Here is a 71091-nt window from a genome sequence, read left to right on the forward strand (position 1 = left end):
CATCCACCAGAAATAATGCTGTTAGTTTGGTATATGAACTTATTTTTTGTAAAAGTGATGTTTTTCTTAGCGGCCCAATTTACCTTAACCCACTGAGGTAAAATGGGCCACATGGTTTCAGCTAAAATGGGCCATCCTCTGTGTCACTCACAAACACACATACACATGTGTGTGAGGGTGTGTGTGTGTGTGCACATACACATTCGCCCACACACTCGCACACCAACCAACACGTACACATGCACGGACACAAACACACGTACACACACACACACACACACGCACCCAGTAATAATGGTGGTCGATATTTTATTTACAGTGAGTATGGCAAATGCGAATGAAGTGAGAGGAGAGGAGAGAGGGAGAAGGAAAGAGAGAGGAAATGAGAGGAGGAAGGATGAGAGAGGAGACAAGCAGAGAGGAGACAAGCAGGAAGTGAGAGAACAGGTGAGGAGAAAGAAATGCAGAGGAAATGAGAAGAGACAGAAAGAGAGAAAAGAGAGGAGGAGCAAGGGCCAGAGAGGAGAGGATACAAAGATAAAACAGGGAGAGAAAGGAAGGCCAAACAACTACAATCTGTGGAAAGTGGAGAGGATGAAGGGGGCCTTAGATGAATACAGGGAGGGAGTGAAGACAGGAATTCCAGTGAGTGTGCACCTCTTGTCATGTGCATGGGGTGTGCCGCGTTCCACGCTGCAAAGACGCATTAGTGGAAAGGTGACGGGCAGCAAACACGTGTCAGGGCGGAAGCCCTACCTTCCACAGGAGGCGGAAAGGGAGCTTGCTGCCACCCTAAAGACCTTGGCGCAGAGGGGTTTTCCATTCACCAAACGCGATGTCCAGCAGGTAGCCTTTGATTTCGCAGCTAAGAACCAGATATCTGGTTTTTCCAAGACAGCAGGGAGGGCTGGATACTACTGGTTCCACAATTTTTTGAAGCGCAACCCAGAGCTTGGGATGCGAAAACCAGAGGTCCTATCTGCAGCACGGGCTGCTGGACTTAACAAAGTGGTGGTCAACCAGTGGTTTACCCAATATGAGAGTCTTCTGGTCGAGCTGGGTATTGCGGGCACACCATCACATATCTGGAACTGTGACGAGTCTGGCCTTCAGGACCAGTTCAGTTCCACAAAGGTCGTTGGGCAGGTTGGCCAGCCATGTGTGGAGGTGTGTGCCGGAGAGAAGGGGGAGACAACAACTTGTCTGGCAGCATTCAATGCAGAAGGCATATACAGCCGAACCATGATTATTTTTAAGGGGAAGCGTGTTCGTTCTGAGTGGCTACAGGGGTGCCCGGAGAACACCAGCGTAAGGTGTTCAGACAATGGCTGGATTACCTCTGACCTCTTTCTGGAGTGGGGTCAAATGTTCATTCAGTCCCTCCCTAAGGATGACCCCAGGCCCCACCTTCTCCTCCTTGACGGCCACAGTAGCCATGTCTATAACATGGAGTTTATTAAGCTACTGAAGAGCAAGAATGTGCACATAATGTGCTACCCTGCCCACACAACCCATGCGCTGCAACCGGCAGACAAGGCCCTCTTTAAGAGTTTGAAGCACCACTGGGACCAGGAAGGCAGGAAGTGGACGAGGATGATGGCGGGGCAGAAGCTGTCAAGGATGGAATTTTTTACGGTGTTCAGCAGGGCTTGGGCAAAGGCTGCCACTGTTGAAAATGCCCAGGCAGGGTTCCGGGGGACAGGGATGTTCCCACTCAATAAAGACATCCTCCCTGAGACTGCTTTTGCCCCCAGCAAGACCACCGAAAGAGTGCTACCATCCACTCTACCATCCTCACCCACAAGGCCGCAGTCTCTCCCAACCCCGCCCACTGGACCATGGTCGCCCCTGCTGACCTTGACCCACTCTGCCCGCCAGCCATCAGCTCTGCTCTCTGGACATCAGTCCTCCCATCCACCAGCCAGACCTCAGTCGCCTGCCGATCCGCCAGCCAGACTTCAGTCCTCTGCTTCCCTGACACCCCTGCTACCTGTGGAACCACTGTACTTTTTTCCAGATGAGAAGGTGGTGTTTGAAGAGGTTGTGTTGGAGGAAGTACCGGAGGAAGATAATGATATCTTCAACCAGTTCACACCACAGGAAGAAACACACTCCCCGGATGAGGGACCTTCCACCTCCACAGTAAGTGATATTTTATACTACTTTCAAACTTGACATGTTACATGACATGTTACACATGCATGCTCACGCAAACATACACATTCATGCATGCACGCACACACACACATACACACAATTTAGTCCCTAATCATATAAAATGTACACAAAATAATTATCCTATGTCTTGCAATAACATAGGCTCTTTTTGTCATTTTCTTTTTGTTCAGTCTGTGACATTCACTGACTTGATCACAGTGCCACAAAGGGAGAGAGCCATCAGAAAACGTATGAAGCCACCCTCATATAATCTTTCAAGTGAGGAACACATTGACTATATCACAAAAAAAACATCCAGCAAGAAACCAGCTAAGCAAGCCAGCAAGTGCCCGCTCAGCAAGCAACCAAAAGGGAAAAGAAAGCAGGAAAAGAAAAGCAAGTCACCTTGCAAAGTTTGCAACACCCACTATGGTGACCCAGAGGATCCTAAGGCTACTGAGGAATGGGTAAAATGTGACCCTTGTTCTGCCTGGTTTCACGAAACCTGTGGCGAAGAGAATGGGATCTGTGCTGACGATGGGTTCATTTGCAAAGACTGTCTTTGAAACACCTTTTCATCACATACACACACTAATGATATCAATGTTTTAATGTTTAATATATCAGTTACCAGTTTTGTATGAATTTTTGTAGTTTGCGCATTTCGTTCAAAATGTGTTCTTCACACACACACACACACACACACACTGATCTGTCACTGATCTATTCACTGATCTGTGCTGTTCCAAACATTTTTAATTGCACATTTGAATATGTGAGTTTGTACCCACAATGTGTTTTTAATGGCACATATGAATATTTGTTTTGAAATTAAAATTGATGATAAATTACCATTCCCTTTGCATTTTGACTGGCCGAATGCTTACCTGAAACAGCTGGCCCATTTTACCTTAGATGCTGGCCCATTTTACCTGAAACTGCTTATGCAAAAAAAGTTGGCACAGTTGATGTTTCAAGAACTGTAGGGCCTAAATAATTATATTTTATGACATAATTTCAACACAAAATGATCAAAAACAGTCATTAGTAATCATAAAAACACTTGGAAAAGGCATATATAGTAGTATATTATTTTCCCAACTGATTTACCAAAAAGTGGCCCAATTTAGCTGATATCACCCTATATAACCAGTTTTGAACTTCCATTTGCTATTTATGGCCTGCAGGCCTCATTGAGCTCACGCAACGCGCTGTACATCCACACAGAGTTTATCAGGTAGCCTACTTTTATTACATTCAACATTGTTCTTAAAATACAAAGTCCTGTGCTATCACAGAGTAGTCTATAGCCTGAAAAACATTCAGTAATGTTTTGATGATAAGATAGTGTAACACAGTGATGTAATGGTAGGCAATATGTCTTTCATTCAAAACGCAAAGGATAAGTGACCTCACACTGATACACCTGCCTTCCCCCCTGAAGAACCCAGAGTCTCTCACCCAGAGCCAAGTGTCAGTATACTAAAACGCGAAAAATAAATGTGTTTCAGTCTAGCTTTTGGTTCCAGTTTCCTTTAAAATATCTGCTCCTGAAGAACGATAACCTGCTTTTGAAGATAGGCTATTTTGAAGCAGCGGCTGTCTAGGCCTACTCCTTTCGCTCCCACTTTACATTGATTAAACTGGACAGGCACGAGATCCACAGTGCAGTGGACACTCTTGGTCCGCACGTGGGTCAAATTAGGCTACCACGATAGGCCTAAATCAATCATTGCATTCAAATACTCGTGATGTTTACTGGTAGGCCTACGTGCAGTGAAAACCTTCAAGTTTAACTTGGCTTATTTGTGCGTCAGTCCACCGAGCACAGGCTATCCTACTAGTTGTCTCACTATCATAAGACGTGAACGATTCGTCTGGTGTGGATGAGCTTAGTCAAGGCACGGTGATAAGAAGTTGGGGAAAAGTTATCCCCATATCTGAACACTCATGTTTTGTTTGATGGCATATGCAACATTGGCAACGTTATTACACATGAACAAAACGTCATGAACTGGAGATAAAAAATATCCTACTACGGGGTGGAACTGCTTTTCATCGTATGATTGGTCTATGTTCACAGAGGCATGGTCTTGGCGAATTACGATTTCATATAAATAGGCTACTTCACCGAGGACTTCTAAAATCTCAATAGTAAGTATGTGTTTAGCGCTTCTTGAATATGAATTTATTTTAAACTTTGCTTTCTTTGTCAATGCATATAACTTATACTCTTATAATAGCATTTAAAAAGACTGCCAATAATTTTAGAAATGATGAATGCATATGTTCAGCCCACCAGTAGAAACTGGGATGGTGTTACAATGAAATGATGGACTTTTCTTCTCTAAGCACAGTCAGCATCATACCTCTCATCATGGCCGAATGGACAGAGTGCATGAACTTTGGCATGGCTATTGCCAGGGAAGCCAGTGAGGTAGGAGTAGACACTCCCTAAATATCCAAGCATCCCTTGTTGTATTTAGACGGCTAAAAGTGTTTTATTTGGTGTAATGACTTCTGCACCACATTATTATAGGTCATTCTGGAGGCATTTAAATCTAAGAAAGACGTGATGCTAAAGAGCTCTCCGGCAGACTTGGTGACTGAGACAGACCAGAGGGTGGAGAAGATGCTCATCTCCGCCCTTAGAGCGAGATATCCTGCGCATAAGTAGGTCTTGGTCTTATTCATACAGAGCAGGAGCATGACCTCCAGAAATGTATTAAAAAGTGCTTATTAACATTGGTAGATGACAAGCAGGACCAGTGCCAGATGACAAACTTGAATATCATTCAATTGAAGCAACACAGTGTAGTTCTTTTACCTTAAAATGACTCATAATAGGAAGAATGGAGTGTCCAAAATTGCAGATGTGTGTCGGAATGCCTAGTATTACACTATGTAGGAGCATGCCCTTTTTGTCCATTTTAAACTCACCAGGTACCCTCTTAGCGCTAAAAGGATTACATGGAAAATGTAGGGACATGGAATTTCCTAGTGTTTCTTTTACATGGTTATGGTTTTGGGAGAATTCAACAGTGCCACGAATTGGACAATGAATTGTGAGTGCAGGAGTGCAGGATATCTCTTCCTTCTTCTGCACCGTTGACCAGTAGCCTATGTTAAGTGTGCTGTGCTCTTGACCTGGCCACGCAGGTTCATCGGTGAGGAGTCAGTGGCTGCAGGTGAAAAGCTTGAATTGACAGAGGCCCCCACCTGGATCATAGACCCTATCGATGGCACTGTCAACTTTGTGCACAGGTACAGTATATCCCTCAGACAAAGTCTACTTCTATCAGGAGTCCTAATGAAATTCCGATGGAAGGTCGTCCCACTCAGTTACGTTCCAAATCACTTTGAATTTTACTACTCATTTACTGTGCTTCTTCGCAGGTTTCCATTTGTTGCCATTTCAATTGCCTTCGCCGTAAACAAGCAGGTTTGTACTGTATAATGGACCAGTACTCTTGGTTTTAGCATTTTGTGTCTATAACATATTTGAATGGCCTAGCAGCTAAGGTAACCCTAAGTTTGTTTAGTTATTGTTGTTGTTGTTTTTGTTGTTGTTATTGTTGCAGACTGAGTTTGGGATAGTATATAGCTGTGTGGAGGATAAAATGTACTGGGCCCAGAGAGGCAGAGGAGCCTTCCTGAACAATGTGCCACTGCACACATCTGGGCAGCAGGGTATGTTCAGTGGTGGAGGAAGTACTGAACCTCAGTACTTAAGTAAAAGTACAAATACACAGAGAAATATTTACTTTAGTAAAAGTAAAAGTACCACAATGACAACCCTACTTAAGTAAAAGTAAAAAGTACCTGCTTTTAAATGTACTTTAAGTATTAAAAGTAAAAGTATTTGCATAATGATTTATTCTCTTAATATCTATATTCTAAAAGGAAAAATCAGTATGGGCTGTGGCATTTTAATTAACCTAGTTTTAGGTTATACTCGACTAGATAGTTTTAAGTTAATGCAATTGTCCTTACCATCTGTGGCCCAGTTTACATTCTGACCTACAATTCTAGAGACTGTAATTCTGGTTATCTACTAGGGTGATCTGCTGAGTAATATCATTCAGCAAAACACGAGAGCCTGAAGTTTAACGGGGTAGACGAGGGAAACGTCGGGTGGATCGTAATGCCAATTATGCTGATTGAACAGAAAAGTTGCTGAGAAAGGTGTCTTTATGATTAAGTTCAGTTTCACTTGCGCAGACGCATAGACATTGAATGAGCGCTCACGTTACTACCCCCCAATTGTAGGCTATGCATCTTTATTTAATCACACACAATTAAGGAATATTTCCTAATCTGGAAAATGTTACGTTTTTTCCGGCCACCGGTTCATTAATAGTCTACCATTAATTTGTGCCGCAAATGATCAGACGTGTGACAGAAGCATGGGCATAGCCTGTAACTTCGCTGATCCGCGGATAGCAATCTCATCGGAGAGGAGGCCCTAACGCTGCAGATAACAGACAGAGAAAGGCACAGAACACAGTTGCATGTACAGTGTAGCCATGGGTCTGGTGAATATAGCCTACCGAATGCAGATGGCTACAAGCTCACGCTTTGCCTGGTCTAGACTAGAAGCTTATGTTTCTAAGAATGCACGTAGCGCTCCAGAATCTTTGGTAGCAACCCCCCGGTAAAACAAACGTGTTTGTCAGAGAAAAAAAAAAACTGATCATAAAATGTATCGTAAAAAGGAACGATGGTGTTGTAGAAATGTAGCGGAGTAAAAGTACAGATAATTGCTGTAAAATGTAACGAAGTAAAAGTCAAAAGTATGCACTATAAATTTTACTTAAGTAAAGTACAAATACGTGGAAAATTTACTTAAGTACAGTAACTAAGTATTTGTACTTCGTTACATTCCACCACTGGGTATGTTGTTCCCACTGAGTCTGTTTACTGAGCCTGCAGTTCTCTTGGAAACTCATCATCAATTATCATACACAAAGAGATGCTAACTTTATTACCTCCAAAACAGATTTGGCTCTAAAAAAATCACTCTGTTCCAGATATCACCAAATCGCTGGTAGTGACCGAGATAGGAGCCGAGAGAGATGATGTGGCTCTGTCTACAATGACTACGAACATCATGAATCTGCTCAAGGTCCCCATTCAAGGGTAAATGGATGACCAATTACAGGATATAGTGGACATACAGTATAGATGATATTCAAGTCTGATATTTTCCAACATGCGTTTTGAGCCACATCCTAGATATTTTTTTTTATATAAATATCAAAATGTACCTCTACTTTCCCCATGATATAGCTAAGAATGTGTAACAACAGACCCCATGAAGGCGATTTGTGTCATGTGCAGTACTCTGTCTGTGCCTCTGTGCCTTTGGCTCCTGACAGGATCCGGGCAGTGGGCACAGCTGCTGTTGACATGGTTCTGGTGGCCACAGGTGGCGCAGATGCCTATTACCACATTGGCATGCACTGCTGGGACATTGCTGCATCTGCCCTTATAGTCCAGGAGGCTGGCGGTGTGGTCCTGGACACTGATGGTAGTGTTTTGTCTTTATTATGGTGTTCTTTTTCACAGCTTTTATATGTTTTAAGCTATTAAACAATAATTAAGATTTTTTTTCTTGCAGCATGTCAGTCTATGTTTGCATGTTTATGTATAAAAGCATTTATATATTGTGTGTGCATTGGGTTTTAATTCAAGTGTATAAATTGTAGTGCATATAAATGTGCAGGTGGATACAGGCCCTCAACAAACCTTTACTCTCTTTTCAGGGACCAAGTTTGACATGATGTCTAGGAAGGTGATTGCTGCCAGCAGCATGCCAGTAGCCAAGAGGATTGCTCAGGTGGTGCGGGCGTTCCCCTGTGCTCATGATGATGAATGCCCTGGCAGGATGAATAATGATGGCCATCATATCTCTAATGGCCTGTGATGTCAAGGGAACTAAGAGTAGCCTATATTTTTTGTTGTTGTTGTTGTGTATGTGCACATTGTTGTACTGACAACCTTGAGAAATAAATTGTATGATTGGAAATTGGAATTTGTCTGCGTCATACTTTAAGAGTTTTTTCTGTCTCTTTGTTTGCATCGTGTCCTGCCAGTTAGTGATAGTGGTTTGTCTGTCCTTAGTAGGCTACTTATAAAAGTGAAACAGGCAGCTGACAGACCCTCTAATGTGAAAAATAGCCAACCGACACACCTTCACCACCAGGTGGTGCACGGTATCTTTTTGTTTAACAGTTAATGCTAAACCAGCCACAGAGGAAGATCAGCTCATTCTTCTTCCCCGTGTACCGGGTGAGCTTAAATTTGTTTTCTACATTGCCTTCACATTTGATTATATGCATTGATATCATGTTTCTTCCACAACGTTAGAATGCAGGCATTTGGTTACACAAAAAACAGCAAATGCATACTCAAAGACGTTAATGTTAAATTAAGTAGAAGCTAGCCTAACGTTAGGTGCGGATAGGAATTTGAACCAGGGAGGAGGGAGGGAGGAGCCGACTGTCAAATCATACCAAACCAAACTATCTATTTACGCACGACACATTCATTGATTCAGATTGTGATTTAAGTCGATGAAGTGAAGGACAACTATTATTCAGGTTACTCACATAGCCGAATAGCCAATGCATTTTTCACAGCGGGTGAACAGCTCAACTCTGTTTACAGTTCTGAAGCGGAAGCTAAGATAGCGGTAGTGCCTCGGTGATGTAAAACGAATACATTTATTTTGTTTAACAACGTCGTCTTAGAAAACAGAATATGCAACTATAGTCTGTACCATGTCAGAATAGCCTACATTAAACATACCTTATAAGACCGCTCTAGTGAGTGTGCGTGCCTGGTGTGGAAGTGACAGTGAAGGGATTTGCGTAGTGTGCCTGACTGAGCTCCGAAGCTCATTAGGAAAGTTATGATTTTAGCTAGGCTGTGTCAAACCGGGAGTTATTTTTGGAGAGGTCAGGTCACTAGTATGCGTGTGCAATGTCCTTAAGTCCCGACTGTTCATGCAAAGCTGACATTTAATTCGTTTGAAGCGCCATGCAGTAATACAGACGTTACCGAGAGGTTGGAAGGATGGTGTTTTTGTGAAGAAAAGCTGTTAGTAGTAGTAGGCTAATTTAATGCCAGAGTATCTCTTCTGCCTTACTGTGGCATTTGGTTGTCTCGATCAAATGCCTTTTTATAATGTGTAACTTTATTAAACATCTCTAAAACAACTCTTACAGGTTTTCTTCACTTTGTAGAGGAGGACAAACACCCAGCCATTATGCCAGACCTTTGGCAAGAAGCCATGGACCATGCTGTGGCCTTGGCTCGGAAGGCAGGAGGGGTGAGTAAATGTTGGGTACTAGTGCTGTCTCTTCAGTTCCTTTTTAAATCATGGTTGGTGTTATCTTGAAGTGTCCTGTGCTGTTTTATTCCTCTCTCCACAGATTGTCAGGGAGGCGCTGCAGAATGACATGAAGATCATGTGCAAGAGCTCCTCTGTAGACCTGGTCACCAAGACTGACCAAAAGGTGGAGCAGCTCATTATCGCCTCTGTCAAAGAGAAGTTTCCCACACACAGGTACCCTTTGACATTATAATGATAGCTAATCATAACTCAATTCAGGTGCCATATAGTGCAGCAAACCACATTCAGAAGCTAACAGTGACTTCTGACATGCACCTGCACTTTAGGATAGTTGAAATTGGGATAGTTTCTGATTGGGGACTGAGACAGATGGTGAGGGGAAATGTAATTATTGTAATGTAATGTAATTATTGGCATGTCATTTACAGATGATGAGCAAGGGTCACAGGGGGTATGTCCCATCATGTGCAACTTACAACTTACAGTGCAGTTATGCTACAGTACAGTAGTATTTGGGTCATTCCACGTCAATTCAACCAGGGCCCACACACTTAGGTCTCAAACAATTCTGAAAAAATGACCAGGTGATACCCAGGAGACACATTGTAAAATTACTTTTATGTAAGATCAATACTTTCCAAGATACAGACAGTTTTACAGCAGGGGTGTCGCTGTAAAACTGAAAAAGGAATTTTATTCGGCCTCTTTTTTTTGTCAAAGTTCACAAGCCCATAGTGCAAGAACTAAAACATGTAGGAGGCTCAAATTGTGCATGCTGGTACATAAATAGGAATAGTATGTAGCAAAATCGTCACGTTTGGTCTGGATGATCCTGCATGGTCATAGCTGTCCCTCAAAGTTGATCAAAATTTTCTTGGAGTTTTTGGCTGGGCTCTGTTTAGGCCTTCAGAAGACATATTTGTATTCAACATAGGCTCTTGATTTATGTTCCTTACTGAGATAAGTAGAAGCACTCTCACAAAAAGCAATGAACAGAAAATATTCCTTCAGGCTCTGAACAGCAGACCTCACAAGTCTGAAAAATAATTTTGGTTCTCATTTTCAGAGCACCCAAACACCTTGTGGGAATATACAAAGATTTATAAAATATTTTTTTCTTTATTCTCCATGATCCTTTCTTTTTAAAAACACCAATTTGACTTGCCTTATGCAAATCTTTCTTCTTTACTTTCCACCCTGAACATGGGCAAAATCTCATGTACCATTGAGATCAATATGTTTTGTATAGAGTTACCACAGGTTACGCTATACAACCACAGGTGGCACTGTGGTAACTACATGTATATAAAACATATTGATCTCAATGATGCATTTTGCCCATGTTCAGGGTGGAAAATAAAAAAGAAAGATTTGCATAAGACAAGTCAAATTGGTGTCTTTAAAAAGAAAGGATCATGGAGAATAAAGAAACAAATATAAAAAAAAAAATATTTGTATATTCCCATAAGGTGTTTGGGTGCTCTGAAAATGGGAACCAAAATTATCTTTCAAACTTGTGAGGTCTGCTGTTCAGACCCTGAAAGGGTTCTTTTCATATCATTGCTTTTTGTGAGAGTGTGTCTACTTATCTCAATAAGGAAAATACATTAAGAGCCTATGTTGAGTACAAACATGTTTTCTGAAGGCCTAAACAGAGCCCAGCCAAAAACTCCAATAAAATGTTTATCAACTTTGAGGGACAGCTATGACCATGCAGGATAATCCAGACCAAACTTGGCGATTTTGCTACATACTATTTCTATTGATGTACCAGCATGCAAAATTTGAGCCTCCTACATGGTTTAGTTCTTGTGCTTTGGGCTTGTGAACTTTGACAAAAAAAGAGGCTGAACAAAATCAACACCCCCCTCCCCCTGTAAAACTTGCTGTATCTTGGAAAGTATTGATCTTACATAAAAGTAATTTCACAGTGGGCCTCCTGGGTAACATAGGTACACCTGGTAATTTTTTCAGAATTCTTTGAGACTTAAGTGCATGGGCCCTGGTTGAATTGATGTGGAATGACCCATTTGCATGTCCAAAATACTGCATTTTTGCAGTAAAGTACAGTGCTGTGCAGTACAATGGATTTGTTTTTGTGTCCACAATGCTGCATTTCCTGCATAAGAACTGCAAGTATTTCCTCCAAAACTGCAGTTTTGATACTCAGAAAATTGCAGTTTTGACACTTGAAGTAATGCACTAATTTTGTGCTACATCTCTGCACCTGAATTGCTGTTTAGGAGAAAAAACATTTGCTGTAGAGACCATTTATGGTAGTACTTGAGGGTCTGTGAAAGTGGCTTGGGTCATTAAGTGTCCATGTAACTTTTGTCTGTGTGCATCTTAGCTTCATAGGAGAGGAGTCTGTGGCGGCTGGGGAGCCCTGTGTTCTTTCAGACAACCCAACCTGGATTGTTGACCCTGTGGACGGGACCACCAACTTTGTGCATGGGTATTACAAAGTTTATGATATAATGATTATTTTAGCATCAAGACCCTGGCCAGTGTTTCAGATGTAAAGATGAAAGAAAACGGTGAATTCATAGCATTTTCTCTTCGCTCTTTTGTGGGTCAACACAGATACCCATTTGTAGCCATTTCAATTGGATTCGCTGCTAATAAGCAGGTGAGGCCAATGATATACTGTCTTGATTTCAGTAATGTATTCATATGTCCTCGATTCTTGTGGATGCGTGTGCTTTCATTCTCACCTCATTCACCCGCAGCTTGAGTTTGGAGTGGTTTACAGCTGTCTGGAAGATAAAATGTACACAGCTCGGAAGGGCAAGGGTGCTTTTTGCAATGGCGAGCCTCTACAGGTCTCTGACCAGACAGGTGAGGCAGAACGGATCGCCTTAATAAAAATCTCAGGTTTACCTGTTGTATCAGATTCTTACAAGTTTTAAAGAAAAATGGATGACACTGTAGGAGGACTAATCATATTTTCTACTAAAAGCAATCTCATCTTTATTTCAGATATCAATCAGTCCATCATCGCCACAGAGTTTGGCTCTAACAGAGACCCTGAAGTTGTTGACAAGATCTTTTCCAGCATGAGGAAAGTCCTATGCCTCCCTATCCACGGGTATGAATCAGCAAACACGTACTGTACTGTAGCCTCAAATTTGATCTATTTCTGTGAGTTTAGACTTATTCTCCTGCTCCTGGGTCATGACTCAGGGAACATGAAATGTACGTCCTCTGTGTGGTAAAAGTCAGCTTTAGTTAGTGAAGACAACAACGTTATTACATGTAAATGTAGAATGTTTTGTCTTCTACTCTCTCTGGATCCTATGGCATAAATTCTTTCCCTTATCTGTGCAGGATGCGAGGTGTAGGTACGGCAGCCACCAACATGTGTCTGGTGGCAGCAGGCTGTGTGGAGGCCTATTATGAGATCGGCATTCACTGCTGGGATATTGCTGCTGGCGCAGTCATCGTGTCTGAGGCAGGTGGAGTCCTTATGGATGTGGAAGGTAAATTATCTTCTTAAAGACAAAACTGGTATGTATGCTACTTGCATCATGGCCCCAATGTGTATACTTGGGTTAGAAGTGTGTGCATCATGAACAATTAACTCCCTGGATGCACAATGCACAAGATAACTGACTAGTTGTTGGGGGGGGGGGGGACTTGGCATATTCTTGGTCTGAAGCGCCTGGTATTCAGAATAGTTTGCCATGTTCTGGAGTGAATGACTTGGTATATGTCTATTTCTTGTTACCGGTAATTCCATAAAATAGCATTTGTGCCAACGTAATTCTTTGAAATCAATTCAACTTAACTCTCAAACACACATGTGGCATGTTTGCAATTGTGAATATTGAGGTTTGTTTACCAACCAGTTTATTCAGCGCATTAGAAGATTAACTTGACCTTAATTATTCTCAGGAGGACCATTAGACCTCATGTCCAGAAGAGTGGTAGCCGCAAACAACAAGACAATCGCACAAAGACTGACCAAAGAGATCGAGGCATATCCCGCCCAAAGAGATGACGCCCCTATAAACTCAAAGGAATGAAGCCATGGGATGTTTTAATTGGTTAAGGTGGTGTGTGTGTGTGTGTGTGTGTGTGTGTCATTTTATTTGTGTTATAGGCTCTGATGTACAGCAATAGTGAATGACAAGAAACAGTAATCTGTTGGTTATAGTGAAAGTAACACAATGGTTTAATGGTGTTTAGTTCTTGCATAATTTAAGATAAACACTGACAGTATAAATTATATTTTGTATTGTGCACATGCCCAGTTATTTAATTACACGATTTTGAAATACAAACTATGAAAAGACCTATGTCCCAAGTTTCTTGTCATCTTTTCACTTTTCTGTGGTTAGTTTAGTAGAAAAATAAAAAATATATGTGAATATCGAACTAATGTGTACCATGTACTCAGTCAAAAGAGTGAAACAGTAATATTAGTAACAGTATATTCATCTGGTCTTTCAACGCCTCATGGATTTGAGGATGGCCACACTTACTATCTTTGTCAAAGTGCAAAACAGTGCTCAACACAATGCATTCACTGTAAGGTGTGGTACTGCAACCACGTAAAAAGATAAGAATGAAGACATTAATAACTTACAGCCCACAAAAAACTAGCTTCACATACTTAGTAGTCTTGTAAATGCAAACCAGCACCTCTGAGGGGTATGCTACGAAACACAAGTGGTACGGAACACCCAAGGCAACTTCAAATTCAGCAAGCAGAGGCAAATGTTTGCAACCTGACCTTGTTGATTGCCATTTTGTAAATTTAAAGTGAACAATTGTATTTTTGTTCAGAAAAACATCAGCTTTTGTCATATATGAACATGCCTCAGGTTTTATGCTCAACATACCACTAATCTGGCTTTGTAGTATTCCCCCCTGGTCACAGAAAATCAATGAATGAGTATTCAAATCCTACAACAAAACGGAAAATATATAATCACAGTGATCACTAGATGGCGCTAAAAGACAGACATTACTTATCTTGTACAGAAAGTACATGGAGTGCTTCAACAGTACTGCAGCCCTGAGAACTAATTGAAAACAGTACACTTGTGTTACCCAACCATAGGACACTTCACCTTCAATACATCTGCACTCCTTGTCACAAGCTGTCATTTAAAAACACATGAGGCCCAAGCAGAAGGACTTCTGTACAGCATACACGTGTGCCAGAAACTATTATTATGATGTTATTGGCCAAGAGCAGCTTGCCCTAGTCATTGAGTAGCAGCAGAAGTTGGGAGTCTTCTGACAGGCCCTTAGCAGGGCTTGCCTGTGGGGTGGACCAGGGGTTTCCCCTGGGGGGCCCAGGGAAGGAGGGGGAGGAGGGCTCCACTCTTCTGTTCCCGCTCCCACCTAAAGGACCCGCAGAGAGGTCCACAGTCGCAGTCAGAATCTAAGGAGTAACACCGGAATGCATACGTTACATGAATTGTTGGAAGATTGGAGGGTTGATGCTTGCTACTACCCTAAACGTTATTCAGACAGGCAGTAGCTGTGCTGTACAGGACTAGCGCCTCAGGATATAGCATTATGCTCAACAGGAACACATTAGTGTTCGCGCTTCATGCAAATGGCACTTTCCAAAAAGTTTATGACGAGAATTAATTTACCTTTCTTAGATGCTCTCTGTAAAGCTGGTCTGATTCATGAGGTTGTTGCTGTGGAAACCGGATCCTCCATCTCTGTAACTCAGCAACCATCTCTTGGATGTCGAACAGGAGAGCAGGATCTAGGTGCTTCTGGTTGATCAGCTCAACAAGGCACTCTTTATAGTGCAACCTTTTAGAGGATGCAGATCATTTTAACGGAGCTCTGACAGTAGTAGATACTAATAGCAAAGATTCTAGAGCGCTCCGCTCCGCTCTAGAATCTTTGGTAATAGTAGGGGGTGTATGCCATTTTTAAATATTTATGTTTGGAGAGTGGTTGGACGGTCTTCAAATGTAATATTTGTTTACATATGCAAATTAGGTACTATCTACTCAAATATACACTAATTTGCATACATTTTCAACAGAAATCTATACTCTGAAATCTGTGGATAAAATCAGGTTCAAAAGTAGTGTTGTACTTTGTTGACCTTATATGATAATAAAAAAATGACTAAGTGGTGATATGCATTGCATTGCTGGATAACAATATAATTAAATATAGTTACAATAGCTTGAGGGTTTGTCCATATCTTTTGAAATACATCTTCTACACCTTATTATCTTCACACAATTTCCTCAAGTAGTTAAAGGTTGCTGTTGTGTCACATGCAGTACAGTGTGGCTGACCATGAAGGAGTTAGGACGGTGATCACTTACGAACAGTAGCCACTGTACTCCAGGAGCGCAGGGCGTCCACACGGCTCTTCTTTCGTACCGCCACTCTCTTTGTGCTCCAGTACCCCACACACACCTGCACCACAGACCCACGGCTCATCAATGGCACCTACTCAATTTCAATTGTCATTTATCCATTTTATAATTATATGTATTTACTTTTGTAACAGAAATAACAGGCTTATACTGGCACAAACATCTCTCCATTTATAGGGTTAGGAGCTTATCCAACTTCATACGTCAACATACTCAGAAGGCCTATGGATCATTTTCTTGCACATTCTACCTTTCCAATAGGGCAGATACCAGATAACTGCTCTCACTGATTAACATTTTCCACCAACAGAGAACTGGCTCCGTTCTGATTAATGCTCTAGATGTTGAACTATTTGGAGCATTCCGGTTGGGATGGTTTTGGTTTGGAGCTGGTACCAAAAAAATAGCTGGTTGTTTCATGTGAACCGTAGTGGCCGTGTGAATCTACAATTCAGTTATGCACGTAACACCGTCTGTTGATGAGACATTCCGTTCCCTTCAAAAATGCCACGCCCACACTAGATTACTAGTGTTTCCCCAGGTCCGCAGGCTACCTGCCCAATCAGCAACGAGAGGGGATGACGCTACAGATTTGAAACCGAAAGGACCTAAGGTAAACGGTAGGAGCACTGCCTGCAAACATCAAAAAATGCAGAAATTAATTTAGTAGGAAGTAACATCAGGAATCTCTGATCAATGTGACTGAAATCATTGGTCCAGCCTAACCAAAGTTAACACTATGTCTACGCCTGTCACCATGCTGGCTTGTAAACAAATCCATCATGACTGACCAAGAGTCTTGCTTGCCTGGCTATCACTGACAAGGTTCAAAGAATTCTGAACGGAACCGGTTCAAGAACCAGTTCTCTGTTGGTCGTAAGAGTATGGTCTGAGCGTACCTCTCCAGTTCCTGCCCGCTGCTCCGTGTTTGTGCCGTAGGAGGAGGGGGCTGGACACTCGATGACACTGGAGGGACAGAGAGGACACGTCACTCAAGTGCTTTTATTTTTTTTTCTTTCCATCAGATAAGTGGCCTGGTGGCCTCAGACTGTGTGTTTGGGGGGTGAGGCAGGGGGAGATGACCTGTAATAGCTTCTGCAGCCTATGCACACTCCAGTCTCTCAGGTGGTACAGGCAGTCCCTGGGGTGGTGGGCATGTAAACCCTTAGTGGCACACTCTGCAGAAAACCCGCAAGCCTGTGGATATGAAACATGTTCACATGCACAGGTCCACAGGTCCACACACACACACACACACACGTGTGCATAAAAATAACAGATGGTGAGATTACACCACTGCACAATCACAAAACAGACTTCAGGAAATGTGACTTACGGAGCCAAGCTTGAACGATCGTCCACAGCCCCCACAGAACTCATGCTGGCACTGGGTGCATTTGAAGTGAAGACATCCACCTTTGGACAGGTAGAAGCGGAATTTGCACTTGGGGCAATCTATGGAAGACGCAAAGACAAAGACAAATGAAGGGAATCCAATTAAGAGTGAGCAACTGAAGATAGGGGAATATAGGATATATATATTATGATTATATATATATATATATATATATATATCTGATTATATATATATCATAGGTTCTCAAAGTGCGGCCCGTGGAAACATTTCTGGTGGCCCACGATAACATCTGTAAAACTGTACAACTGTACTGTGTGCTTTGAAAAGAATGAATCTCCGTTTAGTGGTGTTTTGTGGCCGTCAGGTTTTCCTGTGGTGCTTTGGTAGCTGGAATTGGCCCTGAATAAGGCCTATGCTGATAAGAAGCAAGGCACACTGAGACTGTTTGTTCTAAATACATTTGTACTTGAAATGGACTGCAACCAGAACTGTTATATCCCAAATTTGTCTGTTGAGGGTAGAGAACCGCAGGGATTGTGTGTGCATTGCAATTTTTTCTTGAGATTTTCACAAGTTTTGCCAGGTTTGGCCTCAGTTATGAATTAAAATGTGTTTAATGCAATAAATACAGTATAAACTGTAGAGATGCAACCTGCTCATTAAAATGATACAAATGGGATTTTTTTTTCCAGTTTCTTTTTTTCTTTTTCTCCTCCCGCTCCTTTGGCGGCCCTCAGTTCAATGTTGAGCTTCTGAATTGGCCCTCAGTTCAATGTTGGGCTTCTGAATTGGCCCTCAGTTCAATGTTGGGTTCCTGAATTGGCCCTCAGTTCAATGTTGGGCTTCTTGAAGGCCGTGTATGGGGGTGATGATGTCCTACCTATTTTGTTTCTGCTCATGAGGTGCTCTAGCCGTGTGTTCTGGTACTCTTGGCTGTTGTGGAGCTGCCACTCTTTGAACCGCTCACAAGACAGGCCCTCGTGTTGGGGAGCCCACTGACACACACAGACAGACACACACACACACACACACACACACACACACACACACACACTTATTTTAAAAGAGGCATTGCACAATAATGTCTAGATGTTCTCAAGTCTTTATCTCTATGCATTGGTGCTTTATCTAAGAGAGTGCGAGAGTATGTGTTTCAGAAATTATTTACATAACGGGTGTTTGCACTTGCATCTGTGCTTGTGTGTGTGTGTGTGTGTGTGTGTGTGTCTGAGTGTGATTAAGCTACTCACAGCAGTCTTGCACTTGGAACAGGTGCTCTTGCCACAGCTGGGGCAGTCCATCCTCAGCCGATCGGCCTCATGCAGCAGCCCAAAGCAGCACTGCAAAACACACACAGATTCAAGACTCGGCCTTAGGGCATGACTGCGCACGACTGCACAGGGCTGTCTGGCTCTGTTTACAGTGGGGATAGGCATGGGGTCAATTGGGGGGGGGGGGGGGGGGGGGGGGGGTGAAGGCCTCTTACATGGGCACACCAGCGGAAGTTTGGCATCTCCTGAAGCGCCCGGTCCCTCAGCTTCCTCTGGAACAGCTCATGGGTCTCCAGGTCAAGGTAGTGTCTTATCTGGAAAACGCAGACCACATAGGGGCATTTAAGCTATGGGATGCACCAAAGTCCAGCCGTCCATCACATAACTGCCGGGTGCCGTATCATATTGTCCATGATATTATAATTCATTATGTTTACATTCTCACTGGATTCTTCTGAATTTGTGAATAAAATTCATATTCCACATATACTAGCTCAAGATAAAGATTAAGTTTTACTGTTTGTGTTTGCATGGCTTGTATTCTGAATGTTCTGAATCCTAACTGCTCTGCTGGCTTAAGACTGTATGCTGATGATACTTGTGAGAAAAAGATTGAACGTGTCGAATGGTACTCTCATATCGTTACCGTAACTATAAATACCATATAGTTTAGATATCATTTGAACAGCCACACCAGTTAAGTCATTACCCAAATATCAATGTGACATTGTGTATTTACGTCTTATTAATTCATGTGTGTGGCCTGGCTATGTAAATGAACACAGTAATATACAGTGATGGCCAAAAGTGTTGGCACCCATGCTAAAGTTGACTGAAAAGAGGAATATAAAATCATCTTTTGGAAATTGATCTTAATGCCTTAAGTGAAAAATGAGGAAATATCTAACCTTTAAGGACACCAATTTTCTTAGTGAATGAATAATGTATCATAAATAAATAAATGTTCTTCCTTAAAATACAGGGGTCATAAGTATTGACACCCCTATGTTAAATTCCCATAGAGACAGGCAGATTTTTATTTTTAAAGGCCAGTTATTTCACTGTGCATCCTGATAAAGTTACCTTGGCCTTTGGAATTAAAATAGCCCCACATCATCACATACCCTTCACCATACCTAGAGATTGGCATGGTGTTATTTCAGTTAACCTATTAGCTGGTCTGATGCTCATTGAGCTCAATGCAAATCAAACCAGCTAATAGGCTAACTGAAATAACACCATGCCAATCTCTAGGTATGGTGAAGGGTATGTGATGATGTGGGGCTATTTTAATTCCAAAGGCCAAGGTAACTTTATCAGGATGCACAGTATTCTGGATCCATGAAATAACTGGCCTTTAAAAATAAAAATCTGCCTGTCTCTATGGGAATTTAACATAGGGGTGTCAATACTTATGACCCCTGTATTTTAAGGAAGAACATTTATTTATTTATGATACATTATTCATTCACTAAGAAAATTGATGTCCTTAAAGGTTAGATATTTCCTCATTTTTCACTTAAGGCATTAAGATCAATTTCCAAAAGATGATTTTATATTCCTCTTTTCAGTCAACTTTAGCATGGGTGCCAACACTTTTGGCCATCACTGTATGTACTCATTCTAACTAACTAAATATAGAGAATGACTACCCACTGATTGACATGCTAAATGTTTACAATATTTTCATTAAATTAAAATATAATTTAAAAGAAGGGTGCAAAGCCAGCCAACGTCAGTGTCTTGTTCATAAACTAAAATAAACACTTCTGTGGGGGCACAAGGAGTGTAGGAGAAATTAGTAGTCTCACTGATGTTTGTGCTTAGGCACATACTTGTTGTATTACATTAGCAAATACATTTTTACCTAGATATTAAATTGTGTTTAGTTAGACTTTGCACTTCGCTTTTCAGCAGGGGAAGTTTGAACACTCTAACTAAAGATCCCACTCCCTAACTACCTAAGGTTTTAAAATTCCATGGATTTCATGAACCCAGACCCATAGAAAGATATGGCTCTTACTGTACCTACAGAAGGGTTAAATTAGGGCCTTAGCTGACCTGTGTGTCCAGGAGACTGAAGTACTCCATGGACTCCTCCATGCTCTGAGGTCCATGCACGTCCGGCTTATTGCACAGGGGACAGACGGCGTGCACAATGTTCTTCTCTTTGATGACGGAGGAGAAGTAGGCTTTAAAGCAGCTCTCGCACAAGGCACACAAGCAGTGAGTCATGGTGATCATCTACAGCCGAGACAAAGAACAAAAAGGACACAGCCAGAGAGAGAGAGAGACAAAGAGAGAAAGGAGAGCGGTGACGCAGAGCAAAGAGGAAAAGGTAACCACTTCTCTCTAACTTCAGATAAAATCCACATCGCCCAAGGAGAGCAGCTGTCTAGGCGTCAGACCTCGAGTCTCGCTCGGAGACAAGCTCGGGGATTACCGCCACCGTGTCTTACCTTGCTGAAGCACACTTGCTCCTGGCAGATGGGGCACTCATGAGAGAGGTACTTGAGGGCAGAGGGCAGATCGCGGCACGCCTGCACCGCCTCCAGCACATCCGCCGGGCTGAACGTGTGCCCCTCCATCGACAGCAGGCTCTTGAACATGGCCGCCTTCTCACCCACAACTCCCTCAGGCATCTGGATCTGTGAAGAGACAGATAAGATCAGCACTTCATGTCTTCTCAATGCAACTGGGCAAATTAATTTTGTAAAAAGCAGTATAGGAGTAATAGAAAACAAACACTTTTAGTGGTTTTAAGTGCCAAGGAAATCTCCAGATCCAGTGTGCTGGTTTAAACAAGATGCTGAGGGGCAGCGGGGCACAGAGGCCATATGAAGCCTAAGAGCTCGGGCTCTTCTTTATCTTACCTGAGAGCGATCAAACTTCTTCACCTGGATGGGGAACTGTTGCTCGTTCCACCCGATCACCCGATTTGGCTGTCTCAAAACCTGCCTGACATCTGAGGAGAAACACAACGCCGTGAACTAAGGCTGTGAACGTCTCCTGTTCATTCATCACACTTTGTGTATGAAACAAGGATGAATTACACTTATTATGATAATCACATTATGAGATGTATAATTTATCGGTGTTGAGAAACCATAAGCTAAGCGCACATCAAGCCGACTTCAGAGCACTAGCTGTAACGGCAGCTGACTTTAGTAGCCTTATGTTGCCTTGTGTGGTGAAAGACATTGCACTGGAACAGACTGTATCTGTGTGATATACAGAAAAGCAAAGGTGCAGATACAGTAAGGAAACAAAGCAGCTCCTATTCACCATTTTCTACCACTATCTCCTTCAACCACACTTTGACTAGTTTTCTTCACTCTCATCCTCTGGTGGTAGTAGTATTTATTGTTGCTAATTTATTATTGCTAATTGTAGTATTTAGTGTCTGCTAATTGAATAAATGTAAATGTACTTTGCACATAACAGACAGTTTTGATTTGGTTTTGAATTGATGAGCTTCTAATCAAGGATGTGTTTTATAAGTTGCAAATTGCCCTGCCGTCAGTCCTGGTGATTGGTTTGTGGAAGAAAGAAGAGAAGAAAAGAAAACCACACAGTTTTAGATCCAGTCATGAGAAGCAAAACACTAATTAACGGAACTGAAGCTCCTCAGTGATATCTACTGTGAGAAAGGAAAACGTAGGAAAGCAAAATAGGCAGAGCAAACCTTAACGACAGCTCAGACACCGATTTCAACATGTTAAATGTGCCGTAACCAAGCTGACACTAATGCGCACACCGTTGGCCCACAATCACTCATCAACCGGCTCGATGTTATTAGACGCCCTGCAGTCGGCTTGGTGGGCCCTGGGCTTTAGCCCGAAAGTTCACACGTGTGTACCCCTAGGATCGCGGAACGTGACGTAGGCTTGGTCCGGAAGAGTGGCGGGATAAGTCACGTCCACAACCTCCCCACCACCGTTGTGCTTGCGCTGGAAGTAGATGGTCAGCTTGTTCTTCATGCGGCTCGGGGAGACGCCGCGGGGTAGGTGCTCCACCACCACAGTGTGATGGTCATCCAGCAAGCCTGCGGCATCATGGAGCTGTTCAGCTGGCCCTGGCCTCCTCCACGCCTCTGGGATGTCTGCCCAAGACACAAAGCCATATCTTCAGTCCATTCAATGACATTTCTATATTCAGCCATTAAGAGTAAGGTAATTACGCTATGGCCAAAAGACAGTTAAGATGTTACATTTCACAGGGCACATGGTCTCATTTCTACCAGACTCAACTTCATAGATCTGATTTGAGAGGAGTTTTAGAGGAGCATTCAGGCTTTTTTCTTTAGCATGCTTGTTAGCTCAATATTGAATGGACTTCTGTAGTTTTTGTCCCTAATGAAAGTACGGAAGTATGTTAATAAGTAAGACTGATTAAAAATATCAGCCAAACATGAAAACCACAAAGAGATCAAGGCGTTCCAGAATTCAAAAGTGAGCACACACCACCGTCTTTGGTCCCTAGCTGGTATATGTTAACAACTTTCTCCAGTTGCAGGCTCTTGAACAAGTTGTCCACGTCTTCCAGATTAGAGGGAGCGACGTTTGGAACTGAGACAAGAAACAGCAGAATTACCATTGATTGGATGAGTCACACGGAAAAGCACTGATTAAAGAATCAACACATCAACAAAGCCTTCTTAGCCAGCTGCTAACGTTAGAGAATGAAAAAGATCAACGGCTATGAACGCAATGCCTCATCATACAGATCTGGATATTTCCGGACAAACAGCGTGTGGAGTGAAGTGTAAGAAAGAGCACGACAGAGAGGGTGGCAGGCGGCCCCTACCAGAAGCACTTTGCAGAAATGGGTTGGTGGGGTGGTGCGTCCTGACCGCCGGATCCTCAAACATGATGCCCATGTCCAGTAGCTCCTGTGTGTACGACCGTCTCACCACGCCGACGGAATCGCTGGTGGCCAGGGACTGACTGGACTTTGAACTCTTGGGCAGAGCTAAGGATGACATCATGTAGTTAAAGGATGGGGTGGAATGACCAGGAGGCAACAGTACACAGTACAAGTGTGCACACAAGGCAAAATAAGGGCATGCAGGACTGCCGTAGCAGCATGTGAGGACAAGAGAGAGACAGTCGAGAGAGACAAAAGGACAGAGATGAATGGAGAGTGTGCTGTTATTTCTGGAAAGTACTCACTGTTGCTATTAGGCTGCAATACAGATGCAGAGGAGCTCCTGTGTGGCTCACTTGGGTTTGGTGGTGAAGCTGTACTGTTTGAGTATGGCCAACTAAAATGAAAGGACATCAACAGAATAATGTTAGGCTGTCCATCTCTCACACACACACACACATTTTCTGAATGACAGATAGTACAGGGACTCACGTGCCAGAGGAAGAGGCATGACCATCAGCCGACCCAGCGAGTGGGGCCAGAGCAGGCGTTGACAGGGTCACAGACTTCACCGGGTACGCTGTGAACAGTGGAGTTTCCCTTTGGAATGCAGCCCTCATCTCCTCCAGCACTATGGACAGACTGGACCAGCCCTGTCGCCCAATTCAAAACATAAACAAACAGAATTTGAAACTCCCTCAAAGGCATTGGAGAAACCTATGTTTCTTGTGTGTAGATACCATTACACAAACATCCTTTCCACTGAGGATCTAGTGGAAGTCCTGCATTCGTAGCTTCTTCCACAGACCATCTCTTGTTACACCATCTGTCACAGTAGTTAAGAACACAAAGGCCCTTTTTCGGTCCTCAAGAACTCACTATTTTCCAGTTGTTCAGACAGTGAAGATGCACGTGGCCGCTCGCATCCACGAAACTGCTCTTAGTGTTGATCACCATGAAGACGGAGGGCCACACACAGCACTTGGGGGGACTCTGGGGATGCGTCTCATGGATCCATATACGAACAGGGATGTTGTATGTGTTGCCTAAACAAACCAAATGCAATAACTGCTCATTTGCAAAGCAAAGGACACTGATAAATTAGATAGAAAATGATTTATTCATTTTTGATGATTCACATGGAGAGTCATAAGGTTGACTGTACCTTCATAGACAACAGGTATAGTGCCACCCAAGTAAACTAACTTCTTCTTCTCATTATTAGGGTAACCTAGGATACGAGACAGGACACAAGAGAAGACAAAACATGGCCCAATGGCTGCAGACACATCTCTGTGTCCAGATAGGGACACCACAGTTTGTGTTGTTTCCTTTTTTTTTTAAATTTGTTACACAATGTATTGAAAATAACACAACTTGCATTAAAAACAACACAACTTGCACATCTCTGTGTCCAGATAGGGACAACACATTCAACAGTGTACATTTTAGGCCTAGTACTTGCATTCACTTCATCTCTCAATGCAAGGTTAATCCACTTTGCTTCTGTAGTGGTGAGCGTAACCTAAGTGTCACGCTCGGCCCAAAAATAGCACTTCAGTAGAAAACTCAACCCACACTTTCTTGATACAAAAATGCAGATAAGCTTCAATACAAAGTAAAAAAAAACATATAATTTAAGCATAGAGGCATTCACTTACAGTCACATTTTACTTACTGTAAAAATCAACATGTAGATTAAGATCTGTGTAAGTTGTTATGGTGCTCTCAATGTCAGCCAGGACCTCATTAGGGAAGCAGTAGTTGCACTGAAATATAACAAATCAGATGAAAAACAATTACACCAATGAAAACATCACACTGTGAAAATGCTAGCTGGAAGCAAACTATAATGGAACAAACATATGCTGTCTTATTCACACCAATCTGCCAAGGAAGAAGATGATGAAGAACTGCCTTCTGTACCTTTTGACAGACAGTACTATTTTAGTATATTCTTTATCTTCTACTGTCCTTATTGCTTAGTTGTGCTTTTTATATTATATACTTTTAATTACTTTTTTCTGCCGTTAGTGAATGTGTGTGTGATGTCGTATCTATCTAGTACTAAATTGCATAAGTTAATTTAATTAAATTAACACAACACAATGTTATAAATTAACACAAAACAATAATTAACACAAAAATATTGCTTCAGCTTTATTTAATATGTTTGTTGTGCATTCAATGCACCAGAACGGGGAAGAAGGCTAACTCTGGTTCTCATTTGGGACATCCGAGAAAACAGCCTGCGAGTGTCTTGTTGAAACCACTCGTTCTGTCTAACCATTTCTCAATTTGTAATAGGCTACTGTCACACCTGACAACTGTCAACATGAAAAATTCCTCCTAGCCAGCTTGTCTTGCAAAGTTCCTACATGCACTTCGTGGGTGCAGTAGTAGCAAACAACCGCCCCATTTAATCTACCAACAACACAACAACGAGTGTGACATAAGGAGACTAATTATGTTTAATGAATCCACTGTATTGACAGATCCGTTTACGACGCAAATAACTCAATCATCATAACGAATAGGTTAGTTAGCATGGAGTAGGTAACGTTAACGTTGGGTTTTGTTGTAAATTAGCCTGGCTAACTTTGCACATACCTCAGCAAGTGTGTCATACTCCTGACCAGCAGTTACTCGCGCCATGTTACGTGTTATTGCATGAAGAACACTATAGCTTAGGCAGCTTTTATGTCAAAGACAGTAAAACGTGAAAATAAATCCATGTACACAATGGTTTTAACTTTACTGCAAGCCATTAGCACGCTGGCTAGTTTCGATTTCTTTGGACAAGCTGTCATTACGTCACTGGGTCTGCAGGCCGATGAAGGGTACTACTTCCTGCCATTTTATGTGTGGCATGGGCAAAGTGGGTAGTATCAGACTTTGCTTCCAGCTAACGGTGCCAGTCATGCAACTATAACTGTTAGACATCTCGCAAGTTTGTTTTGAACTGTTGTCAACTAAATCAGATGTCTTTCTTTAAGTTTTGATATTTGTATGTGTTATTTTGTAACAGTGTCTGTTTTGGGTGAAAGTGCTTGTAGAGGACGCTAGATGTCAGTATTACACTCTAGCGATGAGGACGAGTTAAAGCGTGACGAATACAAAAGGGATAGCCTACAAAATAGTACAAATAGACAAGTCTACAACACAAACAAAAGGGGGAAATAAAATAGACGTGTACTGGCACACTCCTTTTCTATAGCCTAAAAAAACAAATGCCAATATCTGTTGAAACTATGGATTCAATCAACTGGCTAATGATTGTAGCCTATTCAGCTTCTGTATCACTATTTTGTTTCAATTGTTTTATGCTGGTTTGATGGTGTATTTTTAAAAGAGAAACACAGACAAATCATAGGGCTGATTACTTGCTCTTGTCTCAATGAGAGGACACAGTTGGTATGGCATTGCATGGAGCAGTGTCTAAAGATGCGAGTTTGACTGAGAGAAACGTATGGCCAGCAGAGAGAGAGACAGAGAGAGAGAGAGAGAGAGAGAGAGAGAAGAGCGCTGCTGTGAAAGTGGGAGATAGCCTCAGAAGTGAGACTAATGTCGTTTTCACAGAGTGGTGACAATAAGACCCTTTTTCTGCTGATGACAATATCTACCTGCAGCCTGTGATCATGCCACAGTCAGTGTGAAGGTGACTCTCAAGAACAGCTACCAGCCAGCCATGGATTCTTTTCTGTGATGGTTATAGGACGAATCAGAGGGCTAGAGAGAGATTTTGACATTGACATTGACATCACTCATTCATTGGATTGCTTCAGAGTGACTGTGTGTGTGTGTTCCTACGTGCGTGCACAGGCACATGTGTGTGTGTGTATGTGTGTGTGTGTGTGTGTGTGTGTGTGTGTGTGTGTGTGTGTGAGTGTGGGCAACACATGCGTGTGTGTGAGTGAGTGCTGTGCACGCACGTGTGCAGGAAATATTCATTGACATGAAATGTTTGACATGTAACATGGCTCAGTCGACATCCACCCAGACAGAGATTGCAACATGAAGCTAACCTAGTCTAACAGTGGCTGAATTTCGGACAGCTTAATATATCCCGACACTTGTCAGGTCATTTGTCTGCCACGCTCCGTGGCTGACTCTCTTCACCTGGGCAACCACACAACTGCAGCAAACCTGGAATGAGCTCTCCATGGTCCAGACCTCATTGTACCACTGCCCTACTTCCAGACAATGGACACACTCTTCACTGCACACACACTGCTCCACCATACACCTCTCATGGATGGAGGATGCAGCAGACACCCCGATGGCCCTGGAGTGAATTTACCCAACTGTGCATTAGCATCTTAACCCACCCTGGCCCCCTCCCCTGACCCATCCACATCTCTCGCACATGACACACACCAACACACGCACATATGTGCACGCACACATCCGCCACCTCCTATACCAAGCTTCCCATCCCCCTCCCACAGCCACCCACTGACTCACACACTCACACATACACGCACACAGACACACACACACATATACAGACACACACACACACACACACACACACACAAACACACACGTGTGCGCATGACCGCAAACTCTTTATTGGTTGTGGGTGAGGCGATACCCAAAGCTGTGGTGTACGTTTGAACCCCTGGATCAAACCGACCGCGGTGCAGCGGAGTGGCCCACTCCCCTCTGTCACACTTCCCTCCTCTTCCACAATAAAGAAGTGGCACACTGCGTTGTGCACTGCACGCTGTCAGAGCAGCCCACAGATGTCCTGTGCCCTTTAAATTGGTAAGGGACTGAAACTTTTCCAAACCTCAGATCCTAATGGCACACGGTGGGCTAATTAAAGCCATATGTAGGACACAGGGTATCTGGCACCACGGTCTGAAGTGGTCGATCTGCCATGGATTGAAGTGAACCAGATGGGTAAGACGTCTTTAGCTTTTTGTGTGGATAATTTGGAACAAGCAGCGAAACTGTTTTTTCTGCTTGTTTTCCAGCAATATTTGGTTGACGATCCTTGGGACCCCAGAACACTGGGGTACATGAAACTTGGTGGGCATGTAGCCACTAGGACACATAAAACTTGGGCATGTAGCCCCACAGGCTGATAAGGAATAGAAGCTTGAACCCACGAAAACCGGGTAGTTCGAAAGCAGTTTTCACAGGATAACTTGCCAACTGTTGCCCCCTAATATTATAAAATGTGTGATATGTTACCTCAGGGACGTGCATCAACCAATCTCATAACCGCTCATTTGTGGTTTAGTGACACCTAGTGTAAGATGTAAATGAAAGAATCGGGCACTTGCATCACCAATATCTTGTGGTGTGAAGGTGAGAACCGAAACTTGACATGTAGGATCACTATGACAACCACTGGACACACGGCAAGTTTCAGGCAAGTTCTAACAGTTTTAAGCTTCCTGATGACTATATCAACCTAATTGATTAAGCCGCCATATTGGATTTTATCAAAACATTTCAAAATGGTTCACAGGCCACAGTTTTGAATGAAGAAGTTTCACCAGCTGTCTACATGGCATTTACATTTTTGAAAGTGTTTATCTGTCACAGCCAATCAAAATTCAGAAGTGAAGCTGCCAAACAGGAAGTAAGATCAGCCAATGATCAATGGTGGTTGTTTACTTATTGTCTTTGTAGACACGTTTCTGTTGTGACATCAAACTTCCATGGCAACACTGGCTTGGTCCCCTCATCACTGCTTGCGATTTTCAAAAACTGTTTCTATTCATTATCGGTTCACTGTGATATATTATATGAATGTGGAAGGGCTAATATGTCTCCTAAATAATAAACTGTAAAATTGCATTAAAACAGTCATAGGTAATAATAAGTAAAACATATCACGTTGATCAATGTTTCTACTAACCTTTTGTCGATGAAGGAGTAGTTTTGTTATTGGAGTCCAAAGAAAACATCAAAAGGGCATAAATGCCATGCAGTCTCTTCTGGTGAAAATCACTAGTACGGCGATAATCCAAACAGTTCTTTGAATCCCAAATGCAACCTCTGGCATTCACTCCAATATATCAGTCAGTCAATAAGACATTGTGAGGTGTTACATTTGATATGTCCTTATATACAAAAGTACCTACTCTCCCTGCTGCATTCACATTATAGTGCTCAGAATGAATTTGTGAAAGTGAATTTGTCATCCTGCAAAAATGTGTCATTTTTGAGGCGTTGTACTGGCAGGGACCCACAAAACTGACTGTAGAAAGCAAGAGACCTTGAGAGTGTAGGAACTGTGTGTTTGTGTAAGAAACAGGCGAGGAGAAGCTGACTTAAGAGAGGATGTATAAGAGTATTTGCTTGCTTGTGTTTGTACACAAACAGGGGCTGGTACATATGATCTGGGAAAAGGCTAAAAAGGACTTGTCAGACTCACTTGGCCTGAGTGAAGGAGAACTACTAATGGGGTTTGTCATCTGCTAATGATCGCCCATGGCCGTGATGCGGAGAGGGTTTTCAGTGGTGGTGGTGGTGGTGGTGGGGGGGGGGGGGGTCGTTGCAGACAGGGAAGAGATCCATAATAATTTGGCATGTCTTAATGAAAGCCAGTGGGCATTCCCTGACCACTGCAGAGAGGAGAGGAGGCAAGTCCCGAGACCTCGCTGCAAAAAAGAGCATTCAGCCATTACCCTGTCATCAGCTAGCCTACACTACATTTAACATCACCCCTTTAGCGGCAGTCTGTCAGAGGAGCCCCGGCAGCTACCCCCTCCCAATCACACCCAACACAGCTTGCTGAAAGGTCGCGGCTTTGAGTTTGGCATCATGCTCGGACTTCATCAGGCAGTACAGTTGGGATATGACGAGCAACTTCACACAGGAAGCTTGCTCCGCAATGCAAGAAGGCCTCCATAATTTACTAGTCTGACCTTAAAAGCATTGATCGGCCTAAATAAAAAGCTCTCACATGTAGCGGAATAAACATGGAACAAAACCCCCTCAGACAGCGCATCCTGAAAATGATTCCATCACTCACTGATTGTTCCATCAGACTGAGATAGATTGTGACAGGTAGTGCACTGAGCTTTCGGCTACCCCCCAACACACACACACACACAAAACAGTATTGTACAACTACAGCTGCAATAGTGATTAGTCTGGAAGTTTGTCTGATAATAAAACTCTTCCACTTGGAGCTGACACTGAAGTTGATTGGAATCAATTTAGTCAATTTTTTTCCACGTAACCACCACTCACTTGTTAGCTGCCAGATAAAGTATCTGCAAAGTACTATATGTCTGCATAATTTAGTTTAATAAAAGCATTAATTCAGATACATCAATAAAGATAAGTTGTCTAGTCTTTTTCACTTATTCCCTATAATTTAAAATAAGTTTAGTAACTTTAAGTAACTTTGCAGTGTTTTTCGAATGCTTGTACATTGTGGAGACAAAGGGCTGCCTGTGCCTGCTGCCTCGTCAAATAAGAAATCTCCTTCCTTTATCCTGACACCACTTCACCATGGTAAGGATAGACCCAGATAGCACACCAGTCAATTCCTTCTCCTTGGACGGGATGAGCAAGCCCATTGATTTTGTAATCCATTTTAATTGAAGATGCTTTACTTCAGTGCTGGCTTGGCCACCTCTCCATACCTTCAAACCTTTAATCAGACTTTTTTTTTCCTTTTAGAAAGGGGATGTGTAGCCCTGGAGGCTAAAGGTTAAACAGATGCCCGAGGACATCTTCCCAAGACCATCAATCATACGCCTCCAGGACCTTGCTGAGCAGAAGAGCCGTCACAGAGCAGGAGGAGGACGAGCAGGACGTGGAAGCTTCCGGCGAATACGGAAAAGAGCAGACAATCATGCTCGCTGGGGTGACATGCAGATACGCTGTCGCGAGGCAGCGATAGGTGATTAGGTTTTCTTCGTCTTCATGGAGCCCTGTTCTCCATCTCCACTCCATCTGACCATTCAGACGCTCCTCGGGATGTTTTGGGGAATCGTGAGTAATATGGGCCTCTGGTGGGGCTGGTGCGGAGCCAGAGGCGGAGCTAATTATACTTTGGGGGCATGTCATCAGCATCTCCAAGCTCCTGGAGTAGACAGTGCCTAAGTGATTCAATGAGATACAAGCTTCAAAGAGCAAATGTTTGCCTTGGGCGAAAGCTTCAGTCCAACCTTTGGCTTCGAAGTAAACAACATTGCACCCCTAGTATTTCCTCTCTTCTTAACTGATAACATACATACAAAAACATATATTCTTTCACAATAGTTTTGTGAAGGAATACAAACAGGACTAGTGTTACATCTTGAACTGGGATAACGACAATTTCTCTCATACCAGCTTCTATACAACAACTAATAAATAAATAAATAAATAAATAAATAAATAGCCCTCTGCCCACCCAGTCACTCCACAAATCCATTCAGGCTGTGCTCTGTGTAATTTGCTGAGTGTTGCATTAATTTAATAAATCTGTTTTCCTTTGCTCTCTCCTTTCTTCTTCTTCTCTCTATCACTCAGTCTGCTGACTCAGTGCTGCTCCCTCTCTCCCTCCCTCTATCTCTCTCCCTCCCTCCTCTCTCTCTCTCTCTCTCTCTGTGTGTGTGTGTGTGTGTGTGTGTGTGTGTGTGTGGTTTCACCCTTGATGACCTGGCATTTTAGGAGATTTAGGACAGTGTGCTGGGTGCCCCAAAATGTTGAACCTGTGCCAGCACTATTTCAGTTTCAGTAAGCCATCTTAGCTCCACCGAGTATCTTTTCCAATGGGAAACACCACCCTGATGGCCAGTACGTACTGTATTACTTACAGCCTTATTTGGTTCACCCCTTACATGCCGTGTGTACAAGACCAACAGGCCTGGCAGGCAGTGTGGGATAGCGGGAAGGTAGGTGAAAATTAAGGCCGTAAATTAAGTTCTTTTCCTCAGAGGAGTTAGATTAATTGGAAATTATGTCTCAAGGTTAAAGTTGCAGTATTCTCTTTGGAAGAATTACAGATTCCAAAAAGCCATGTCTGGTAAGTCTTTGCTGTGTCATGCAGTTACATGCCATCTACATAAGCTTGCTCACTTAGATCTCTATTTTACACTCTGGTATCTGATACAGTAATAATATTTGGTGCTGCCACCACAACGTATTAGGAGATCCCAAGCAAGACTCTTTCCTCAGGGGCGCCACCAAGGGGTGGCCAGGGGTGGCTGCGGCCACCACAACATAAACTCTGGCCACCCTTGTGGCCACCACTGGCTATGTGACCGACGGACGCAAAATGTGTCCAAATTCACATCCATTATTCTCTGTTGAATTGCTCACAGAGTAATTATCACACATAAATCACACAGATATCACGTGAAAGAGCAGAACCTGAGCTTTCCCATGATATTAGCGGCTAGGTGTTGTGATAAACGGTTCGCGAGACAATTAACGTTGGATATACATGGCATTTAATCATATTTCCATTGTGCACACAGCGCTTCGTCTATCTCCACACCCATTACTCTCAGTGGTATATCTCAAGAACACTTTGGTCAAAATATAGCAAAAAGCATATATCAACAATATATCTGTACAGTAAGCGGATCCCAAGTAATCCGGTTTTAAAATTGCAGCAAAATTCTACATGTTATCCAACTTTGGGCTGAAATTCTAATATATTCTAATAGCAGCCCAAAATAATGAACTTGCTTTCCAAATCAAAGAATCAAAAGTTGGTCATGGCATGTACAGATCAACTGTGCTTTTGAATAAATATTTCTAGATGCTTCAGGTGGCATGGATGCAGACACAAAGTATTTTTCCCTAATATAAAGGCTGACCTAAGATATATGCACGCATGATCACATCATACTTTCCCAGATATGGGTAGGCTAGACTGACGATATACGATATAGCCTAGCATATGAAGAGCTCTTTTCCAAAACGCTATGAATCCATTTTTGTAAACATTAAGTCATGTTATTTAATTGTGTTTTTCAGGTAATATCAATAAAAGTGCAGTTGTGTTGTTTTGATTGAGTAAATAACAATTACCCAATTACAGTTCCGAAAACCAAAAAATCTAATAAAAACAATATTTATGAAAATGCATTAAAATGGAGGATAGAGTGTTTTGGATAGAGCCAAGCTCTTCTTATGTGTCCTAATATATTATATGTGATATATTACTATTAATTTAAATAATTTGAGCGTTGAACTTGTTTCAACTTTCAAAGCGTGACTCGAGCATAGACCGTTTGGGAACGAGATAGAACTTCCTTTGAATTACAGTCTGAGTGTTACACTACACTTCACCACTGCCGCTTCATTACTTCCAACGTGATCCTTGCCTAAATGTGCCGTATGTAAAAGTAAGATGATGCATAAGCAGAAATAGAATAATGTACAGTACGAACAGAGTGAAAGTATTCTACTTTTGTGGGTTTTGCTGTTCCTTTGCTCAACTGCATTTGATTTCACAGATGTTGATCTGTTCAGTGTCAGAGGAGCCTGGGTGGGTTTTGTTGTTTTCATTTGAAATGATGGGTAAAGAAATGAATAATGAAACTTGCTTTTCTTGCCATGAAGGGGTTATGTAGTTGTAGCCTTTCTGTCTAATGCTGCCCTAAACTGGTGTCCCTCTTCATAATCTATATGCTTTCCTGTGAAATTGATGACATCGACATCTCCCCGTAATTCAGCTTGTTTCCTGATGGCATCTTTTGTGTGTGAGATGGATGATCAACACTCTCAGAGGGCATTGCGCAATTCAATTTGGTGTCCTTCTGTAATTTGTCGGCCTAAGTTAAGTTGGACTAAATTAAATTGGTCTCTGCCTCTTTTTTTTGTAAATTGTGCAGTTAAGAGTCTCTTCTTCAAAATGCTGTGTGCACCCCTGCCGTGTCTTTCTCCCAGATAAAGAAACAGCCGGTTCAGGACACAAAGGCTTGGCCACGGGGAGTAGCCTCTGATTTCCACTCCTGATCAGCATTTTTGTGGGAAATCCTGAAGAATAGAAAATGAAATGCCCGCCGGATATTCTCCATTGCCAAGCAAAATGCTCTGTAGATGTGAATAGGAGAACAGCCCCTGGAGGTGGGGCCAATTCCATGGAAGTTTCATAATAGTGACTTTTAAAGGAGGACTGCTGTATAATTAAGGGTCCATAGGAGAAAAGCTAAAAGTAAAAGATTAGCACAATGCAGTGAAACACATACCAAGCATATGTAAGCCTAAGCCTATCTGTAAGGAAGGATAGGTGTCTTTTAAAGCAACATGGTTTGCAACATGGTTTTAAACAAACATTGTTTTATTATTATTATATTGTTTTATTATTATTGTGTTTTTCCCCACACCAAAGAGCACCTTCAAGATCTTTTTTCTACAATTCCTGAGCACTTTGGAGTTTTTTCTTTATTGTTTTATCATTGGTCAAACAAATGGTATGAAAAGACTTTATTAAAGATGTTATTAAGAGCTCTGTCAGGTTGGGCGCACTGGTTTCTAACCAAAGAGTTACCTTGCCCACCAGAAAAGGTCGCTGCCAACAAGAAAGACAGAATTCTTAAATAACCGCCTCCAACTAGGTATAATATCAACATCAACACACCCTTGAACTGGGAATACAAATCACCACAGGCAGTGTGAAAGAACAAACAGGTTTGCTTGTGCTTTTTTTTACTGTTGTTTGTCTCTCAGCATTCTGAACGTATAGGTTACAGTATATCACTACTTCCCTCCATAACCACAGTCTTGCAGACGTAGTCAGTGCTTTGGAGTGCATGAGGGTGTGTAAAGTAATTAAAGCGGCACCTCTCCTCCTCTCTGCTGGTGACTCGCCCTAACCTTTGACCCAGCCTCACTTTGGATTTTGGAGCGCCATATGCAGGGAAAAAGTTATAATGAGATTTTATTCAATGGCCAGCCAAGGTGTATCAGAGAGGGGGGAGGTACCGCAGAAGGTGAAAACAAGAGCATTATGAATTCCTAATCCGTGATACATTATTCATGCCTGTAACAAGCCCAGAACACAAAGCCGGGCAGGGGAGCCCTCACTTCAAACAGCACTCTCATATCTCTGTGTGGGTAACCCAGGCATGCTTCAAATAGAGGAATGGAGCCGTTAAAATGCATACATTACCATCAGAAAATAACCTGTGCACTGCGCGCAGTCTTTTGAAAAAAAGGGATGAATACAGTCAATTGAAAAGACGGATGAAAAAATAAGAGGTAACACAACAATCTGTGGGAAGTGGGATTTCGTGAGGGGATGGGGAGACGGGTTGACTGGTGGAGCGGGTTTTTCTCTTATTGAATTCTTTCATCGTTTCCTCTTAAAAGGAATAGGGGCCAGTCCTGTTTTCCGCCTTGCCGTTGACTTTGGGTAGAGCACATTACGCTTATGAACCGTGCCATTTCCACCGTGTCGCAGTGGTAAAGGGAGATGGCTTGAAAGAAGTAACACATCCGACGCACAGCGGGCGTTTAAACAGCTCTGAAATATCACACACAAACAGGGAGGGAGACCTGATGGGGAGGAGAGAGATCTACAGCAGCAGCAGCGCTTGGAAGGACACACCGGGGCCCAGACTCCAGGGGTTGAACTCCGCATCTCTCCAGTCCGATATTAAACTGCCGTGCATGCCGGCACAACGCGGGGCTCAGACACTGCAGTATAAGATGAACAGATGAGGCAATGTCAAAGGAGAGAAGAGTTATATTACACGTCTATTGCTCATCATCTAATACAGATTTATATAGTCATGAAAATGTGTGTGCTCTCAAGGAGTTTTGAGCAAACTGTGATGACAGAAGCGATTGATTTTTTAAAGATAAAAAGAAACAGCAGAGTGTTCCAGTTACAAGTCATTTATTGAAGAACTATGACTGACTCTGCTTCGCTATCTCAGAGTTGTGTAGACAATTCATGAGTCTGTTCTAGTACATATGATTTATGTTAGTTTCAAGTACAATATATATTTTAAAACAATAGTGTTCTTGCAGGTTGACAGTAGGGTGCAAACCCCATCCAGTCAGGTAATGGATTTGATAGGCCAGGGAGCTCCCACTATGATGAAAAGAAATAATAGCTATAGCTCTCTACTGGCATATGCTAAATGAATGAAACACCTTATTCCTAACCTGATCATACGCAAGGCAACCTCCTGAGCAGTGTTGCTGGACAGTGTTCCTGAGTGTGGTTGTTCTGGCATACTCCCATTGATATTGGGAAACATTTTCTTTTCTGGAGAACTTTTTATCATCATGCATGCAAATGATCATGATCACTCAATCTGAAACGATTGATCTTATGTGGTTGCCAGCCACATTGCCCAAATTGTTGCATCACCTTAAAGGTGCTCTAAGCGATGTTGGGTAACGTAACTTCTGTTAACATTCAAACAAACAGACAGCTTGCTCGCTACTCCCTCCCCCTCCCTCCTGTGCAATTGTAACTCTCCTTAATGTGCATCTCGTCGGTGATTGGCTGGAACAGTTTGTTATGTTTTTATGGTCCAGGCTGGACCAGGTTGTTTTTGTTGCCATTTTTGGAGCCTGGCCTGTCCACAGAGACTGCGTTTTTTTATATATATTTTTTTTTTGCAGTGCATTCAGGGCACAGGCAGCTAACGGATGGTGAGGTGATGTTTGCTGTATGTGATAAAAAAAAATAGCTTAGAAACCGCATAACATTGCTTAGAGCACCTTTAAGTTGTGATTTCTTCCCAAATGCATACGGAACGAATCCTGGTCACCCAAAGTCTCTCAGTCTTGATGATGATCACAAATGGACCCAAAGCCTAATTTACAGCACAGGCTTAGTTCTTCATAGGCATCCCTACTTCCCTTATCTGGTCTCAGAGTGGATTCTGAGGGTTTTTTCTTATTTCTACAGGGCAGTCTCTCAGGACAGCCTGTATGCATCAAACTCAAATCAAGCTTGGGATAATGAGAATTTTCCACCAAGACACACTAGAGAATATATATCAAAACCATGTTATAAGGATTCATGACATTTATATGGTGCACATCACCTCATAGTATTTGATGGGGGCACTAGTGAGAAACCTGCCGATATAGCAGCATTAAACTATTTTGGTGCTATTTAAATTACTTTATATATTCAAGTTCACTGCTTTTCAGTGTGCCGAATATAATAAAATGTATTTGGAAGGAAATAAAAAACTAACTTGTCTTTTTGCTATAATTGTGACAGGATTTGATCATGTGGGGCTGACACCTTCACATGTGGTGAAATATTGAGAGGCTACAGTATCAGCTTTCCCTTTAATCTCTGCGTCTGAGCACTGCACAGAATTAAAATGACAAAAAGCCACTATTGAATGTCTGGTTGAAGAATCTGGTCATATACGTTTGACTTGATATCTGTAAGTGGTGACTGATAGCCCTATATAAATAAAGAAAAAGTCACAGACGATTTACACACAATGTGGATGCATCAAAAATATTTAGCATATATACATTTATAATTTGTTTTTTCAAAAATAAAATTGTCTATAAAATTGTCTGTCTCAGATGTATGCTTGAAGGCACTAGTAGACATAAAACCTTTCTCGGCTTGATCTCATTGCACAGAATACCGTTAAATACGTGAAAAGGACAGAGCCGCAAGTTTTCTTTGAGCGTACATCGACAATTAATTAAGCGTGTAAAGACTCCCGTGCACTCCGACTGTCTCTAATCGCATTTTGCCTTAAACGATGTTTACAGCTTGCCGACTAATTGTGCACACGCCTTGTGCTAATCTCCCTGGCTATTGTTGTCTGTTTGATAATCCCTTGAAGGCAGAGGAGAGGTGAAGCGTGCTCGCCGTAGTCTCTCAGGTCCTCTAATGCATGCTGACGACTACACCTTGACAACAGATCCCCTGGACCTTTTCTCCTGTTGGGCCTGACTTCATTCCATTAGGGAGACTGTGGACAAAACAGGAGGGAAGACAGAAAATAAATCAATTACTTCCATTCAGTCTAGGATGCGCACTATCTAGGATGCGCACTAAACATGCATGAGACAATCCAACGCAAACGTCTTCTTTTAAAAAAAAAGAGAGAAAGATGGGATGACTAGTTTCCTTTTCTCTTTGGCAATCTTCTCTGCCTGACTGAGACATTAAGTCAGGTCAGCAGCTGCAGATGTGCTGTGCAGCAGAGTGTAGAAAGTGATGTTGGGAGAGGGCAGCCTTAAAGGATGCTGCTCCATCACTGATGAATGAACACACAGACATGCACACATAAACAAACTCACAGCAAATGAACAAGAGCCTTATCCATAGTCGTGCACCAACCTTTGGGATCAATGAATAAAGAATCATCAATTTGAAAAGATATAAGTCAATATATAGTTCATAAATAAATCATGTTTTTTTTTTTTTAATCCTATACAGGTGGACACTAGCTGTGTAGTGTGTAGTACTGCAGTTTGCAGTACTGGCAGTATCTCTGAATAGGTGGTGTTTATCCAATATACTCTCAAACAATAAGAAGAAACCACAATAACTTTAGTGCCCAAGTAGTACAGTCAGCTATTTTGCTGTTCCTATAGCTCATATTGTCCACTTACATGCCCATACACCATGGCTCTCCTACTGGACACTGCATTTACTTTTCAACCACTATCATTAATAATAATAATAATAATAATATAAAAATATAATCATTAGTAGTAGTATTTGTTTGTTCAGTGTCTGCTGAATACCCTAATCATAACCATAACCAAATAGGGAAATGTGAGAAGGTGTATTAGCATCACTCTTAGAGCTGACCCACAGCTTCACTCCCAAAGCGTGCAGGAAACAGCCTATTCATTATCAGGTAGGGGAACAGCATTGAGACTCTGGGTACGTTTCAGCCTATTCATTATGAGGTATAGGGGTCAGTGTGAGGTATAGCGGTCAGTGTGAGGTATAGTGGAACAGCATGGAGACCTGAGAGTGCTGTGGGTGCATTTTAAAGGGGGAGTCAGTTCAGAAGGGCTCCCAGAGCCTAGGGCAGCTGAGAGTTGGAGTGCACAGAGGCAAGGAGTGTGTGTGTGTGTGTGTGTGTGCGTGTGTGTATGTGTGTGTGTGTGTGTGTGTGTGTGTGTGTGTGTGTGTGTGTGGGATGGGGCTTGGGTGAGCAGTGAAGAGTCGACCCCTGAAGGAGCCATGACTAACAGGCACAAATCCCTCAAGGAAAAAGTCACAAGGCGGGCTGTGAAGCGAAAGTGACAGGAAGGAGCCCACCCGTAAATCTGCTTTTCATTTTAATTAGCCTCAAAAACAGGAGGGAGTCAGGGAGGAGGCCGGAGCAACATCAGCACCGACAAATGAAAGCCCGCATGACACCACGAGGTAGCACGCAGACGATCTTCACCTCCATATGTGTGAGAGGCTATGAGCTAACACAGACAAGGTGAGAGCTCTGAGGCCTACTGTATGCCCCATGTCTTTTATTAATAGTTTGAGAAATTGATTCAACCAATTAAACCAATTTCCTACATCTTAAAAACATGCATGTAACATACAGTATGTGTACTTTGTGAAACTGCAATATTTACATATATGCAGAGGTGAGAAGTAACAAAATACACATACTTAAGGAGAGGTATTATTTTTTCGGACATCATTGTATGCTTTCCCAACATCACTGCTGATTTCACCGCTAATGACAGTGCCACAATGGGGATTGCCTTTGCAACTGCAGGGGCACCACAAAAGGGACAGGTTACATGACAGCGGAAAACTACTTCCTTGAATCGATCCAGTGGCAGAATGTATTGATATTAGCAAAACGCCGTTATAACATTTTGGAACTAAACTCTTCATATATTTATATATTTATATATATATATATAGAGATATCCATTCCACTCCATTATAGACAGAATACCGGCTGAGATAAGTATAAGTATCCCGTGAGGGAAAATGTGGTCTCTGCTTTTATCCCAATCCGTGAATTAGTGAAACACACACAGCACACAGTGTACACACAGTGAGGTGAAGCACACACTAATCCCGGCGCAGTGAGCTGCCTGCATCAACAGCGGCACTCGGGGAGCAGTGAGGGGTTAGGTGCCTTGCTCAAGGGTACTTCAGCTGTGCCTACTGGTCGGGGTTCGAACCGGCAACCCGCCGGTTACAGGTCCGAAGTGCTAACCAGTAGGCCACGGCTGCCCCCATCATTTGATCATTTGCATTGTTTTTTTTAATCAGGGCAGCAGTTTTCAGATTACATTACGTGCTTACATATAATTGCAAAAGGGTTCTCCAATGTTTTCTCAGTTAGCCTTTTAAAATAATATCAGATTGATAAACAGAATGTGCCTTTGCAACATAATGGTTGCTGTTAATGGGCAATGTAGATATTGCATTAAAGATCAGCCATTTATTTATACAACAGCAAGAACCCTTTTGCAATTATGTTGGAATAAGGGTTGGAAAAAGGGGTCAATTTAACTGAAAATTAATTATGAGTGCTGCTGTAATGCCTTGCTTTTAAAAGTGAAGGTTTCTCCTCTCTTGGGAAGGATATGGAGTTTACAGTAATTGAGTTTTAACCATGTCCAAGGATGAGAAGGACGAGTATATCAACATGAGATCCTTATAATATTGATGGCTTGTTATCTGCTGTGTATATTTTGACAACCTACATTTTTCTAATTTCTCATGTCCACCCTTTATTTCCTTGTGCTTTATGACAATCAGTTCTGCCAAAGGTGCGCATAGAGATATACACGGCTCTGCAAAGGTGTAACCAGTGTTGCAACAGAAGAATGTCTCGACATGCTGTTCAGTTATGACATATGCGAAAGACTCCTGCTTGGTGGATTGAGCCATCACACAAAGTGGACATCACTCACTGTGAAAAGGCCCACTATGTCCACTCTCTTTTTAGAGCCTTACTAACCACATGTCACAATCACCAAATGACAAAGCCATGTCCAGCTCACCCCACAGGCCAAGGAAATCCCCAACTAAGTTACAGCATCTCAGCACCATATAACAATGTGCACTCATTGCCCCTCCCAACCTCACATGCCAGATTATAAAACAAGGCTTGGCACCTTGCAGGTCGTACTGTGCAGGGAGTCTTGCTGCACAGCACACCCAAGTGTCGATCCAAGGCGCCAAGGAGGGGGGCTAGCCAATGTGCTAATCTCACCACTGCCTCCCAGGGTTGTTGCTTGGTAACAAAACAAGCTTGGCTGGGTCTAATTAGCGGTTTGCGTCACATGGGCAGCAAGCATCAACAAATGTGTGCCCTTCCTTCTTCTAAGACACACTGTTTGTACAGTTTCATGAAGTTTGTTTTTGTTAAAGCAACACTTTTTATGATCGAGCATTCACCATCAGAATCTGCGGTCACAATTTTGAAATAGCACAGTGCCTCACTGCCTCTTATTGATTAATATCTCATCTGTAGACGAATGTCTTGCAGTCAGAAGGACACAGAGAGCTACGAGACATTTGACTCCAAGCCTCCCTTCTGCCTGCACCATCACACTGAGTGGTCACATGTCTCAGAAAAACGGGTCCCTGGAAACTAATTAGTGAAAGTTACTTGATCTTAAAATAATCCCTGATTGTACAGAAGGCTGTTGGGAGTGGGCACCATTAATTGTCATGAAACAGATTAATTGTGTTTAATAAGCTTCCAGCAGCAGCTTGGACATTTCTATATTTTGCTTTCTATTCACGTTCATCTTTTAAGTGTTTAGAATTAAGTCAATATAACACAGCCAATGATACATCACAAAAAGTACCAGGCTATAAAACATACCGACAACTTATATTCAAGCACATATTTTGGTCTCTGCAGCTAATTAGTGTTATGAAAACAATGCATAAATTAATGCATGAGTGTTATTTACTTGAGGTGTTTGTGTTAACTCAACATCAAAATTGTTCTTTCCTCTAATTCTTGGTATAACTTATTGTGACCCTGTTATTACTGCTACTCAGTACCCACGTCAGCATAAAGGCACATTCTTGGAATTTAATATCTTCCGTCCCAAATCTAATTGCCATATCCTAACATTAGAGGTCTTTTTATTTGAACAGGGTTGGCTTATGCTTTTTTTTTTTGCTGGTTGAAGTTTTTATATTTCAGCTATGTCTTTTTGGAAGGTGAAAGGCAAAAATCTACAATTTGCACTTGTTTGCACTGATTGGTTGTGTTTATTTGTTATCCCAAGCAGAGTCTAGAAAAGCCTATATGGAATACTATATTTCTTTAGGAATTTAAAATGATTTTTTTTGTAACACTTTCGGTGCCAACTCTAAGTCAAGGGATTGTCAAGTGCACAAACAACTGCACGTGAAGTGTTGCACCTACTCCTTCACGGCGTGAATTTGCATTGCTGGGTTAAGTTTATGTAAAGCATATGCACTGGGTTGTGCTCAGCTCAGGAAACAATTGCTTGGCAGTGACAGGGGAGTGACGGCTTCTTAAATACAAGATGTCGTTAACAAACACATCCCTCTGAGGCACTGCCTTTAATCACCGGCGCACAAAGGCTGTAGGGAAACACACAGTGTCCAAGCTCCAACCTGCCGCCGAGTGATATTCAAATGATGGGGTGGTGCAGCCACGGCACAAAAAAAAAACAACATCAAAGAATGACTCCTAACTGACAGGAGCTGCTTCCTTCTCTCATCTCCCCCCTCTCTCTCTCTCTCTCTTTTTCTTTTCCTCTCTCTCCTCCCTGCCATCTTGATGGGATGATCTGTAAATCTCTCTCTCTCTCTCTCTCTCTCTGTCTTTCTCTCCCTCACTCTCTCTCTTTAAAGTTTCAAGGTGGAAAGGCACATAAATAGGATCCCTCAACTAAACCAGGTAACCATGACACTGGAGTACAGAGCACGAAGGGTGTGAAATAATCCTAAATTGCCCCATAATAGCTGTCATCGGGGGTAATAGAAAGGGTAATCTCTCAGTTGTCTTCACCTGCCACTTCAGCGCGCATTTCTGCATGATAGGCGACAGGTCCAAAGCGTGCCGAAGCGTCAGAGCTCTGCTGGCGTCTCCTTTGTCCTTCATGGGTTCATATCTGTATAATCACATCATATCCATTCTATATACTGATGGAATTCCAATGATAGTCATTTCTGATGTTGATGCAACTATGGCAAGCCGATTGAGCATTTATTCTGATATCTTGACATCAGGCATAATTGTCATGTACATGTAAGCCATTTTTGTCAACTAGTTAACTAGTGAGCCAGGTTTGTGTGAACTAGTTAACTAGTGAGGGCCAAAATATGCACACTAGTTAACTAGTGGGAGCCAAAAGGCTCACTAGTTAACTAGTGAACACATTTTAGCTTCACTAGTTAACTAGTGAGAGCTGGAAATGTCTACAAGTTAACTAGTAAAGGCCAAAATGCATACCAGTCAGCTAGTTGAAGGCTTTTGGGTCTCACTAGTTAACTAGTGACAGCCAAAAATGTGCACATGTTTACTAGTGAAGGTAAAACACCTCACTAGTTAACTAGTTGCAGTAGGTCAATGTCACTAGTTTACTAGTGAACCATAAATGGCTTACTAGCTAGCTAGGTGATGGCAGTAGGCTCACTAGTTAACTAGTTGATGCATCATTTGTCCAAACTAGTTAACTAGTGAGGTCATAAATGTATACTAGTAAACTAGTTCAAGACAAAATTCACACTAGTCAACTAGCTAACTAGTGAAGGCCAATGTGTCACTAGTTAACTAAAAATATGCATGCCACTAGTTAACTAGTAAGGCCCACAACACCCTCACTACTAAACTAGTGGGTATTTTGGCCTTTACATGTTTACAAGTGACCATTTTGGCATCTCACTAGTTAACTAGTGGGGCTGAAATGGCCTTCACTAGTTAACTAGTGGGCATTTTGGGGCACACTAGTAAACTAGTGACACTTTTTGCCCCTCACTAGTTAACTAGTCGAATGGAAATTGCCATCACTAGTGGGTGTTTTGGTGCACACTAGTAAACTAGTGACAGTTTTTAGACCTCACTAGTTAACTAGTGGGCATTTGTGTCTTCACTAGTTAACTAGTGAGCAGTTCTGCCTTCACTAGTTTACATGTGTGTCACACTGAAGCCACTAGTTTACTAGCTAGAGTTCCTTTGGCCAGTATGTTAACTTGTATGCCACATGCAAACGTTGTGGGTGGGATTTCATGAAATTCTGCACTGTGATTGGTTGTCATGTTCTATTTGGACATAGGGAGCCAATAGAAAGCCTCAATTTCCAGAATTCTCCGCCTCTTAATTAATTCTGCGCCACTAGTTGACTAGTGTGAATTTTGTCTTGAACTAGTTTACTAGTATACATTTATGACCTCACTAGTTAACTAGTTTGGACAAATGATGCATCAACTAGTTAACTAGTGAGCCTACTGCCATCACCTAGCTAGCTAGTAAGCCATTTATGGTTCACTAGTTAACTAGTGACATTGACCTACTGCAACTAGTTAACTAGTGAGGTGTTTTGCCTTCACTAGTAAACATGTGCACATTTTTAGCTGTCACTAGTTAACGAGTGAGACCTAAAAGCCTTCAACTAGCTGACTCCCAGACGGCACACATAAATCTTACCGATGTCGGCAAATCATCGAAAACGACAATGAGCCAATGTTTCAACGACTCATCAAAGCTATGCCCACCCCCGGCTTATACAACCTTTATTTATTTGGGTCGGAACTTGAGATTGCACATTTTAGGCTATACATGATTAGATCTATAAAGACACAAGAAAGATGCCAGAAATATTTTCAATTCATTTTATTGAATGTTTAAAAAAGTCTGAATGATGAAAAAATGCTGTTAGAAAATGTTCCCCCAAAAATCAGGTTCTTCTCCTGCAAGAGACAAAAACAACAATTAATTCACCGCAACACTTTCATCTTTAAAGTCTACCCTTACCGATTGCTGTTAATGAATTTTCATAGATGCAGAGAACCACTACCGAGCTCGGAGAAATAGATTTCAAACCCATTACAACTACCTCAGCTGATATTTCAATCAAGCAGAGCTAATGCCGTTACTTGGCTAGCGCGCTAACGCCGGCCAAAACACGAACTCTGGAAGTGACTAGAGAAAGACTGAAACGTAGCCTACATTTGCTTTGGGAACTTCGGCTGATGCATCTGTGCAAAGGCGTTATGATGACATGACCAGCAGGTTAGCTCAGCCAAGACAGTAACATTAGTTTTAGGTTTAACATATTAGGTTAGGTTTAACATATTTTTCAGTGTTAGCTCAACTAGCTAACGTGAATTAGTTCACAACGAAGTTGTAATTACCCCAAAACAGCTCTTTATAAAGTAATTTACACCAAGTTATGGCTTAGCCTAGCAGGCAAATATATAAACAGTTATACAATTGACACAATGTCTATTTTCTGACAATTTTACATGATTGAATTTACCAACCTGAAAATCGCTGCTCCAGGAGGCTGATCTGACGTGCCTGGCTGCCTGCTACACACGCAAAAAAAGAACAGATAGAGTGGGATCTGCGTTGGGTAGTAGGAACGATCAAAAGCCAACATGGAAGCTGGGGTAAAAAAAAAACAGATAGCGGGATCTGCTTTGGGTAGTAGGAACGATCAAAAGCCAACATACATGGAAGCTGGGGTTAAAAAAACAGATAGCAGGATCTGCTTTGGATAGTAGGAACAATCAAAAGCCAACATACATGGAAGCGACTTCAGGCCGATACCCCTGCGACATTATTATATGGGAGGATTCCATGCTGATCTGAAATCGACATCGGGCAGATGTATGTGTGCTGTCTGGGCTGGTATGCATTTTGGCCTTTACTAGTTAACTAGTGGACATTTCTCGCTCTTACTAGTTAACTAGTGAAGCTAAAATGTGTTCACTAGTTAACTAGTGGGCATTTATGCTGTCACTAATTAACTAGTGTGCACAAACATGGCTCACTAGTTAACTAGTTGACAAAAATGGCTTGCATGTTGGCCTGATATCAAGATATCAGAATAAATGCTCAAGCGGCTGGCCAAATTACATAGAAGTTAACAAGTGAGAATTTGACATTCAGTAGTCAGCTATTAAACATTTTTGTACCTTACTAGTTGACTAGTAAAATATAGAAGTCTTTAAACTAGTTAACAAGTGCACATTTCAATGTCCACTAGTTAACTAGTGAACATGCTGAGCATTACTAGTTAACTAGTAAGATATGAAACATATGAACTAGTTAACTAGAGATAATTTGGGCCTTACTAGATAACTAATGGGCATTTTGGCTGTCACTAATTAACTAGTTCACACAGAAATGGCTCACTAGTTAACTAGTGGGCAGAAATGGCTTGCACATGACAATTATGCCTGATATCAAGATATCTGAATAAATGCTCAATCGGCTTGCCATATGCAACCATACTCATGTCATGTCGGTCAACCAAACGTTTGCTCTGTGTGTGTTGCTAATTATAATCGTCTGTGTAATTTGGTGCAGTGAGAAGAAAGCTCGGCCTACAGGGTTGCCAGATTTTGGGCGGTTTTGCAATCTATTTTGCGGGCAAAAATGGGTTTGGGCGGGTGTATAAAAATTGGGCTAGTTTCGGATCAGTTCGGCGGGTTTTTGTAGCCGAAACAAAGGCACTTCAGACCCTTCTTCCAGCGACCGTCTCTGGTCAGCAGGCAGCAGTCTCTCACTCACTCACACACCCTCTGGCTGACGTGCCCCCCTAAACTCACAACAGACACTCTCAGCTCACGTCACCTTATGTATCGAAACATGCATTCTAGCCATATAAATGGCATAGTGCATGGTATTTCCATAACCGCGAGATATGCGCTTCACAATGACCGCAATTACTTGTTAGATATTAACAGCAGACAGTAAAGCCCAGCAGTAATGTATCCAAATTAACACATATTTCAAGTACCATTCATGATGTTGTCAAATATTGAAGTTGTGGGAAGTTTAAGCTGTATGTTTCTTTCGTCCCCCATGTCGTTTCATTTATCCCGGTCTGGAGGGACGAATGAAACAAAACGCATGTTCGATTTCTCCTTAAATAAATCCTGAATGGTTTTGTTCAGAGCTGAAAATGCAACTGTATTTGACAGAGGACCGATGTAGTTTGCTTGTGACAAAATATTAGCTTTCAGTGTTTTACGATGTCTTTGTAAATTACGTTTAATTAAAAAGTGTTTCAGTCCGGTTCTCCCCTACTCTGGCGCAGACCGCCATTCAAACACACAGCTCGCGGGGTTTTCAAACTTAGCTAGCTGACTGACAATGTCAATATGCCAAAGTGGGCAAAGAGCATTTTGTCATTACAGTCAATCTCTTCATGAGTGTGAACACTGCTGAAAGATTACCTACGAGACAGGATGGACTTACCCCTTCTTTCAGGGTTGATGGATGTGCGCAGGTCTTGCGCGAATGGCTTGACATATAGGACTACGGCCCACGTTCCGTCCAGCCCGACAGTTGTTGAGGAAGTTTGACAAAGCCTAGGCCTACTAGAACTTTTTAATTATTTTTAGGCCTAATAACAATTGCTCAAAGCGATTTTCACGAAGGGCCTATGTTTTTTGTGTAGAGATGGCCCATGCATGAACGTTCTGCTTCTGCAAAGAGCGCACTGACACCCCTGTTCGTTCAACGCGACTTTCATGAAAACTAGGATTAACTGCCTGTCAGGTAGGCCTACTAATTGTTCTAAATTACAGGTGTCAAACTCAAGTTTGCCTTTAGCCTATATCTGGCGTATGAAAATATTTTTTGCGTGTAGTTGCCATGCATGGACGCACTGCTTCTGCAAAGAGCGCACTGACACTGTCCTAAATAGCCTATTCAGCGCGATTTTCATGAAAACTCTAGGCCTAACTGCCTGTCTCAGGGAATATATAGCGCCTAGGTAGGCTATTAATTAATTGTTCTAAATCACAGGTGTCAGACTCAAGTTTAACTCAAGCCTTTAGCCTACATTTGGGGTAGGCCTATGAAAATATTTTTTGTGTAGCCTACAGTTGGCCCACCAGTTATGAACGCACTGCCTCTGCAAAGAGTCGACACCCCTGTTCTATAATCAATGCGATTTTCATCTAATGTTATACATGAATATGCATGTGTCATGTTGCTATTATAAATAATTGAAATGTTGTGCATTAGGCTATTTTGTATGTTCATATATCCACTCAATGTTTTATGTTAGGCTAGCCTACGGAATGCTTTTGTTCCAAGCGTCTATTGACACTAAACAGACAGATTAATAGTCTATGTTTAGCCTATTGCATTCTTTTCCGTAACATAAGCTTATAGAATAATAGTCTGACGTCCGTGTAGCCTACTTTTGCGTTCATTTGATTGAATATTGTTTCTGAAATTGGATAGGCTAAGTCGAAAAATGGGTCATTTTAAAGCTTGTTAATGATTTCAATGTGTTTAAATGAGAAACAAGCAAAAGCAAATTTGGGCGGTTTTTTGTGCATTCTCGCGGTTTTTGACGAGGTTTTGGGCTGGAAAACCTTGCTGGCATCTGGCAACACTGTCGGCCTAAGTGGTTTCAACCCAATTGGCCTTTCTTCCTGGTGGTGCATTTTTTGTGCATTTGTCAGAGAATTGGACACTGGACAATTCAGTGTGCTTTCATATAAAAACAAAAAACATTATTGCACATTTGAGGGTTAAAAGAGCTCTGTTTGGAGAATTTGGAGCACACAACAGAGATGTTGGTTTTAGTGTGTATGTCTTAGTCTTGTGTTTTTGTTTGTGTGTGTGTGTGTGTGTCTGTGTGTGTGTATGTGAGTGAGAAGGAGGCCGAGAGAGTGTTTGTTTTGTGCATATGTACACGCACCAATGAAGAGCTTGGCAAGAGGGTAGGAGTGATGGTGAGGAGAGGGCGGTCATATTGGGATGACAGGTGATCCTTTCATCTTCACTGTGAGCGTGTGTGCGCAGGTACACACGGAGGACAAACACAGCTTCGGAGCCTTTCAAGATCTAAGTGGAATGATTTCTGTCAGTGGTAAGGATGATTGCACATGTTTGCGGAGTGTGATTTGTTAGGACTTTTTTTTTAGCTTTCCCATTTTGGTTCCATTTGATGTTCCTGTTAAATGCTATGATTAAATCCAATATTTTTTACTTATTACTTACAGGCAACATAAACATTTATTCGTTCATACACATCTTGTTATTTTTCTGCCTCCTGTTGCTTTTACAGAATTTCTAGTATTAGCCTGGGTGTCATTCCGAACTTAGTCCCGCCCACAATATTTGAGGTCGGGAAGTTCGGTCTGGCATTGCTCCATTGTGGAGCAAGTATGCTCGCCCTAGATCAGGCGGACCAATCAAATCGGGCTTTACGATGATGGATAGGTGAGCAACAGCGCCTGGTCTATCACGTCATCTGAGCACGCTTAGATTAGGCTTATGTTTGAAACAAAAACACTGTGGCTAGAAAGATACATGGCTTTTAAGACCCCATATGGAAAATGCATATTATTTAATGAGGTTTTATCACTGAAAACGATTATTTCTGAAAACTTTGGCCAAAGTTGAGATGTGGGAAAACTTGTGGTTTCACTTTCATCAAGGGAAAACAGCGCTGTTGCATTGCGACATGTTTCCTCGTTCGTTTGAAATCTCTGATTGACCACCTGACCACCTCCCAGCTGTTTAACATGTTTGTAGCATATCAGTGTTCAACAGAATTATTTTTTAAAACGGTGGGGATATAGGCTATCCGTTTTTTCCTAATAGCCTACCCTACTACGTATCTCTTAGTTTTCGCTAATAAGTGTTGTAGGCTAGGAGTTATTGACAGCACTAACTTTTACAAAAGACCAGAAAACAATGTTAAGGCATTTGTGGAGAAGGATGGTTCGTGTGTTTTTTTCCTACACCTCATGGTAAGCTATTTCGTTGCTCTGATTGGTTAGGTCTATCCAATTGAGTGCAGAGGCATTCCCCCCCTGTATCGGTTGAAACACGCCCCATAATTATGTCCCAATGGAGCAGTATCAGACTCATATTCTGACTAGAATTGAGTATGACTACGTCAGGCTAGTAAACTACTGTATGCTCTCAATGCCACACTGACACACATCATCACAGCTGTACATTACATCTGTTCAATTCTCACATAGCATACATCAAAACAATTATTGACAGCAACAGAGAAACAATATTTACACATTACCCACACTAGATAATTCAGGAAATCACACAATGCTACAATGTGGCTGTACCTCTATAAGAATTTACCAGGTGCAGTATGCTAACAGCGTTTTATATGTTGTATATTACAGTCCATTGCATCTACTGGAGCAATATAACTCATTGGAAAACACTCGTGACTTTGTGACAAGCTGTCGTGCTCCGCTGCAAACTTCATTTCTGACCTTAAAGATGTGCAGTGATAGCTTGCAGTACTTGTTTATACCCATAACGTTTGCAATGCATGAGCTTTGTATGATGAATGTGCCTTATTACGGTCGGCTCTCGCTCATATTTGTGAGCTGCACAGGGTGGGGGTGCGGAGCGTCATGCTCCAGTTGATCAGTCTGAAGGCGTCTGTTAGGGGACCCAAACTCTGCCTCTGTTCACACACAGAGAATATTGGGTCATCATGAGGGACGTCTCTCGCTGCCACATCGCAAAACCATTCAATTTAATGCTTTAGCAGACACAACTGGGCCTGCTGTCAGCTCCCTGCCCGTCTCACACCAACTTCTCAGAGTTGGACATGTCTGTGCTCTCTCTGAAGAGGCTATTTGATGTTGCCACAATCAAGGACTTTTCAATGGAGATATGGCATCAGTGGGAAGAAGAGTTGAGTCTGACCTTAGAAATAATGACTTTTGCAACGAAGGCCGTCTGTTTGAGCAGCTCATTACAAGGAAATGAATCACACGCTTGAAGCCTCCATGGGTGCTTACCAGTCCTGTATCAGCCTGCACCTGATGATGAGACAGTCAGTGGCTGCACTCCTTAAGTTATCTACATCTAACACAATGCAAGCAGCATTTGTCCTGCAGCTCTGCCAGTTGTACTGTACATAACCTCTAGTCTATGGTCCTTCTCTCCCCACAGTTTCCTTTTTTTTTTACAATTCATTCGCCTGTAGCAATGTCCACAGATTGTCCTGAAATCCATTTGTTTTAGGCCTTGTTATAGAAACAGACATAATGGCATCTCCATCTCTTGCATTAGTGTCATGCCCATAAGGCTGGAGGCCCTCTGTCCAGTCTAGCCCCTTCTAGCCCAGCCCAGCCCCCATCTCATACACCTTGGCCTCAGGTCTCCAGGCTGGCTGTTGTTTTCACCACCAGTGATGGTGGCTACCCTCTTTTATTTCAATTTACAGTATGGCCATGGACTGGAAAATGGAGATGGGGGGGTGGGGGTGAAGAGGAGTTTCGCCCATTCACTGAACCCCAGCCACCACTTAAGCCCTTACCCTTGCAGCAGACCCCTACCCCACTTCCACCCCCACCCCAGCCACCACCATGACCATGCCAGCTCTTTTTCTGCTTGGTTATTGGAGCTGAATGTGATTCAATCAGAGCAGCTGATGAAGAAAACACTTTTATTGTGAAAGGAAAGAGAAAGGGGGTGGGGGGTGGAGGTTGGACCTGGGGGTGGGGGATGGGGGTATTGCTCTTCCCTTGTTTCCTGGCTTCTTTCTTTGCCTTTTGTCTTTACAGCAGACTATAGTCTTTAAATAAATTCAAGTTTCCTCAAACTTGACTCAGTGGTTGGCAATGTGAGAAAATGTCAAAACATCACTTTGCTTCACAAATAAAAAAAAAAAAAAAAGCGAGACAGCTGTTTACTTACATGAAATAAAGGTCACTGAGGATGTTTCTTGCAGTCAGTTCTACAAGCAGTGAGGCAATAAAAAGCTGTGTTTGTGTGCACCCTCCAGAGGGCTGCTCCTGAGAAAGGAACACACTGGGCTCTTCACTGAAGAGTCTTCAGAGAGAGCATATATTCCATCTTGTCTTGCAATGACAGAATTGACATTTAATATATTGCCCATACAAGACAGTCAAACACTAATAAATTACATATGTTTTCAGAGGAACAGGCTGTCCTTGCTAAAAAGCTGCATTAATCCATGGTGTTACTATGTTTTATCGTAGCAGTCCATTCTGAGAGGTACATAGATAAACACGCAAAAATGTAAGCAGCATGTCCATAATTCCACAAATGCAAGAAATTTCTCCCACTACAGGCAAGTCATTTAACATTGTGCATCCACCTGGCTCTCATGCTGATTGAAGCTGCTACTGTATTTTCTGAGGAGAAACAGGAAGTAAAGAGCTGCAGACTTACAGGAGGGAGCCATAACTGGATTGGCCTCCCCTGCAGAGCCCATTTGTGTCTCCACTGCAGGCAGCTCTGCTCCGTAAATACTATGTTTTGTTGAACTCTCTCATAGCTTAACTTTGTCACAGCCTTTTAAATCCCACTGGCGTTGGTACAGGAAATCAAGGAAAAAGCTCCCACAATATGATTTAGTCAGACACAAAATGTAACTCTACGACAGGAGGGATGGGATAGAATTGTTAAGCTGGTAATATTGATTGTTGCTTTTCTTCATTCCCAGCTGTACTGTACATGAAATTAATTTAGCACCACATGACTTGAATCACTACTACACTATTCTGATGAGCACCCTGGAAAACGGTAAACAAAACAGGGCTCTGGATGGGCTATGGCTTACACATATTTTGCTCTATATCAGCATCTGCGAGAGTCATAATATGGACCAAGACAAGATTCATATCTTCAATTTCTGATGTCATATTTATCGGTATATGTACTGTATCTGTCGGTGCGTACATGGAAGGATGTTTGTCTGTGTGGATTTGTTTAACGATCAGTTTCATCCAATAACACACACAACTCCTAGTGTAGTCAAGGACACAGTCACAGCACAGATGTGTTGTAATTCATTTAGCAAGAATCATGATGTTTATACCCTGTTACCCCCCCACCCCATCTCTCTCTTTTTCTCTCGCTCCTACTCTTTCTACTAATGCTTTGACTATGGTATGTACTATGTCAAGGGAGGACTGTTTCATCATGGTGTTTATTTGAAACACAGACATGATCAGGGCAACCATGTATCACACAAAGTAATGAACCTTCAAACTTGTCAAGTCTTAAACAATTCATAAAATAATGCATAGGCCTATATGTATGACGCATGAAAGTAATCAAAGTGATTATTAATGACTTGAGTGAGTGATAGTAATTCATGATAATCAATGATGTCTGAATCTGAATAATATTAGCAATACACAATCAACAATGTCAACAATATTCTTATCCTAGAACACAGAGGGGGTTAGGGAGATGCCAGTTGCATCAGGCTTTGTTAGTTCGTGCGATGTGCATTAAAGGTGCCATGTGTAAGAATTGAGGTAAAAATATCCAAAAAAATGAGCTACACGCATCAAAAGAATGAGAAGAAATAAGGGCGATGATGTAATTAAAAAAATGACAAGGTATAGTGCTGCAGAGATATCAACCTGAATTAGCATCCTAAATTACTAGCCACAGACCGACAGGTGTATACTCTTTGGTTCAAGTACGCCCACAAGCCGTGCAATTGCTTTCTGCAATTATTCGTGTATTGCAGTTTGGCTGGCGGTTATGTTGCCCGCATACCGCCTCCCATGGCAGAAACTGGTATTATGACACCTGTCGGGCTGTGGCTAGTAATTTAGCATGCTAATACCTCAATTCTTACACATGGCACCTTTAAAAACCTTGGGAAACATATGCAGAAGAAAGTGAACAAAATTATTTGTTCCAACACACAAACACACACGCACACACACCTACCTTTACATTAGCACACTGTATGTGATTAATCATAAGTGTGGGATGAATATGAACTATCTGAGAAAATGTAGATTCAAGCAGAAGTTGCATTGCTAGGCAGAAGTTTCCCCCCAATTTCTGTGAGAGTACAGCTCTTAATCTTGAAGCGTCATCTGACTTTTACTTGGAACAATGTACTCGGTGGCACAGATGTAGTGCTCTGCTCTGCTGAGAGAGAGAGAGAGAGAGAGAGAGAGATAGAGAGACAGAGAGAGAGCACCCTTCATTAAGTGGGCACACGCCATGCGCCTCGTCTTTGAGGTCTACCCACTTATCCAGACGCAGCGTAACCTTGCCTCCACCCAGCACTCAAAGGTTCTCATCAGTATCATCAGTCACCAACCCTCTGGTGGCCTCTGGTACCCCCCGAGATTCTGATCTCTCTCTCTCTCTCTCTCTCTCTCTCCCTCTTCCTGGGTCCTCTGTAAGATCCAGACTCACCAGGGCCTTGTTACTCTTCTCTCTCCCACGCCTCCATTTCTTTATTTATGAAGCACTCTGAAATACCATCCTCGTGCATCAAAGCCTTTTGTCAGCATTTCTCTGCACTTTTTGTTCTGTAGCTCGACTTGCCAATGCTATCTAATGGAAACTTTTAGTCTGCGTTGTAATAAGATGAAAAGAAAGGAAGAATTAAGCAAAATATCTGACACTGAGAGCAGGTACGCTTGAGCCAGAATTGTTATAAATTGCATACTCCATTATGGGGAAGCCAAGGCACATTTTAACCAAAGGTCTAAAGCCATCTATACTGGCTAATGTAATTGCTCTCTAGCTCTAAATCTCATTTTCATCTGTCAGCTAACTTGGACTAGATGATATTCCTTTAATAAGTCAGAGAGGAACTATTAGCAGAGAGGAACTATTAGCTGTGGATAGACATCCAAAATGATACTGCTGGCAAAAATTGGTTCAAATGAAACTAACCATACAATGGCCTTTGGATCAGTCATAATGGACAGGAGGTGAACAGTTGAATTTGTGATTTTAAATTAGCTATATTACTTTTGGTGGATTCTTTTATCCAAAGCTTACAGGTCCTACAAACAGGTGCCTCAGAAAAACAAGTGCTGGGAAACTTCCAGATTCACTTGCTTCCAGCAGCCAGCTAGATAGCTCTAAGGAGCTGAAGGAGTTGTGATAAGCAGATGCATAAAACAGTGGAGCTCAGACACAATGCACACGAGGAATGGAGGGAGATAGGAATGTGTCTAATAGTTCTCTTTGATAGCTTATGCAAATGTCTTGCATAAGTATGCTCTTGGTATGAATACCTTGTTAACAAGAGAAGGAAGAAAAACATTGCTCCTCCCTCTGAGTTCTGTGCTTGCGAGCTGACCATAATTAACTACAGTGGGGTCCACATCAGCTCTAGATTGCAAGGAAAACTGATTACCTCGCCAGATCAATTCATGTGTCCCTTCAATTAATGCGGGGCGAGCTAATAGCCGGCTGACGGTATCTCCGCACACATTCTTCAATCTGGTTTAATTAAAAGAATGAGCCTCTGACCGCTTCCCTGGCACCATAAGTCACCGGTGAACACAGGAGAGCTGTGATATCCGGTGGCCCTCGACATGTTTAACATGGATTAATGGCCACCTAAGAACACACACGGGCTATGTGACACCACAAATCAGACCAGGAGGGCCATCGGAGAGGATATCTGTGTCCGGTGGGAGGACACACCAAAAAGGCAGAGGGAATTGGCCTCCTGATTTCTTTTAAAAGACCAACAAGGATGAATGGCTCATGGCTAATTTAGTCAAGAGGAGATTACCCTAAAATGATGTCACATAGCAGGAGTCATGGCATCAATGAGCATAAGAAGCTGAGGATGCAGTTTCATATAAGCCATATTTCTCCTTATTTCTTGCAGGACGAAGATCCTCTTGAGATGATTTGAGATGCAAACATTGAAAATGTCCAAACATATTTACTACTGGGGAATAAATAAATGTATCTTTGGAAATAGAAAATTAAAGTATTAAATACTTGAGCGGACAAGTGTGTGTGTGTGTGTGTGTGTTCTGTGTTAGGGCCTATTTGCCGTGAACATGGCTGATTGGCAGAGAATATGAAATGCCTCAGCATTTTGAAGTCAGGGCGGTGGGCAGAAGAGTCCCAAATCTTAACACCTTTTCTCTGGAAAAAAGTCAGGCAATCAGGGATTATATTCCACCTGAAATGTGTGACACACACACACACACACACACAGAGAGAGAGAGAAAGAGACACACACACAGAAATCTATAGGGAGGGAAACAGAAAGTATTTGGCAAGGCCACCAATGGCGCATGAGTATGAGATAAGGCTGGAGGATATTATTTCACAGCTCTTGCCTGATATACAGCCTGAGGTTATCACCCATAATTCAGAGTCCAGCTTGCGGCATATTCAATAAAATGCTTGAGAATCACACAGATAGAAATGGCATCCTGACAGGCTCAGGTCAATTCTCCAGTGCAGTCATGATGATGACATTTCTCCTGTTTCCAGACATGTCCACAAATGTGTTTGAAAACCCCCTGACATGTGGACACACACACACACGGACACACGCACAGGCACCCACACACACACACACACACACACACACACACAGACAGAGAGAGAGAGAGAGACACACACACACGCACAGGCACCCACCCACACACACACACACACACACAGAGAGTTAGGTTTCAATCTTCATCTCTTATCAGCAAGCATTTCTGGTGAGGAACATTTTAACCTTGTCAGGCGGGATGCAGGGGTGTGCTGCTATCTGATGACATTTCAATGATGATATTCTTGTGTAACGCTTTACATAAAGATTGCTGGATTTTTCAAATTGTTGAATCGTTACATTTGTGAGAAAATAGTGAATAGTTAACTAGATATACATGTATTGATTACTGACTGGTATACAAGTGCTTGCATAGCTAAATATGAAGTAGAGTGCAAAGTTGTAATCCTTTTACAAATAATATTTAATAGAAAATATTCATTTAAATAATACTGTGCATACATGCCACTCTCCCGATGTTAATGAATCATTTGCACGTGCAATGTGACGCTAAGGACATTTCTTATCAATCTGTAAATGTCATATACACCGCAAAAGGGCAGAATCAGAACATGCTTTTAAAATATGATCCGGTACAACTTGTAAAATAATGTAATACTGAAGGAAACTGTGCGCCACTGTAGCAAGGCAACTCACTGCTCCGGGTTAGTGTGTGCTTCACCTCACTGTGTGTTCACTGTGTGCTCTGTGTGTTCACTAATTCACGGATGGGATAAATTCAGAGACCAAATTTCTTGTATATGCAAGTATACTTGGCCTATAAACCTGATTTACATTTACATTACATTAATAAGACCATCTAAAATGTGTCAGACAACAAATAAGAAACAATACACCCTCACAACTTAATAAATAAATAACGACTTTGGCTGCATACACATTTAATGCAGTAAACTGAGATGTAAGGACTGCGTGTCAGACTGATGGCTGCCTAAGACTGTGGAGGCAGCTGGGCGGAGCCAGAAATCAGCACTAAACAGCTGGTCCCTGCAGCTGGGTGGAGGTGAGGTACTTAAAGCTGCAGTTGGCAAGATTTTTTTGATCATATTCACTGAAACCGACACTATGCTCTGACAGAACAACATAAATCAGCCGGTTTTAGAAAAAAACCTGCACTTCTATCTCCACCTAGAGCCTGTTATTTGTTTTGTAAAAATCCACAGCTCCCGGTTCTTCTGGTCCAATCAGAGCAGGGCTGGGTGAGATCTGACTGTCAATCACAGTCTGGTGCAGTCTGGTGCACACTGACGAGCACAAACTCGATGAGAGGGTGCTCGGTGGTTGTGGGGGAGGGGCATGAGAGTTGTAAATATTAAAAATTTTGGCTAAGTCCCCTCAATCTGTCAGACTTGCCAACTGCAGCTTTAAACATGGTCATCAGCTGCTTTCATGGCTTACTGCTGAAGTGAACAACATGAGTTAAGAAAAGCTCTCACATCTCCTCAGGTTGTTACACGGTTGAAACAAAGCTCTACTGACAAGGCTACCGTGACCATAAACATACACCTTGTATTTCACTTCTCTCCGAGTAAATTATAAAACTATATATCCAGGATTTTGCTGGGCAAATTGCCAAATGTTGAACACTGAAGAACTGAAGAATACAAAACAGAAAGGATGAAAAGGCACAAGCATGGTCGACCAGAGGGAGTTCATTGAACAATGTGTGTGTGTGTGTGTGTGTGTGTGTGTGCGCGCGTGTGTGTATAATGACAGGTGGGTGTTTAATAACAGGAAGTCAGTTGCAAATAAATATAAGAGCAGGAGAACAGTGTAACATGCAGATGGTTTGTGTGGGTTATTCAGAGCAACAAAAACATAATGTGCTTGTCACAGTCACAGTTACTACAGAAACCTCACTGAAGCACTACAAAGAAAAACTTTCCAGGCTACTGGCAGAAAAGCATCTGCACACAAAAGGTTTTTGGGTTCACCATGTCCTGCACTTCGGATGCGCAAACTGTCTTCTGTCTCTTAAACTTTCTAGACTGAACTAACTGAAATTAGGACAACCATAACCACACTGCAAATATCCCAAATGAAGTTGAGCTGTCATTCTTACCGAATATGACGGTAAAAAATGAACACTCATCATTTAACACTGCCCCCCCCCCCCCCACCACCACCACCCATTAGCTCTGACCCCTCATCTGCATGTTTTTAACTGTACATTTTAGCCCATGCCCCAGAGACATGCTGTCCTTCAAACTTATCAAGGGGCAGGCCAGTTGCAAGCATGGTAATTAAAAGTCAGCCTCATGTCTGGGGAGAGATAAGTGTACTGCGAGCGAGGCGGAGAGCGTGGGGCGCGGGATAATGAGGGGTTGGGGACTGCTGGGCTGCTTTTAATCAGGGGGACTTTCACAGCTAATTGGAGATGAGCTGAACTGGCTCAACCAGGAGCATCCCATCGACGCTCTGTGGCTCATCCTCCCTCAGGACACCCGAGGACGACACACAGCCCCCCCTCCCCGACACACACACACACACACACACACACCCTGACACCCCCATCCCCAGCACCCGTGTCACTTCTTCTATCTTAATTGTCATATTGAGTTATGCTAATGTTGGTTTTCTTTTTTGCTCGTGTGAGGTGCTGCCCTCTTTGCTCCCCATCTTCAGCCACCATCTCTTCTGGCTGATTTAAGCCGTGTTTCAGTGCATTCAAAGCTGGTGGCAAACACACAACGCAGCAGCAATAAAAAACAAAAAACATTCTCATTTACCTTGATGACAGAGAACAAAAACACAGAGCAGAGGTTAGAGTCGATTAGCTCTAATGAGTCAGGCTCAGAGGGATAATACGCAAAACGCCGAAAACAAACAACCACGCCGGCCAGCCGCGCACAAGACTAGCTGCTGGGTCCAGACTTGTTACTTCCGCGCATTTGGCCAGTCTTTCAGAGGCTGGTGTGGTTTTTGATGGTGTGATCGAAAAAACGTGGCGCTGTTCCATGAATGTCAAAACATTTCAGGCTGATGACTCATGAGTGTGGAACACCGTTCTGAACACTGCCCAAATGGTGGAGCCCCCTTTTGCGAGACTGGTGAAATATTTAGTCCACCTCATCTACCAGGTCTGCAGACACGGCCTGGGCTCTAAAGATTGGTCTGTGGATCACCTTGCCTCAGGACTGACAAATAAGCATCCCCCTTATTATTCTGACAAATGTCCTTTGTCATTTCTGTGATGTGTGCTGGTCCTGAAGGCCAGCCGAGATGGATAGCATTTGAAAAGAGACGTCTGCATAGCTACACATCATGGGGGTTATGGTTGGCAGGGACAGATTGGATTAACTCAATGTGCAATACCGGAGTTTTTTTTTTTTAAAGGAAAAAGTTGTTGATTTAAATATTCAAACGAGAAAACAAACCCATATAAACAAAAACACCTAAATGTAACAATGTGTGAGATGTTTCCACACTAGAGGGATTTCCCATCAATTTTAGGCACATATTTCAGGAATTATTTTTCACTGGTATGTTTTTCTTGCAGACAAGTGCACATAAATATTTTAGGCTGGAATGAAAGCAAACAAGTGCACATGCTGTGTGCTGGCTTTCACACACTAAGACGCTCTTTTAAGAAAGTCTGTTTCGTCTGTCCCTGTTCAAAGTCTCAGTTCGTGTTTCAGCGTCGCCATGGTGTCATCCTGATACTCTTCTCTCCTCCCAATTTACCCATCTGCCTACTTATGCTGATGATTTTATTCCCAATTGGTGTGCTTGATCAGAGTTGAGATGATTGATGTGGCATTTAACACAATGTCTACGCAGATGTGTAATCGTTGTCAAAGGCTCAAATAGTGCCCCAGTCTTGCTTTATAGTGCAGCTTTCTGCACTTTGAGACTGATGGCTAATTTGCTCATGTCAGTGTATTCACCACAGCTATGGCTAATTCCAGTTTGTCACACTGCATGCTTATTGGTTGGATATTTTTTCACTGCATACATTGAATTAACTGCAGGTGTGCTCTTTGAGCTGCGTGATATAAGAAGTTTTGGCCTCTACTAATTTGCAGAATTGGTTTGTTGTGTGACTCAGGTAAAGTATAACGCAATAATATATGGCATGTTGTTTTGTGACAAATATCAATAATAAGGAAAAGATAATAGGAAACAACATCAATAAAATACAGTATGAGAAATAAATAACAAGAAAACTGTTTTCGTCTTTATGTTTTTGTCCCTTTGTGTGTAAGGTAAACTAACTGTGTGGCTGATCCCCACAGTTTATTGGCCATATAGCTGACCTTGGGCTCTGAGTGAAGCCTGCTGCGGAAGATGGACACAGCGTCTCGTCTCGTCCTTCATCATCAGCCTTCTCCAACAGCCAGCCGATGCCTCTCTAATGGCCCCAGATCTGACCCAAGGGGATGTTTAGAAAGACTGTTGTGAGACTAACCGCCTTCTCCTTCACAGTTCATTGGCTTGCAGGCCACTATACGAATTTGATTTCGTACAAAAATGCCAAATGACAAACACCATAGAATCTGTGATTGCCTTTTATTTAAAGGAAAATTCCGGTATTTAGCACTTTGAGGGCCAGATGTACTAACACTTTTGCGCCCACTTCAGGCGTATTTGTTTCGCAACGTGCGTGTAAAATCATTGCGAGGTATGTACAAACAGGCCGCAAACAGCGCAAACTGCCTGTCGCGGGAGCTGAAAGTGGCAGATTGCGTTTTTAATGTCATGCATATGCATTCATGGGAGGATCCAGGGGAAAGTGGGAGGGGAAGAGACCAACATTTTTTAACAATTGGTCCTGTCTCGACCTTTCTGACTCGTTTTGAATCGCCTTTGACTACTCAGAGTGGTTGCCAACAGGCATACTATAGTAGGCTACTCAAACATGTCCTAAAACAACCCTTAACGTTCGTTTTCAAAACTGTGCAACTCACCGAGTGGTTAGTGGTGTTCATTGATGTTCCAAAACAAGTAGCGTAGCGAAATACAGTTTCTGTTGTGTTTTATTTGGCATTTTGTAAAATCCCATTGATTTCTGTTGGAAGACTCATTGCACGTTGATATTACTGCGCCACCGTCTATGCTTCAGGTTCAAATATTGAGCGGAAGTTTATACGCGGTTGTAAGGTGTCTGAATAAATAGTTCCACAATAGGCCTAGCAAATAAGACGGCTGGAAATCATCCATTGCGCCGATATATTTGCTTTTAATAATAATAATGAACACCACTAACCACTCAGTGAGTTGCACAGTTTTGAAAACGAACGTTAAAGGTAATTCCGGAGCAAAATGACCCTAGGGGTTAATAACACATGTGTACCGAGTTCGACCGTTCACTGGGATTTGTTTTCATGCTAGTCGAATGTGAACAGTTTTATTGCAAACCTCTAATTAGCGTTTGACGCTCGCCTTCGGGGCACACGTACAGTAAAAAGACATCGCTATTTCTATACCACTAACAAGGCTCAAAATAGCACCACACTTACACAGTAGCATAATGAGGGTCTCTACATGTAAACTGAAGCATTGAGAACTTTGTAAGTGTACAGGCAGTTTATTAAAAAGAAACACATTACCGTTCACGTCTGGTTCACACAGACAGGCGATGTGAACTAAAATCAAACATAATTTGCTCAATATAGGCCTATCAGAAATAATAGCTCTGATGTAACATAACTTGTATAGTGTACTTACTTAGTGGATGTCCATCTGGTCCCTCTGGTATGGATCGCCGCCTCCAATTTCTTTTTGGGACATGGAAAAACGTTTCAACTACAGCCCTGTTTATCAATGAGGGTATCTTCAGACTCTACAAAACACTGTGTCTCTTGGGGGTCGCGACGCAACAGGTCCCACTCCATGTAACACAGGCACTCCTCTTCGATGGCCATAGCTTCACAATGTCCGCAGGTAGCCTACACCACCAGTTTCTAGAAGTGCGAGGCTGTGTGCGGCATTGACTACAGGTAGCTCTCTCTCTCATAGCCCTTTCACGGAGCTCCCGCAACTCTTCGTTGGTATATAAGATAAGGATGTCCAATAAGGGTTAATCCTCGATGTCTTCAAATTCGTTCAAATAACCTGCCATCTCTTATGTCTCCTGTTGCGTTCAGTGCTTCTCTTTAGCACAGTCCTTTCTTTCGGCAACAACGTTTCACGCAAGATTCACTTCACATCCCAGAGTTCTGTTTTCCCAAGGCGCCTGCCTGTATGTGAACCAGACGTGAACGGTAATGTATTTCTTTTTAATAAACTGCTTGTACACTTACAAAGATCTCAATGCTTCGGTTTACATGTAGAGACCCTCATTATGCTACTGTGTAAGTGTGGTGCTATTTTGAGCCTTGGTATAGAAATAGTGATTTCTTTCTACTGTACGTGTGCCCCGAAGGCAAGCGTTAAACGCTAATTAGCGGTTTGCAATAAAACTGGTCACATTCGACTAGCATGAAAACAAATCCCAGCCAACGGTCGAACTCGGTACACATGTGTTATTAACCCCTAGGTTTATTTTGCGCCGGAATTGTCCTTTAAGGGTTGTTTTAGGACATGTTTGAATAGCCTACAGTATGCCTGTTGACAGCCACTCTGAGCAGTCAAAGGCGATTCAAAACGAGTCAGAAAAGTCGAGACAGGACAAATCGTCAAAATGTCGGTGTCCACCACTAGTTCATCCAAAACAAACCAGAAAAGGGACTCAAAGTGCTAAAAAACGTAATTTTCCTTTAAGGTTGAACCTCATATAATCTGTAAGTGTCCTGGGTCTGATCATGCATGTCTTGGGTACAGTGATGCCAGTAACGCGTTACTTAGTCTATGTTGACCACTTTTTTCGGTAATGAGTAATCTAACGCGCTACTATTTACAAACCAGTAATCAGATTAAAGTTACTTATCTAAGTCACTGTGCGTTACTATTTTTGTCATTTTCCTTAGTAAAAAGATATATTCTTTGCTTTCTTCTTGTCTCTGGGATTAACATCATGTAGGCTATGCTCACGTTTTCAGCATGAGGACAACTCACGTGTAAAACCATGCAGTGACACAAATGTAAACAACAATGGAGGGAGGAGAGAGATGCACATTTTATCTATACAGCCATTATTTTGAGTTTGTGTCAGCTAAACATGACAACATTAAGGTACATTGTACATTCTGTGCTGGCGACAAAGTGCTGTCTAGCTAGACATCCCAAGTCTCCCGAAGTTTTAGGAGTCTCCCACATATTGATAGCGGCTTCCTGACGCCCGCAAATTACATAAAATCTCCCGGAACCTAGAGCGAGCAAGAGCACGCAAGCCAGACCGCGGACTTCAAATCGCGTGTGCATCTGAGTTTAACGCGCACACAACGGAGAGGGAGAGAGAGAGGAGTGGTGCGTGTGTGCCTGAAGCGCATCCAAGACAGAGAGCATCCTGGTCTGTTTTGCTAAATCAACCAATCAGTTTTCAGTGTACAGTAGGTGGGCTTATATTTCTTTTCTCCCGAACTTATTTAATCAGTTCAGTCAGTGTATCTAGGAGCAGGAGCGTCATGGCAGAGTCAGTGCCCCTCAAAAAGGAACATTTAAGACCCATTTTACATCAGACTACACAAAAAGTGTACCCAATTGTCTCATAAGAGCAGTGTTGGGAGGGTTACTTTCAAAACGTATTCCGTTACAGAATACAGAATACATGCCCAAAAATGTAATCTGTAACGTATTCCGTTACGTTACTCAATCTAATTAACGTATTCTGAGTACTTAGATTACTTTCGCATTGAATTGCATTTTATAAGTGTAGGAATGCGGTCATCAAATCCTGCTTAGGCCTACTAAACAGGCCTATTCTGGTGTGTTCTTCTGTTCCAAATGGCTGAAGTGTTAGGCCCACATAGGAGAATGTAAAGTCAACTAAGCTACCTGATACAACTTTAAAATAGCAAGGTGACCACTAAAACTACAGCAGGCGACTAGGCTAATTAAAACAAACAAAATAAATAGGCTACTTAAGGCCGTAGCCAGAAATTATAATTAAGGTGTGCCTGTGAGATTTTTTGGTGGCATCAACCCAGTACAAGTGAGGGGCGCATATGACAGGTGGAACGCAAATGACCTGTAAATGTAAACACTATGGGCTACTGTATGTCTCAGTACTCTCAAAATGAACGTGATCGCGTAATTACAATCAAAAACCGCACGTTAAAATATGATAGGCCTACTCGCAAGAATAATTCTTCAGAGGCTACACCATATAATTAATTTTAAAACGTAAATGTAGATCTAATTAGAAAAAAATAATAATCCATATAGTCCATGAGCCACAGGCCCAAAAAGGGGTGTGTCACTACCACTTGGGGGGGGCAAATTCTCACTATATTTTTCTGAAAGCTACTTATCTCTGGAGTATAAAATGGTATGATAGCAAGTTGGATCTTGTAGCTTTGTGGCTGTACAGGCCTTCAAAGTTGACCTCTGATTTGAAAAAAGGAAATTTTTGTCTCTTATGAGAGGTTTTTGTTAAACCACTCATAAGAGCCCAGAAAATAATCCAAACCTCATTATTACTGATGCATATGTGGTTTTTAGTCATTATGTGATTTTGCCCTTCATTTTGGTTGATAAAATTCAAGATTTATGTGTAATAATGAGCAAATCTACGTTTTCAGAAACACAACGTGTTACAGCACTAATTGAAATGCCCACTACCTCATTAATCAATGTATTTATACCTTCCTACCTCCCAGCAGAGACTTGAAATACAAATGATTACATAGGTCTGCATTGCTATGCTATTTACTATTTGTAAATGTACTATTCGGAAACACCCCAAAATTCAGTAAATTAGTATTTTATTGAAACTACCCATAAGAGATATTCCAAGAGATCAAAACATCATGATTACCAATCACATATTACCTTTACATTCAAGGAATAGGCCTACCATATGAAAATTGTTCACATCACCACATGTACCCAGCTTAACATAAATATTATAATTTTATAATGTCCAGGGCAAATGAAATACATACAGTAATTTCCTGTGTATTAGCCGTATTGTGTATAAGCCACAGGACAGTGTTTTATGCAAGTTAAAAGAAACAAAACCATATACCATATTAACTTGATCTACAAGTACATACATTTACAACAGTTTTAAAACTTCTACACAGTTAGATCTGATGAGACAGAAACTGAAATTGGATCAATCCATTTTCAGAGGAACATGAGTTCATTTGCATATCTACAGCAGGCAAAGCAACACAAGAGGTTAGGGATGATCTGATTCAGGCTCATACTACAGGCAAAGATCATGACATAGAGGCTGGAGTCAGATACACCTAAGCACAAATTCCATGATACATTGACAAAGCAAAAATTAAAGACATTTATGAGCATGAGTCAAAAAAGAAAACAAGCAGACATTGCTGCTGCTATTCATAGCATGATCCGTAAAGAGGCAAAGCCGAGGCAGATCATTTTTTAGATTGAATTAGATTAGATTTAACTTTATTGTCATTGTGCAGAGAACAAGTACAGAGACAACAAAATGCAGTTTGCATCTAGTGCAAAAAAGCAGAAAAGTGCAATGTGATATACACAGTATAGGCAGGTGGTGCATAGACAGGACAAGAAATATAGTGCAGTGTAGACAGTAGTATACAGTTGTTTTGCATAAGGTGGTTTAGAGTAGCATAAATTAAATATAAAGTGTATTAGTTACCTTATAAGAGCAGAATAAATATGGCCAGTGGCGGAACAAGTCAGAGCCGGGCCGGGGGCGGGGCACATGACCGGGCCCTTTATAAAACTCATCATAACATAATTTTACAACATAGGCTACACATGCCCGCAACAGCCTGTGTTACAAGCGTCAGCGCCATGGAGAGCAACTATGTAAGTCCATCGAACGTACATGAAGTGTAACCAAGAGAACAACAAAAATATTAGGCTACATGACCCCTAATAATAAAACAATAATAATACGCAGCACTATTTGAAGGGCATACGACGAGCCTTGCGCTCCGCGAACTCGTCCACGATGCTCTGTGTAGGCCTGTCCATTTTCTTTGCTCTCTCATTCTCTATGGACAACATGGCAAGTCCACTCAGTCTCTCCTGTCCCACTGTGCTCCTCAAGTGGTTTTTAATGGTCTTTAACTTGGAGAATGAGCGCTCAGAGGTTGCAACGGTGACGGGAAGAGTCAAAAATAAAATTAGGGCGGTGCAAATCTCACTGAATGCAGAAGTTACTGCTGGGTGGTTGCATTGGCGGAGTGAGGGGGTGGCTTCGGGGGCTCAAGCCCCGAATCTTTTTTTGTAGGTGTTTTCAATTTCCAACGATTTCTAATTTAACTTCCCTTTGGTTTCTCTATAAATGTTACAAAATGTAGCCTAGGCCTACTATTACTGAGCAAATATCCCTCACTTTCAAAGCCCAATATTGACAGATAATCTGATTTCCCACACGATGAGTTTAGGCAATGCCAGAGCCGAGATGTAGCGGTTTACGTCATAAACCGGGCAGGAAAGTTCAGAGCGGCGCAGTCAATTTAAACAGCAAGCCGGTAAGAAAAACTATTGTCAAGACATTAGGCAATTAGGCTACTGTACCCCGGAATACAAAAATAAACTTCAGAAAGACAGAAAGTTTGTTGTACTGTATTCTGTAGTCTGTATTCTGTAGTCTCAATGACCGAATCAGTAGATATACCTGTTGTCAGTTGAGTTCGTTCAATTCATTTATTGTAGGCTAGTAGCCTAGGCAAATAGGCTATGAAACGGAGATGTAACGTACCGGCGGGATTTTGAACTTGCATGTTTCATGCATTTTAGGGCAAAAAATACCATGGGATTGATGTGTTCTCCATTTGAGGAACGTAATCAATTGCGGACGTGCGCAGACAGCTCAGACTCAGAGCGCATAGGCCTAGGTTAGGCGGAATTTCCTTTTTTTTCCAAATCAGAGGTCAACTTTGAAGGCCTGTACAGCCACAAAGCTACAAGATCCAACTTGCTATCATACCATTTTATACTCCAGAGATATGTAGCTTTCAGAAAAATATAGTGAGAATTTGCCCCCCCCCCCCCCCAAGTGGTAGTGATGACCCCCTGTGGCTCATGGACTAATAAAGCTATTTTAAGTTAGAATAAAAAACTTAGAATGCAGTGCCTATTTTAGAGATTGGTTTTATTGTAGGTCTAAATCAACATGTGAACTAGGCTTTGCTCGCTTAGCAAACTGTGTAACCGATTGGCCGAAGTAGCCTGAGCTATTAATACTTGGGAAAATATCCTTTGAACAGACATCAGGAACCACGATCAGTGAGGAACAAGAGTTACCTCCACTTACTTTACTCCTAATTTGCTGCAAACAGTCATTTCAGGGTCTCCGATGACGCGTCCATAATGCGCACTGGCTGCGTTTTGAGGCTAGTGCAAGACGGCGGGGCTTGGATTTAAACATAAACAATTTCATCATAGATTGCTTTCAGGAGCTTCTGGGAAATGGAGTTGCCCTAATTTATTTAGAGAGTGAACAAACTTATGAAACAGAGAAGTATCGTCATGTAATCCATTGATTTCAACAATGTAACTGTATTCTAAATACCAACTATTTAACTTGTAACTGTATCGGAATACAGTTACTCATAATTTGTATTCTGAATACGTAACGCCGGTACATGTATTCCGTTACTCCCCAACACTGCATAAGAGTAAAACATAATGATAGTCTTGCACACTGCACTGTTTGTAACAGTGACTTTAGCATTGCTCACGGCGGGTTAAATGATTGCCAAAGACTTGTTGAGGTGAGTTGCCAAGGCTACATGAAAAGGCCAAACTACCAAAATCTACATATTTTACTATCACAATTTCTATCAATAGGCCCTTCTTATTTGGTGTACTGACTAGACATTATTGAACAAACATCTGAATTTCAGTATCTAAGTAGGTTAGGTTGTGCTTTCCCTGTTTTCCCTCTGGCAGCTGCCAGATTGGAGGTGGGTACGTTAATGAAGGGGGCGGCCCCCACATTGAGTATATTTATACGGCTAGATATCAGCTGACAGTGCGTCTTCCGTTCTCCCATTGTCGCTGGAGGAGCTAGCTTCCGTGTTTGGGTGGCTCGCGGGCAGTTTGGTTTGGCCTTGCTGGAGCTAGGTTTACTGCTTGGGTCTCTTGCATCGTTCTACTACAAGAGCGCATCTTCGCTTGGCAGTGGACTGTTTGCACGTCCAGCCTTGACAGTGGACTGTTTGCACGTCCAGCCTTGAGCGTTTATTCACTGGAATCGTGCCATTAAGCACTGTTCGGTAGCCCTTCCTGTCATGTTCTTGGATTAGCTGTGCTTCCAGACGGTGAAGTCTAACTGAAGCCTGTCTGGTGCTCCAGATTGTGGCTGCACATAGGCCTCGCCGCTGCTGCTTTGTTTCCATGTAAATTCTACCGTAGGCTAACCTTTGCTGTCCAGTCAGGTAGCTTCCCCCCCGGCCGTGCCACCTGGGAAGCCGCTTGCCGTACAGTACTGTGTACTCTGTGTTATTACTGCATGTTCTAACGTGTCCAAATGACACTGGGCTAGACTGTACTCGCCTCTATCACCACCGCCTGTTGCTATATGGTTTAGGCCTACTTTTGTGTCCATTGTCTTCACACTGTGTGTTTTTTTGTTTGTTTATTTTCTTTTTTTCATTTCACTCTCCTAAATAGGAGAGTTGACTGTATGTGCTTGTGTGTGTGTGCGCGCGTGTGTTTGTGGCTGTGGCTGTGGTTGGGGTGCGTGTGTGTGTGTGTGTGTCTGCGGTTGAGGTGCATGCTTGTGTGTGTTCGTCTGCGGTTTAGGGTGCATGTGCATGCGTGTGTGCGTGGGCCTTGGAATCTTGTGGTTGTGTCTTGCAGTGGACCATTGGGGCAGTATGAAGGGACCTCCTGCCTAGTACTAAGTGGAAGGCCCAGGGCTCTGTGTGCATAAAAGCTAAGTGTGCTACACATTATTGTATGCTATGTCCAACTAGCCATTTTTTTTGTGACCTCCCTGCCCTCACTAAACATCGTTGCCCTTCTCTTTCTCTCTCCCTTGGTGTGTGTGGAAGACGGGAGCTGTTTGACCTCGAGCAGTGGGTCGGTGGTGGAGCCCTTTCCTCACTGGTCTTCTATTTTGTGCACATCCAGGGTTTTGCTTTCTTTTCTTTTGTATTTTGATCTTGCTGTGTTCACGTGTGGTGTGGTTTTGGACCCGTCCCCCTCCTCTTCAGTCTACCCCTGCCGTGGTAAGCTACAGCTCTGTTTCTCCCCACACTATCCAGCTGAGTAGTCTCTCCGGGCCCTGCGCCCCCATGGTCCACACATCTTATAACATATTATAACTGCTCATATCCGCTTGTGTTTTAAGGAGTCATCACTCTGCTAGTACTTTGTCAATCTCTTAATAAAAAGACTTTGTATTTTTTTGTAAATCACGTCTTCAGTCTCTTGATGTATGCGAACCTGTGTCATTGGTTGAGAGTAACCACCAACTTCTTGGGGCGCAATCCCCTAGATGGCGTAGTCGTCTAGAATCAATAACCCCTCAGCTCTGTCACATTTGCTATACATTGTTGACATTACTGTTAAAATGCACTTCCAGTATAGTGAGTATTGGCAAAACCGGTTATCATTTTTATGTTGAGGCGGTTGGGGTGTTGTCGGCAGCTGCTGAAAGTAACTAACTAAGTAACCTGTAATCTAACTTAGTTACTTTACTGATTACTTGATTTTAAAAGTAACTAAGTTACTTTTTAAAGGAGTAATCAGTAATCAGATTACTTTTTCAAGGTAACTGTGGCAACACTGCTTGGGTAGTACCTAAAGGGCAAATATTTTGTCCCAAACTGGTGAGGGAACTATTAGGTCTTCCATCCTGAGCATGAATCGGATATACAGATGGATACACATTTCATGGACATCACCCTATGAAATGAAAAGATGCTATGACAGTAGTATTATATTTATATGAGCAATTACATGCACAAGAAGGTTTTCTCTTTAAGGAATACTCTAACGTTTTAATGATTCATTATTTTTAATTAGGCTTTACTAAAGCATGCTCGTATCTTAGTTATAAATTCACTGTGTGTGTTTCCACATACCAATGCTGCAGTAGAGAGACCCCTTATGTTTGTTGAACCCGTCTACACAGGTACTGTTTTTCAACTGCAAATTCTGTTATATATATATATTTTAATAAGCACCCTTTGGAAAAGGCTGAATTGACAACCAAAGTGTTGTGGTGATAAAACAGCTCAGTTCCATTTAAGTCAATTACATTAGTGTCTTCAGTCATTTGGACACACACATGTATTCATTCATTCATGTTCATTTATTAACAGGTACTGTCAATACCTTCAACGTGTT

General features: G+C 42.2%; 4 protein-coding genes and 2 long non-coding RNA genes across 10 annotated transcripts; 4 read left to right on the forward strand and 2 right to left on the reverse strand.

Moving 5' to 3' along the window:
- The first annotated feature begins 254 nt into the window (after positions 1-254).
- LOC121712803 lies at positions 255-2837 on the forward strand. The gene is made up of 2 exons (XM_042096819.1): positions 255-2142; positions 2349-2837. The coding sequence occupies exons 1-2, from the start codon at positions 295-297 to the stop codon at positions 2721-2723; spliced, it is 2223 nt and encodes a 740-aa protein (XP_041952753.1). The 5' UTR covers positions 255-294; the 3' UTR covers positions 2724-2837.
- A 993-nt stretch (positions 2838-3830) lies between these two features.
- Positions 3831-8188, forward strand: LOC121712809 (inositol monophosphatase 1-like). Of its 4 annotated transcripts, none has more exons than XM_042096846.1 (10): positions 3831-4063; positions 4241-4311; positions 4515-4594; positions 4697-4830; positions 5317-5421; positions 5554-5599; positions 5739-5847; positions 7188-7296; positions 7536-7687; positions 7923-8188. In XM_042096846.1, the coding sequence occupies exons 3-10, from the start codon at positions 4535-4537 to the stop codon at positions 8081-8083; spliced, it is 876 nt and encodes a 291-aa protein (XP_041952780.1). In that variant the 5' UTR covers positions 3831-4063; positions 4241-4311; positions 4515-4534; the 3' UTR covers positions 8084-8188. The 4 variants fall into 4 exon arrangements, with proteins under 4 accessions (XP_041952780.1, XP_041952791.1, XP_041952763.1 ...); XM_042096857.1 differs by having other exon boundaries at positions 3831-4058; positions 4241-4315; XM_042096829.1 differs by having other exon boundaries at positions 3831-4058; positions 4510-4594.
- Positions 8189-8336: 148 nt separating this feature from the next.
- LOC121712826 (inositol monophosphatase 1-like) lies at positions 8337-13812 on the forward strand. The gene is made up of 9 exons (XM_042096870.1): positions 8337-8448; positions 9387-9490; positions 9594-9727; positions 11865-11969; positions 12098-12143; positions 12244-12352; positions 12494-12602; positions 12842-12993; positions 13409-13812. Exons 2-9 carry the CDS (start codon positions 9428-9430, stop codon positions 13537-13539), a joined length of 849 nt encoding a protein of 282 aa, XP_041952804.1. The 5' UTR covers positions 8337-8448; positions 9387-9427; the 3' UTR covers positions 13540-13812.
- On the reverse strand, positions 13657-26180 carry si:dkey-181m9.8. 2 transcript variants are annotated; one of them, XM_042096805.1, is made up of 21 exons: positions 25981-26180; positions 25049-25139; positions 24536-24601; positions 24250-24416; positions 23863-24023; positions 23676-23767; positions 23311-23475; positions 22968-23072; positions 22364-22606; positions 21378-21469; positions 20964-21152; positions 20566-20748; positions 18720-18818; positions 18484-18573; positions 18114-18228; positions 17213-17331; positions 16960-17073; positions 16776-16842; positions 15823-15916; positions 15124-15292; positions 13657-14906 (listed from the first exon to the last, which is right to left on the reverse strand). In XM_042096805.1, exons 1-21 carry the CDS (start codon positions 26023-26025, stop codon positions 14724-14726), a joined length of 2649 nt encoding a protein of 882 aa, XP_041952739.1. In that variant the 5' UTR covers positions 26026-26180; the 3' UTR covers positions 13657-14723. The 2 variants fall into 2 exon arrangements, with proteins under 2 accessions (XP_041952739.1, XP_041952731.1); XM_042096797.1 differs by having other exon boundaries at positions 15823-15949.
- An 18882-nt stretch (positions 26181-45062) lies between these two features.
- LOC121722804 lies at positions 45063-46099 on the reverse strand. The gene is made up of 2 exons (XR_006034888.1): positions 45993-46099; positions 45063-45154 (listed from the first exon to the last, which is right to left on the reverse strand). It is a non-coding gene; the product is annotated as an uncharacterized LOC121722804 (long non-coding RNA).
- Positions 46100-48443: 2344 nt separating this feature from the next.
- Positions 48444-63028, forward strand: LOC121722815. Its single transcript, XR_006034889.1, has 3 exons — positions 48444-48454; positions 53891-53892; positions 62747-63028. It is a non-coding gene; the product is annotated as an uncharacterized LOC121722815 (long non-coding RNA).
- The last annotated feature ends 8063 nt before the right edge of the window (positions 63029-71091 follow it).

This window comes from Alosa sapidissima, chromosome 1, assembly GCF_018492685.1.
Source record: "Alosa sapidissima isolate fAloSap1 chromosome 1, fAloSap1.pri, whole genome shotgun sequence".
Taxonomy (NCBI): Eukaryota; Metazoa; Chordata; class Actinopteri; order Clupeiformes; family Clupeidae; genus Alosa; species Alosa sapidissima.

Bases quoted from the DNA above. Each gene is read 5' to 3' on its own strand.
- LOC121712809 (XM_042096829.1), top strand. The intron at 4,831-5,316 runs GTAGGTCTTGGT...CTGGCCACGCAG, and splicing joins GCGAGATATCCTGCGCATAA to GTTCATCGGTGAGGAGTCAG. The intron at 5,422-5,553 runs GTACAGTATATC...GCTTCTTCGCAG, and splicing joins ACTGTCAACTTTGTGCACAG to GTTTCCATTTGTTGCCATTT.
- LOC121712803 (XM_042096819.1), top strand. From the start codon at position 295: ATGGTGGTCGATATTTTATTTACAGTGAGTATGGCAAATGCGAATGAA. The intron at 2,143-2,348 runs GTAAGTGATATT...CTTTTTGTTCAG, and splicing joins AGGGACCTTCCACCTCCACA to TCTGTGACATTCACTGACTT.
- si:dkey-181m9.8 (XM_042096797.1), bottom strand. From the start codon at position 26,025: ATGGCGCGAGTAACTGCTGGTCAGGAGTATGACACACTTGCTGAG. The intron at 24,024-24,249 runs GTGAGTTCTTGA...ATTGGGCGACAG, and splicing joins GTCTGAACAACTGGAAAATA to GGCTGGTCCAGTCTGTCCAT. The intron at 21,470-22,363 runs GTACACACGTGT...GTTTCTCCTCAG, and splicing joins CACGTTCCGCGATCCTAGGG to ATGTCAGGCAGGTTTTGAGA.
- LOC121712826 (XM_042096870.1), top strand. From the start codon at position 9,428: ATGCCAGACCTTTGGCAAGAAGCCATGGACCATGCTGTGGCCTTGGCT. The intron at 11,970-12,097 runs GTATTACAAAGT...GGGTCAACACAG, and splicing joins ACCACCAACTTTGTGCATGG to ATACCCATTTGTAGCCATTT. The intron at 12,603-12,841 runs GTATGAATCAGC...TTATCTGTGCAG, and splicing joins CTATGCCTCCCTATCCACGG to GATGCGAGGTGTAGGTACGG.